The sequence below is a fragment of the Hypanus sabinus genome, chromosome 2 (assembly GCF_030144855.1).
Source record: "Hypanus sabinus isolate sHypSab1 chromosome 2, sHypSab1.hap1, whole genome shotgun sequence".
Taxonomy (NCBI): domain Eukaryota; kingdom Metazoa; phylum Chordata; class Chondrichthyes; order Myliobatiformes; family Dasyatidae; genus Hypanus; species Hypanus sabinus.
In genome coordinates, this window is record NC_082707.1 from 156,477,587 (window position 1) to 156,549,675 (window position 72,089).

Here is a 72,089-nt window from a genome sequence, read left to right on the forward strand (position 1 = left end):
CCGGATCCTGCCTCTTGCTACCACAGCTTCCTGATTAGTATTAACTTGCTTTTAATAATACTCAGATTACAACAGAAGTGGTCAGCAGCAGTAGGAGAAATCAATGTTCATACCCCAGATTGAGACTATGAAGGCAGAATATGAAGTGCTGTTCCTCTAATCAGTGTGCTGGCCTCAATTTGATCTCCTTTGCTCCCTTGTGAGCAGGAGGCCGGTGCTCCTTCTTCCCCACCCTGTCTCTGGGCACTGGTACTCAGGGCGCTCCAAATCCCAAGCAAAGCTACGCAGAACACTCTGTGTTATTCATGGGCTGGGAGCTGCAAGTGTCAGCTGGAGGGTTGGTGGGCCTTTATCTCCACTCGTTTGTTCTTTATCCAGCTCCTGGACCAGTTAAAGTTGGCTCTCTAAAAGGCTAACAGGACAGAATTTTAGAATTGTAGGGAAGAGAGGTGGAGCAAGTAACTGGCGCACGATGCTGTAATTGGCAGTTTACAAAACAGATGAAATCCTGTGGTGCAATGAAATTGTGCTGCGCGAAGAAGGAAGAATGGTCAAGTTTCAGCAAACCATCACTTCAATGGTATCACTCCTGAATGTGGTCACAGGCTCTGTCGTGCAGCCTTCCACCTGTCTGTTCTGCCAGCATCATTGCCCATCGTATTGGTGAAGGGAATGATTGCAGTCTGTTTTGATGAAGTGCCTTTAGTGGCTGAGTAACTGGCTCTGCTTGTGAGCTGCAAGGTGTGGAAGTGAGGCTTGGGGAACTGGACAGTGGAGAATATAAATGTTAGTTGTAATTTACAGAGATTGTTGTCAGTGATGGGGAAGTGTTGTATTGAACAGTGGCTGAGGCTGGTCATGTTGCTTGTGAGGAATAACACTAAGGATGTAATCATTCATTTTGACCACTTTTACAGAGCTTGTTGGGACAATCCAATTAGGCCTTTGGACCTATCGTATTCAAAGCAACAGCTGTCAACCGGTGTAGATGGGGTAGAAGACATCCCTTTTTCTCTTCAGTTCTTAACTAACGGCAAATGCTGCATTGTAAAATAATGGATTCTCTTCTGTCTCATAAGAAACCCCACATTGCGTGGGTTATTATGTCGTGATAGATCATGTTATTGGATCATGATGCTGGCATCTGTTTTCATAAAACTGAGTTTTTCACACACATTGTAAATAACAAAAAATCTAACAAATATCAAGTCCTGAAGAAGGGTCTAGGCCCAAAACATCAACTGTTTAACCCTTTCCAGAGATGCTGCCTGACCGGCTGATTTCCTCCAGCATTTTGTGGGTGTTGCTTTGGCTTTCTGGAATCTGCAGACTTTCTTGTGTTAGCAATTATCTCATTATTCCATGAATAATGTTATTGAAATGATGTTGATAGTGTAAAACCTATGCACTGAAAATAAATATGTATGTAAAAGTTATATGATATGGTTCTCTTTCAGTAGATAGGTCCCTATGCACAACAGTAAGTTTATTTGATTTCAATATTGAAGTCTGTCAGAATTCACTGTATTTTTCTTTTGAATTCAGCATGAAAATGTATAGATATTATTTCTTTCCAACACTGGAGCAATCAATGTATAATGGACCATGGGTCAAGCCTTAAGTCCAACAACATTTAATGATTGCCCTGCACCTTGTTAATGTTCATAGCAAAAATGAGCAGGGAAATAGAATTGTTTGAAATGAAAAAGTAGATCAGATAATTTAGTATCCAGGGGATGAAAACAGTTTCCCAATAGCATTACCAGTTGTAACTGTAGGCTATGTGCATCTATACTCACATCGTTCTACAAGATGGACAGTAGAGAGCATCCTAACATGCTGCATCACTGCATAGTATGGAAACCGCACCACCGCGGACAAAACTGTCCAATGCATCACTGCAAAGAGGCCAGTAACATCATAAAGGATCCAACACACCCTGCTCACAAACTGTTTGTCCCACTCCCATCAGGGAGGAGGCTACATAGCATCCATTCCGGGATCAAAAACAGTTACTTTCCCCAAGCAGTAAGGCTGACCCACCCCTCCACACCCCCAGCACCACTACTTTATCATTTCCTGTCTGTCACCTTATGTATGGACACTCCCGTGTCTAGTGTCACTTCATAGACGTACAATCAATCAATCTATGTAAGTAAGCTAACTTAAGTAGTTATATTTATTGTGTTTTTTTATTATTGTATTCTTTATCTTATTTTGTGGCTGCATCGAATCTGGAGTGGGAATTATTTCATTCTCCTTTACACTTTTGTACTTGAAATGACGTTAAACAATATTGAATCTTGATTTGATGGATGGTAGTATTGAACAGATAACATTGTGCCATTGCTTAGTATTAGCGGATCCCAATTCCTGAGTAGCATGATTGGAGTTTCTTATAGTTCAGGATTATGTGAAGACACACCAGATGGTGAAAGAGCATTTTAAAAATTCAACGGGAAAATGTAGTCACATCAATGTTTGTCACACTGTCAGATGGAACAGGTTTTTAAGAGAAGGTGTTTATTCATGGCCTGAACTGCATCATTTTTGATGCTAAAATTGCTCTATCATGCAGCCATTGGTAATTCAAATAGTGTTGAGTGACATTTGGGAAAACAGCTTGCATCAGACCATGAAGTGATGTAACAATTCAGACCACATTTTTCATTAAAATCGTTCCTGCTGAGTCTTTGTGTTTAACTTCCCCATTTCCTAATTTGAGTAAATTTGAAACAAACTTGCCAAGTGTATCTTATATTAGTTTTCAAGTGGAGTCATTTAACCTTTTCCCAGATATACGATGCTTTAATTTAGTTGTTCAATTCATTTGCTTTCATACCTCATGGAATTACCTCATCAATTTTGATGAAAATTGCGCGCTAGCACTAAAGTAACTCCTCCCATTAATTTACTATTGTGTCTAAATTCTTGCAATGTTTGATGCACTGCTTTATCAGCCTCTGTACATTCATCCCAGACAAAAAGACTGCAATGCTTTAAAGCTTCCTACCTTGCACTTTCCTGGCCAATGCTATACAATGGCGCCTTTACGTTTGTCAAGCTTCAAGAGAGCTTAGAAGTCAAATGTAGAGTATCCCCCTAGTTAAAAGTGATAAGGCAACGTTTGCTGATGGCATGGTCAGGACACTTGTGTTACGTCTTTGAACTTTAGCAAAAAGTAGGTTACAAAGATTATTCTCCTATTCCTAGCATCAAAACAAAATTCCTTGGTTGTTGTAACTAGCCTCTGCAATTGTACATATGTCATTTCTTTGCTACCTCACTAAGCTTAGTTGGATACATATGGAACCATGGTAGTGTAGTGGTTAGTGCAAAGCTATTACAGCTCAGGATGTCGTAGTTCAGTGATCAATCCTGGCATCCTCTGTAAAGAGTCTCCATAGGTCCTCCCTGTGGAATTATAGGTTTTCCTCAGGTGCTCTGGTTTCCTCCCACAGTCCATAGATTGGATCATTGACTTAGACAAAGGGTAGGTTAATTGGTCATTGTAAATTGTCCTGTGATTAAGCTAGGGTTAAATCAGGGTTGTTGGGGGTTGCTGGAGCAGCGCCGCTCAAAGAGCAAGAAGGGCCTATTCCACACCGTATCTCTAAATCATTAAAAATAAAATAAATAAATATTCATCTGTCTGATTCAGATAATAGCTTGTCTTTCACAGAACCTCAGTGCACAAATTTCCAGTTTCTCTTTATGATTCAGGTAGAGCAAAAGTGCATAGTTCAGGTCTCCTTAAATATTTAGTTCCTCAAAAATAGATCTGAAAACAACATTTCATCAATTTTCGGTGGGGAAAATTAAAATTAGCCCGTCATTGGGCTAAGGAGGGCAATGTATGCGGGTTTCAGGAAAAGAACTATAGAGTATATCCCTATGCTGAACCTAAATTACCTGCAAAATTTAATGTTTATTGGCTGTTTTGTTACTAAGCTGTGTGCAGGATACAAAGAGCATTCTATTCTATTAGATATCTTCAGATTATCCTCTAGGATTTGAGAAAGGTATGAAAATACAATGAAGTAATTTAAGTACTAATAGTTTAAATCTCCCTGAAATAGTGGTTATTTCTCTGCTTACTTATCCATACATGCTAGTCTTTACAGTAACTGGCCCAATTCCTGAGACCTGGTTATAAATACTAAAGCTGACATTCAAGAGTAGACCAAGAGAGGGCAGTGTTGTTGGAGTACTATTTTTCACTTGAAATGCTATTCAAAGGCTTATTTATTCACTCTGATAAAAATGTCAGATGCCATAGCATCAGTCTGCAAACATACAAGTTGCCTTGCCCAATATACCTCATTCAACATTGTCAAAAGAGTTTGAATAAGACATCTATCTTTAATTGCCAGCACTAAATCTGAGGGATACGTTTTTTACACAAAGAATAGTTGACGTCTGGAAGGTGCTGCCAGAGGAGGTGATGGATGAGATACAATTACTAAGTTTAAGTGGGACTTAGACAGACACTTAAATAGACAAGGCATTGAAGGATACCGTCTCACTCTAAGCAAATGGGAATAGTGTAGATGCGTAAAATGTCGACATGGGTATGTCATGTTTCTGTTCTGACCAATTCTATGACTATATCATTGTATTTGCCTCTGCACATTTGGTTGCATTGGCATCAACTGGGCAATCAAATAGTCCTGCATGTGATTAGATCTGATGACTTGGGGCATTTGTCCTTTGTTATCTGATCATTTTTGTTTTTTCATTGTGAGATCCTGCTGTGCAGAAGTTAACTGCCCACAATGTCTAGATTTCAAAACTTTTTAATTGGCTGCAAATCACTCTGAGATCTTGATTTTTTTTTTTGCAAAGTACATGTGTCTTCTAATTTTCTGTGGAAATGTCAGCATGTTGGTTCACTTAGTGATACCAAGAATTCAGGGTGAGCATAAATGTCGGAAGGCTTCAGTTATACCCATGTTACTTGAAGGTGCAGGTCAGAACACCAGTTAGTCTTCAAAAGGTTTAAGAGATTTCCTGCTAAGCCCTTCCCCTCCAGATAACAGATTTGTATAACACAAGTCCTTATTTCCCTGTCCACTCCAGTAGAGATCATCCAGCATCTTTGCCGAAGGGCAAATCTCCATCACTGCTCTTCTGGTTCAGAGAAATAGCTTGAGGCTGCATCAGAATAAAGATCTCTTGCATTACAACTTCTTCAAAGAACATTAGAGATTTCTGACTATATAAACCTTTACCTTTTACCTCTAGTAATCATAAAAAAATTAAAGGATAGACATTTTGATCAAGTCAGCTTACAGTTCAGATTTTTTAATTAATTCATACATTGCAGAGTTTTAATTTCAGTAAAAAGCTTTTGGTATAAAATACCTCATAAGGAACTTTTATTAATCTGTAAAACTTTTCACCTGCTCACTAGATTTTGATGAGAAAAGAATGATAAACCAAGGCTTTCTAATGCAAGTAGATTCCTCAAGGTGAGATGCATTGATGCCAAAGCTGTCAAACGATTAAAGTTAACTCTGCTTTGCTTAAAATACCAATAACAGATATCCATCAATCGGTGCACAAATTTTAATGTTCACTTTGTTCTTTGTGATATTTTGCTTTTTTCAATGGGGATTTGAAGTCTGAAATCCTCAGGATATCAAGGAGAATAAAACAAGATATCTCACCTTCAGTTAGTCCTTTCTCCTCTTATCTAAATCTAAAATATCACACTGACAATCTTCCTTTGATCATGCATAAGACACAACAAAACCTGAGGCAGATATTAACACCAGGGAACATTAAATATCATTACAGGAATTTGACAGGCTAAAGCTTGTCAGAATCAACATTGTCTGTGTAATTTGTCATATGTAACCTACATTCTTGCGTTTGATAGCTACTTTCAAATATTAGTTCATTGTAATTAATATTTTATGACCTTTGGTGAAAGATTTTCATTTTGCTATTTGCAACAAGAAATAAAATTTATTATCTTAATGCACATTGTTATCTGATGGTTACACCCAGGTATTGAGAAGGATGTAATAAATCAATTTTTGCAATCTGCTTCTTAGACTCTGCTTGACAATGCAAGGGAATCCTTCCCAAAACTCCACACGTGAACTTTGTGGTTTTAATGATTAATTTCAACTAAGTACTGAGGAGAAGTTCCACTAATGTTTTGTAGAATATAGTTTCTGCTTCTTAAACGTTCCCTCAGGATGAAGGATAGCTTATTTCTGCTCTGGTTTGGAGAGTTCTGAGGTGATTAAAGGGGGTAATGTGGGAAAGGAAGTGACTGACAGAACAGGCAAGTGAGCAGTCCATGACGTGGTGATCCTCTCCCACCACAGGTACAGATGCCACCAATGCATCACCTCAGCACATTCTCAATACCTTCACAAGAGCTCCTACTCCACTTTGGGCAGGGTGTTAGTGAAGAGGTCATATATATTCAAGGAAGCTTTGAGCAGTTCAAATTTTTTCCTTGTACGCCTGGTAAATTGCTTTCTTGACAGCTTGGAATAATGTCTGTTTCAGAAATGGGACATATGAATGACGTGGCCTGCCTAATGTGGCAGACTGAGTCTAACAATGGCATTGGTGCAAATGATTTTGGTCTGTAAGGGGATGCTGACATTGTTTCTCTTATCCTTCTAGTGAGTTTAATATAAATATTATCTGATTACCACAACATGACTGCTGAGACTCACATGACTATGGTTCTGAAGTAGAATTACCACAAGATTTTATCATATGTTTGCGGTGTTTTCCCAGTGTTTTGAGATACCTGCTGCAGGTAGTCCAGGACTCTGAAGCATATAGGAGGAGCCTTGGAGTGGGCCTAATCTTGAGAATGGATGGGAGAGTGCTCCATTCTAATGTACCTGTTAGAATCAAGGCTATATGTAACTCAGAAGACGAGCTTTGGAACAGGGTTGTTACATACCTTACATACAAGGGGGCTTATCATAGCGGGCCTTACACATGCCTTGCAGCTGACAGAATAAACATTCACCTCTGCTTATTCAACGAGAGGAGCATGTTAGTTTGATCCCATTGTTCTGCTAATCTCAGGGCAGCACTGTTGGTCTAGGGTTCTGGGAACCGAATGTCATCCTGATCATTCCTGACTTTTACTGGATGTCTGTGCTTGGTGAGTATTGGGAGGGCAGATGAGCATTTAGCAACAAAGTGCTCTGTCGACATTTATTCTGAAGGCTAAATACATGAACACTTGGAGTGGTCTGTGCTCTCTCTACCAGGAAACATCATTCAGAAGGAAGAAAGGAAGTAGATTTTCAGAGAAAATAGAGAAGTACTTTTAAACAATCAAACATATATTGGTGCAGTAAAGCAACGGGTATCCTATAGAACACAGAAGGAAAAGCCCTTCGGCCCACTCTGTACCAAGCATGATGCCAACTCAAACCTGCACATGGTCCACTTGTCTAATCATGTGCCTATTTAAAAGCCTCTTGAACACCATTTTCATATCTGCCTCCGTTACTGTCCTTGGCAGCACATTCTAGGCATCTAATACTCTCTGTATTAAAAAAAACTAGCCCCATACATCCCCTTTAAACTTCCTCCTTGTATCTGACTCTGATTAGGTAAGGTGTCACCAAAACATTCCAGTCATTTTGAAGTTAATTTTTGTTTATGGTTTTAGGTTGTCGGTCTCCAAGACAGCATAGAAATTTCAGGAATTGTGGAAATGTCTGCCCACTGTCTCAGAGAGGGGAATTGACCATACTTTGGCAGTCTCTTGTTCTAAGGTACAAGGCTAAGGAAGTCAATTGGGTGCAAATGTCTGAATGACCATTCTGCTGCAGCTGGTCAGAGCAGCACTCTTCATGGTATTACAAGCAGATGGGTACATGGTATTACAAGCAGATGGGTACATGGTATTACAAGCAAATGGGTACATGGTATTACAAGCAGGTGGGTACATAATATTACAAGCAGGTGGGTACATGGTATTACAAGAAAGTGGGTACATGGTATCACAAGAAGGTGGGCCCATGGTATCATAAGCAGGTGGGTACATGATATTACATGCAGGTGGGTACATGATATTACAAGAAGGTGGGTATATGGTATTACAAGAAGGTGGGAGTGATCAGCAATAAACACTGCTTGATATGTAATACTTGCCAAGATTGCAAGAATTATTTTCTGGGCATTGACAAACACTATTGGAACATCATCGGGATCTCCCTGCTCAGGGTATGGCTTAGCAGTGAAGTTACAGCCCAGTTGTGGCTTGTGCGGTGGAGAAGTCTGTGCTGATCTCTCAGTGGAGAACTGACAAAAGCACACTCATTTCGGCTGTGAACTCTGCCTGCTGCTTTGCTGATTTCATGCTGGTAAGATTGTGACCTGAAACAGACTGGTGCTTACAACTCAGGCTCACCTTCCTGTCACCTGCACTTACAATGTTCAGACTACTTTCAGTCCCTTCATGAATTGCTCCAAAGACTACCTGGCTGAAAAACATTTGGAACTCTCCTATTCTTCCCGTGACCCATCTGGATTTGGAGTTGCAAGTAATGATTCAGATTAGCATGGCCCAGAGTGCTTAATACAGTTGACATTTAATCCCTGGAGGCACATTTCTAAACTGTTTAAAACCATAAACAAAAATTAACTTCAAAATGACTGGAATGTTTTGGTGACACCTTACCTAATCAGAGTCAGATACAAGGAGGAAGTTTAAAGGGGATGTATGGGGCTAGTTTTTTTTAATACAGAGAGTATTAGATGCCTAGAATGTGCTGCCAAGGACAGTAACGGAGGCAGATATGAAAATGGTGTTCAAGAGGCTTTTAAATAGGCACATGATTAGACAAGTGGACCGTGTGCAGGTTTGAGTTGGCATCATGCTTGGTACAGAGTGGGCCGAAGGGCTTTTCCTTCTGTGTTCTATAGGATACCCGTTGCTTTACTGCACCAATATATGTTTGATTGTTTAAAAGTACTTCTCTATTTTCTATGAAAATCTACTTCCTTTCTTCCTTCTGAATGATGTTTCCTGGTAGAGAGAGCACAGACCACTCCAAGTGTTCATGTATTTAGCCTTCAGAATAAATGTCGACAGAGCACTTTGTTGCTAAATGCTCATCTGCCCTCCCAATACTCACCAAGCACAGACATCCAGTAAAAGTCAGGAATGATCAGGATGACATTCGGTTCCCAGAACCCTAGACCAACAGTGCTGCCCTGAGATTAGCAGAACAATGGGATCAAACTAACATGCTCCTCTCGTTGAATAAGCAGAGGTGAATGTTTATTCTGTCAGCTGCAAGGCATGTGTAAGGCCCGCTATGATAAGCCCCCTTGTGACTGTACAATATCATCAGTGGCTTTGCTTCAATTAATTTTGAGCTCTTCATTTTCGTGGTGCTTACTCCCATTCACTGTATAATGCCACAGTGGGTTTGGAGACAACTGATGATACTGAAGAGAATGTGCTGTGTAAAGAGTTAGGAGAATTGACTGAGAAGCATGGTCAAAGAATCTAGATTAGAAACGACATTATGAGGAGTTTTAGGAAAGGTAAGAATGAAAGAACTTCCTTTATCCAGCAAGCAAATCACTTCCAAAGCATAGCTATTGTTTTATATCTAAATGAATGTGGTAACTCATGTAGTAATCTTCCAGAAACAGAAATAAAGACACCAGTTAAATTACTTTGCATGTGAGGGTGGGGCATTAGTTGAGGTAGGTGCATTAGCTAAGAGCATCTAGCAGACATTTCAAACTGTGCATTAGGCATAGCAACATGGAAAGAATGTGTAAATTTGTGGGAGAATCCATGGAATCTGAAACACGCTGCATGCAGTTGAGACAAATAATTGAAATGTTTTGAAAAACAGTCAGGTGGAGAAACTCCATGCTGAATGGCTGAGATAAAGGGAACGTACAGGGTGGAAATCAGTGTGGAACATAAGCAGCAACTCAGATAAATTGGACCAGTCAGTCTGTTATCTATCCTATGTGAAGTCCAGAGTGTGGCATGAACTTACCCAATCATGGATTGGCATGGTAATATAGCGGTTAACATAAATTATCGATTATCACATGGGTGCCCTCTAAGTGCCCCGGTTTGCTCCCAAATTCCAAAGACGTACAGGTTAGGGTTAATAAGTTGTGGGCATCCTATGTTAGCACCAAAAGTGTAGCAACAGGTGCGGGCTATCCTCAGCACAGATGGAGACTGTTAGTCATTGATGCAAACAGCATATGTTTTGATGTACATGTGACAAATATAGAAAATCTTTATATTTAATGGAAGATTTATGGACGTAATCCACTGCAACTTATTTCTCAATTCTAAAGGGAAAGACAGTTTTGCAATATGGACAATTTCTTTTTAAACAGTTGATTCTGTCCATTAACATTTAAGAATGGGATGGATGAGTGCAACTTACCTGAAATGTGTCAATATTTGATCACAGAGATGAAAAATGGCATTAATTATCTTCATAGTATCACAGGATGGAAACCGGCCCTTTTTCCCATGCTAACACCCTCATCCTTCCTGCTCGACCCAGTTGCTGGCATTCGGTCCTTAATACTCCAAGCCAACCCCCACCAGGTACCTATCCAAATGCCTCTTAAATGTTGCAATTGTCCCAGCCTTCACTACTTCCTCTGGCAGCTCATTCCAAATGCTCACTATCCTCTGTGTGAAAAGATGTTACCTCTTCGGTCCCTTTTAAATCTCTCCTCTCTTATCTTGTATCTGTGCTCTTTAGTTTTGTACTCCCCAACCCTGAGGAAAAGACAATAACCTTCCATCTTATCCATATCCCTCGTGATTTTATAAACCTCTACGAGATCACCACTCATTCTCCTATGAATAAAGATCAGGCATGGCCAACCCCTCCTTATAACTCAGGTCCTCTGGTTCAGTCTGCTTCCTTGTAAATCTTCTGAATACCCTCTCCAGCTTGGCAATTTCTTTTCTATAACAGGGTGATGACAACTGTCCAAAAGGCAAATGCTGTCTCATGAATAACTTAGGTAACTGCAAACTAACGCCCCCACTCCTAAAGTCAGCACCCGACTGATGGAGGACAGCAAGCTAAATGCTTTCTTCACCACGCATTCTGCTTGCACAGCCAACCACTGCACACTTGCACTCCTAAGGTCCCTCTGATCCATGACACTGGTCAGTATGCTACCATTCTCTCTATATTCTGGTTTGAGTGCACAAAGTGCATCGGCTCACACTGATCTAAGTTGAAAACTATTTGCCATTCCTCAGCCCATCTCCCTAATTGATCGAGATCTCTTTGTAATTCACTGTAACCTGCTTCGCTATCAATGAGACCCCCCCCCCCCGATTTAGTATAATCAGCAAACTTGCTAATCATGCCACGTACATTCATTTACATAAATAATGAAAAACAGAGACCCCAACCTGACTCCTGACTCCTCGGACGTCTCATGGGCCTCCAGTAAGAGAACCACCTTCAGCCATCCTTCCTATCATCAAGCTCATTCTGAATTGGCCTCACTAGTTCCACCTGAATCCCATCCAACCTAATCTTCCAGATAAGCCTGCCATGTGAGACGTTGTCAAAGGTTTTACTAAAGCCATATAGGCGCATCCACTGCCCTATCTTCATCTTTCCCCTTAGCTACCTCTTTGAAAAAAAAATCCAAAAGATTGATCAGATATGACTTCCCATGCACAAAACCATGCTGACAATTTCTGTTCAGGCCTTGACGATACAAGTGCTGACAGACCTTGTCTCTCAGAATTCCCTCCAGTGGCTTCCCTATAACTGAAGTTAGGCTCACCGGCTTGTAGTTCCCTTGTCTTGTGAATGCCTAATGCCTGAAACCATTGAATTCTAAAAGTGAATGATTTAAGGTGCTATGTCAAGATCCCTGGCTCAATCGATAAGAAGAATAGGCAATGCATAGAGCACAATGAGTACACACTTAAGAACTTGCATGATTAATTTGCAGGGGTTTGCGTCACTGTCAAGCCTCACTTGCTGCTTCAAATTACAGGAGTCTGAATACAGTAACTTGCATAACTTTGCTCCCTAATTTAACAAAGACCATATCTCTTTGAACTCCTTTTTCTATATTGATTAGCAGTTTAAAGGCTTTGGTCACCATCTCTGACACTACTTTTTAATTCAAAATGAACTTGCCCACCAAATGCTATAAAATACTGCAGTATTTCAACTTGGAGGGATTGAAGTATGGATGAAACGTTCCTGTTATTCAGCCACAGAACTGAAATCTCCACTGCCATTTCAACACGCTGTGTGAAATGGGGTTAAATTTTCAATGCTGCATGAAATGAGGTTTTATTTTCAATAGAATTGTGTTAAAAATGTTTTATCAAGAGAAAGAAGGCCTTCAAACATTAATAAACAGGTCTTTAAACAATAACAAACAGGAGTTCCCAAATTCTGCGATCAGTAATTTTATTTACATATGTATTATTAAAGCTTGTTTAGAGTTTTCTTTTCGGTGTTACATGTGAAGCAAACCTTTCTTCAATGCCTAATACTGATTGCTGTTCATCCGTCTGCTGTATGTGTTTGTTGGACTGCACAGATCCTGTCGAGTTTGTTTCAGAAGTTATGTTTGGTGGGTGGTAGGTAAGTCTTGCTAATCCGATCTACATCAGTCAACTCAAAACAAGGATTAGTATAAGGTTCCAGAATATGTTAGTTCCTTTTCACAAAAGTAAAGTCTATTCCAGCCTCCTTTACGGTGTTATTTCTACAGGCCATGTTTAAAGTTGATAGATGTAGAACATCTTAGAATTAAACTACTTTTGTAGAGTATGTACTTGTTTTATGATTTTATTCTTCTATAATTGAAGTATTTATAATTATATTATATAACAAAGTAATCTTAATTGCCATAAGTTTATTGTACACAGTTCTGATCTCTTTATAAATATAAGCTAATAACACACATGCAACAGTGGAGAAAATAGATATTCAAACTACAGTCTCACTAGATACACATTTGCCTCAGATAAGCAGAATCTGCCCACACTTAGATTCTAACGTCTGAAACCAGGTTCAGGTCATCCTCATCCCATATTATTAGATACAAGAATAACAATTAGAACAAAAATATAACTTTAATCCGAGAGTGTTTTTTTCAGGATGATGCTATGTCCAATATTACAATTATTGAATGTGAAAATCTGAAGTTTTTTTTTACCCAGAACTAGTGGTGCTATGGAAAAAAAATTGAAAGCATCAATATATGGAGCATATATTCACGCAACACTTTACAGTACCAATGACCTGGGTTCATTTCCTGCTGCTGCCTATAAGGAGTTTGTACATTCTCCCTGTGACTGTGTGGGTTTTCTTCAGGTGCTCCGGTTTCCTCCCACAGTCCAAAGACGCTCTGGTTGCTTGGTTAATTGGTCATTGTAAATTGTCCCATGATTAGGCTGGGATCAAATCAGGGGACTGCTGGGTGCTGCAGCTCTGAAGGCCAGAAGGCCTATTCCATGCTGTAGTTCAATAAATAAATAAAATAAAGGTTTTTACTTTCCATGGTTTTGCGAGATACTACTAATGCATACCAGCAGTCATTTGGCTATGGTTAACAGAAGCATGCACTATGCTGAACATAGCCAGGCTGGGTGAAATGGCTTCCTGTGCTGCAGATCCAAATAAGGTTCAATTGTGGACTTGCCATTAAATGGGAAGCAATCAATGGTTTTCTAATTATCTTTGCAACTAGTCGACACGAGGCTGGTGAACAAATGGCAAAAACCTCCACCTGCTCCTATTTCTTAGTTTGATATGGTGGTCATAATCTCAGGACGTTTGGATAAATATATGACTGGAAAGGCTTGGATGGGTATGGGCCAAGCACAGGGAATTAGGTCCAGCTTAGGTAGGCACTTCAGCCAGCATGAAGGGCTTGCTTCCTTGTTGTGTTACTCCATGATGCTACAGTTTATGGAATTCTTCATATGAATGCTAAATATCTTGGAAAATCACTTGCATATTTCTCATGATTCAATTGGATCTTCTTCTCTCAATCCTTTCTCACTCTGTCAGGAAGTGAAAAGCTTCCCAGCTGTCATTCCTTCAAACACTGTGATTTCAAGGGAGTGGTAGAGACTCCATTGCTCTTCCCACCTCTGTAAATCTGATGTGGTAACTGTCACCGAGGTTACATAAATTCAATAAAATCTATAAATACCAATGTCAATTTTTAGTAAATCCAGCTAAAAAAATCTTTAAATTATAGTTAAAATATGAAGTATAGTCAGCCTTGAAATATTTAAGTTTATTTCCTATTTCAATGATCCACCATTGTGATGTTTTGGCCTTTTTTTTCCAATTTATGAAATGTGAGCATAATTTTTCCCCTCCTGACCTCATTCTCATGCCTTCTCCTGGTAAGGACATCAAAGCTTATGGAAAAAAGTGAGAAGAATGAGGTTGAAGGGGAAAATAAATCAGCCATCATCAAACGGCAGAGCATAGCCAATGGGCCGAGTGGCATAATTCTGTTGCTTTGCCTTACGGTCTTAAGGACAAGGTCAGCATTTATTGCCCATCCCTAACTAACACTTCAAACTGCTGCAGTCCTTCTGAGCAAGATACTCCCACAATCCTATTGCATAGGTAGTTGAAAGATGAAAATTTGTATTTGGCAGTGTTGTCATGTGGCTGGTTAGCATGACTTTCTTGCTGACTGTATGTTTGGGAGCTGCTGTTGGAAATTGAAGCAGATTGGATTTGTTCTAAGCATTGCCTGACAGGATGTATTATTAAGTTTTAATGTGCTTATATGTATGTCTGATTAATTGCTGCACAAATCAATGGTTGAAATGAATTAAACAATAGCAAAATCACGGCTGCTAAATTGAAATACTTGCAATCCTGACTTCTTGAGAATCACTTTGTTAAAACTGTCACATTGGCTGACATCAATGGCCTTGTTCCACAGCTAAAATTAAAATCAACAGTGTTGGAAAATACTTTACCCACAAGTAAATAATTTGGTATGAGGCGATACATGATGCAGTTGGACTGAGGAAACATCACAATCATCAAAGACATATCATAGGTTCTGATTTCCTTCTGTCTCATCAGTTACGTGAGATGTCTGCAGAAATGTAGGCCAAGCACAAAACTATGGAAAGGATATAAGGAATTAGAAAGTTTAACGCTTCAGTCACCAACATGAAAGCTTAAGAAACTGTATTCAAAGTTGTGGCTCCGTCTATTAAACCAGTTCAGCGTTGATTTAGCTAAAGTATCTAGTCAAGTTAACAGATGTGTGATCAAAAAAGAAAATGACAGATGACTCTGTCAGTAGGCTTGCTGGGATGTGGGGAAACTGGTATCACTGGAATTTAACTCCACCATTAATTGAAAGTACACAGCAGTAACTCATGGGGAAAACAGACAGCACAAAATAAACACTCATAAATTTTTAAAAACTGATTTAATTTGTGATCAATAATCAAATATTGTTATTTGATTTCATTCAAAGTAAAATAAACTTCTAAATTTATAATCAAGGACCAGCACATTATTTATGTTTGGTTAAAATGCACGCACGAAGTAAATTATAAGCCTGAAAGTTAACCTGGTATTCTGTATCGCTAGGAATCTCCTTAGAACATGCAAACAGGCAGAGTTCCCCACTTTTAAAATAGGCACAAATTTTAAATGCATCTTAAGCATTGTCTCTTTCCCCTGGTTATCAGTCATGGTAGGTAACCTGAAAAAAATTAATTGCAGAACAGGCTGCAGAAATAAATGCAAAACAGTACCCTGTCTCTGTGAAAGCCATGCAGTCACCCATTCACACAACGCACTATCCAAACTAATTCTACAGAGTGTCACATAAACCCATTAGAGAGCAGCTCACCAGCAGCTAACATCGCGATATCCTTACTAAATGACGTAGAATAGCCTCCATTCCTGGAGGTCCTTGCACAATAATTGTAGGCCTTCCTGTACAAGGTAGAAAAAAATATCATCTGTAAAGGTGAATGTGTCAGTGCGTTTGAGAGCAAAGGAAACATATTGCCAGGACTGTGAGACTTGAAATACTGGGAGTGAAAGGTTGAAATGGAAAATAGATATTAAAAAAAGAAGTATAAGGAATTTGAAAGACTAACAAGGGAAAGCCTCTTTCCTCCGATACAGGGTGAAAGAAGTCACAAGTGTAAAATTGATGCATTTTCTTTGGCGTATTTAAAGTTTGGAATATTTACCATGGAGAGTGATTGAAACAACATATTCTTGTAACAAGCCATGCAACAGTAAGGGAAGTCCATTAGCTCCATCAGATCTGTGCTATCTAATTGGTCCCAATCCTTTTGCTCTTTCTGAATAGCTCCACAATTATTTTTCTTTGTAATTATGTATCTGATCCCCTTTCGAATGTTACCATTAAATCTACTTTTGTTTACTATGCAAATAGACAAAATCTCTCCCATTCCTTTCTATTTTTTTGCCAACTGCTTAAAATGATGACTTCTGAAAGCAATTTATCATCATCTCCGCTATTAGAATGGTTCGTAATTGTTGGTACCACTCTTGAATATCTCCTTAATCTGCTATGTGGACACTGAGCAAAATTCCTGTATATTTAATCTCCCCACATCCACAGAAGCATTTCAGTAAATCTCCTCTGCAACGTTGTCTGAAGGCCTAACATTCTTGCCAAAGTTGGGCATAATTTTCCAATTGTGGCCCGAGTAGCAATTAGGAAAGATTTAGCATAAATTCTTTGCTATACAATGACAGCTAAATGTACAATTATTCAGGAAAGGCATCCAGGAATAAGTTACTGAAGTAGCACGTTAGAGTTCTACTAAACCCGTAAATGTCCCAGATCCGAATTAACTAGAAATGGTTAAAAAAATTACATGAAATCAATCAGCTTTGTTAACAGTGTTAGCTTAATGTTTCAAAAGATGCCTTCGTCAGAGTTAGTTGTGCCTTGCAGACTGAATGCCATTAAGAATGATCTGGAGAAGACAGCAGACAAAACTATTATTTTAAGCCCATTACCTCATACCAAGATAAAAAAAATGAAGTAATATCACTCAGGCCGTGGTTGTCTTCACTGAAACTTCTGACTTAGTTTGTTTTGTGATGTTAGCGGTACTTCAAGAGTCGAGGCTGAATGTCAGCCGCTTGGAAAACACAGCTTTTTTGACTTTGCTGCAGGAAGGATCCTAAACTCCCATTGTGATTATTTACATGCTCTGTAAAAAATATTTTTCCATAAAAAGCTCCAGGAAAGAATAAGCAACATCAACTTTCAGGTATCTGTGTGTTTCTAGGATCTGCAGGTTGTGTGATCTTGGTATTATAAAAATAAAATCAGCAAAGGGGAAGTGATTATGTTTCTGCTCAGCTGACTGATGTTCTGTTCAACCCTCAGTCACTGCACTGTGATCTTCAAACTACTGCAATCAAAATGACAAGCATTACATGGAAGCCTCTTGGTGGCGCCCTCTGTCTACATGGCCCTTAGCATATAAGCATGCGTTAGTTCAAGATGCTATAACTGCTCTTACATTTAACACAAATGTTTTGTTTGGTTCTAAAGGACAAATGTTTGACCTCCCAAAAACTGCATTTCAAACTGCAGTCAGTCAATGGAATCCATTTCCTGTTTGCAGAGGCCACCAGAAATGTCCCTCCTTTTGCAAATCCCCGTTGGCTTCTCATCAACCCTGTCCTGTCAAAGCATCATAACTGCTACATTGCTTTTATTCCTTGCATTTGATTTTTTTTTGCTGGAGTTACACAACGTGTAGATATCAGCTAACCCAGAAATCTCCAGCACTCAGACTGTGGCAGTGCAGTGGATGAATGCTCCATTCAGGAATCCTCCCCACACAAGCAAACGAATCTTGTAAAACCAGGTAAACCAGCTTGAGAGCACTCACTTATTATAATAGCTTAATTAGCTTCTTTTTGATTTTTGCCAACAGGGCAATTTATGTAATTTCTTCTACATTGTAATGCCTAACACCTGCCTTTAGATTTGGCAAGAGATACAACACGACAGAAACCAAGTGCAGTATCCACTGCTACATTCCGTATGCTCGTATTTAAGATAAAAATTGCAGTAGGAATAGATTTTAGTAGTGTGTTGAGTGATGGGATCAAAGAATAAGGAACCTATGGTTAGGCAAAAGCACATCACGCATCCCACTACATGCATTGCTGCACAATAAACAGCTTTAAGGTAAAAATGTGTATCAGCTGATTTATGTGCCTGGACTTGGCTAGTTCCTAAATTCTACAGAGATCAAAGAATTTTGTGGATGCCCTTTCGATCACGAACAGCAGCCTCTGAAGGTTCCTTCATGTGCAGGGAGTGTAATAGATTCCTTTTCACCAGCTCTTTTTGACTTTTACAGTGAAGTAATGACATTTCATTACAGCAACATAATCAATATTAGGTTCATTTTCAAAAAAAACATAAACCTTACTGCTCTTTAACACAAGGCTTAAAGAGATCTTGCGACATCCTTTAAGCATTTGATAAGTTTGATGGAAAGGCAACGTGACTACCATATGCCAAACTGCTGGCTTTCACAGTGTTTTAAAGTACAAGTAAAAAATTATTTCTGTCATTCTCATTATCACCTTCCTCCTCGACTTCAGTATCATATGTAACCATGTGTAGAATCATAAAATAATTATGCAGTGTACAAGCTTTCTGGGAGCATGTAGTACTGTTTTCCTAAATCTTTATCGCTCACATTGATCGTGGCATGTGTGCATTGATCCAAGCCTGCCATCTGGTTGCGTGAGATAAGCATGGTAGTGTCTTTGCATTTCACTGTCAGTCAAGGAGGGGGACAGTTTGGCTGTAGGGAATTATGGGGCAGGATTAGCCCTCTTCCTGCAAGTAAGCTGAATTTTAAATGGCACTGCTGCAGCTGCTGAGGCTACATTACAAACTCGCACATTTCCTTGTGGCCTGCTGCAGGCTTTAAATGGCTCTGTCAGACAGAGAGAAGCAACATTTTTGAAAGCCTTTTTAAAAAAAAATACTAGTGTTGGTCATTGTGGCTCACTTGTACCTTCGGCATAACCCTGTGCATGCAACTATATTAATTTGTAAATATGCATATATGACTTGTAAACTTTGGCAATATGATTTTGAAACCATTCAATGTTTACAATAATTAAGAATTGATCTTGCTTTTTTGAGGCGGGGGTAATTGTAAGACTGACAAGTGTTTTCATGCAGAAGGTCTCCATTGTTGATGCATGTGCTTGGAGTGCATTGAGTCTTTAGCAAGCCATTCCCTGAAAACGAATAAATCTGTCACAAAAGATTAGTTCCGTTTTGTCTATTGATGCTGACTATTCATAGATCTTCAGTGTGAGGGCCAGTGTGTCACACTAAGTTGCTAAGGTGGTTGGGTTTCTGTTTTTGACTTCAAGGCGCTGTATTCTGTCACTTGCCTACAAAAGAGCAGCCAGAAGGAGTGGGGAAAACTGCCCTGCCATGTGTTGGAGCTGCACTTTCTTAGCTGCCCATTTATTTTCTTTGTAGCCTCAACTTTTATTGTTGTACAGTGAAAAAAAAACAATATTAAACGCAGGCTGCAGGCAGCAGCAAGCAGAAAAGGGGATTAGCATATCGCTAGGATCATCTTACACTGAAGCAAATTCCTTTCACAATGTATAATTAGTGAATTTGGCCATTTTGGAACACACAGACAAAAAAAAATGTGCTCAATCGTTGTGTCAGAGTGTTGAAGGAGAAAGATGGCTTGCCAGATGAAGGACGCAAGAATATTTTTTAAATTTTGAAATTTTATTTCTGCACGCTTCAGCAGGGAAAGTACAGGTGGAAAATAAATTCAACTACGTAGAAATAAGACTAGGAAACGAGGTTAATCTACAGAGAGAAAGCCAGAAAATTCTGAGAGTAGTAGATTGGTATCCACATATCTCCCAGATACCTGTTACATTAAGCAAAGTTATCTATTTTATAGATAAGGTACACACTCTTGTCCTAAGATATATTAGACAGTTAATTAGAACATTTTAGGGCAATTAAAAAAACTAAATTAATTTTAATTGCAGTGCAATCCAAATATGATAAATAGTGCTGAAAATAATATTTTGTATATTTTTCAATCTATTAATCTTTGGTATATTGTAAGTAAAACATGCAAAAAAGATCCAAAAATCTCGTGAAGTATTTTGTTCCACTTCCTTGTCCTCTCCCTTCATTAATATTTTAAATAAATATTTGTAGAGCAGGCCCTTTCAGATCTTGTTGCAGATGTATTAATTGTTCAGTGAAGAATATTATGGAGGTAACATATAATTTCCATAGTGACGGACTATTCCCTTGATACCAAATCTTACTAAAAAGCCTGCTACTGTATTCGTGCATTTCTATTAACCAGCATTAGTTTGAGCTACAAAACTCAACAACTCATATTAAAAGCAAGTATTTACAATGTTTAAATCCAATTTTCCTGCAATAGAAAATATTTTTTCATTCTTTCAATCAATTTGCAAGCAATAAGCAACAAGTTTGTGAAAGGGACTTAATTACTAAAATACAAGGAACTTTATGCAAACCATACAATACTGAATTACAGTCCAAGACTTAAAGAGCAACACCGTCATGGAGATCAAATGTCAATTAACCGCTGTTTTTTCTATTTTGTGAAATAGTTTGTTACTAGCTAGGCCGCAGCACATTTTCAATGATGAGTAGTTCATTCTGATTGTCTGGCAGAAATCTAAATACCCTTCTGGCAGAAGTAGTATGAAAAATCCCGTGAATTCAGGAATTACTGATGGTTCTTCCAGTACCCCTATGAGAAAGCAAAAGAAAAATCATGGGGGTAATTTGAAGAAAAACGTTCTTTTACTCATAATCTTTAAAGAATTTCATAGATGGAGGGATGATGGTTTTCTGGATAGATGGCTAGAGACAAGAAATCATGCAGCATTGCCATGAAAACACAGAATCAAAGCCAAAAAAAACTGCAGCCACTGGAAACAGTAAATAGAAACAGAAAATGCTGGAAACACTCAGAGCTCAGGAATCATCTGTGGAGAGTGAAATAGAACTTGCATTTCTGATCAGTGATATTTTATCAGAATGGGAAAAATTAAATAAGCAGAAATTAGATGCAAAGAAAACATGAAGAATGGAGGGAATGTGAAAAGTGTGTGAAGACCTGGCGTGTAAAAGTTCCTGACTATTCCTTGTTCTAGTGAACGATCACTGACATTAAAAAGGGGGGAGAGCAGAGAAATTCTGTGACCATTGGGGAAAGTATATTCAGGGGAATAGATGCAATTCGTTGTCACAGGATGCAGAGACCTGAAGGCTGTGTTCCCAGCTTGGTGCCATCTCATCCAACCTGCACAGGAATTTGAAATGGGATGGAAAGGATCTAGTTGCCATGGCCCATGGGCGTTAATGAGATCAGAGAGTTAAATGTGTGGATCAAAGATTACTGGGGGAGAAGTAGTTTTGAATTTGTGGGATATTGGCACCAGTACTGGAAGAAGAGGGAGCTGTTGCAGTAGGACAAGCTCCACCTGAACAATGCTGGTGCCAGGGTCGTGGTGAATCACATAACTAGTGCTGTTGACAGGGCTTGAAACTAAATAGTAGGGTGGTGAGTTCAACAGCTTTGAAAACGATGCATAAAGTAAGAAGGAAGGATGGTGCAGGAGAGGTCACTGAAGTCTCCAAAATAAAGAGCGTATCAGAAAATTTAGAAAGGGTGAACATTGGTGAAAACAGACTGAAGGGATTATATCTGAATGTGCACAGTATATGAAGGTCAAAGTAAATTTATTATCAAAATACAACAGTATATGTCACTATATACTACCTTAAGACTTGATTTTGCATGCATTCATAGAACAAAGAAACAGAATATAATCAATGGAAAAACAATTCACAAATTGTGGAGGATACTTGCTTTCTGGGCCAGGGGTATCTCATGTTTTGCCATGCTCACTTTCTAAACACAGCAGCTGCCACTTGTAAAATAGTTGTACGTAAACGTCCAACTTTATGCTTTGTTTAGCTTCTGGTCATAAACGGGAGCCAGCCTTCAGTTCTTAAAATGTAAATGACAAGCAGTAATCAGTTTAAAGTTAAGACAATATACTGCCTACAGAGCAACTTGGCAAACAAGCTTTGTTTATTGCACAGACTTGCTGGCTCATAATTCCTATTTTGCTGCTGAAGAAGTACAGAATAAGGGAACGGGTTATTTAATTCAGTTTGTTAAAGCAAACAATGCTGGCTAAGTTGTTTAGTTCAAGGAAGCTTGTGGACCAGATCATTTAGTATGTCAATAACTGATATATTAATAAGATTTGTAGTTTTATGTACTCAGAGATTGAGATGTGTCTGTCACAAAATAATTGGTCTAATAACATAATCCCATGCAAAGATGAGTCGACAAACATTATTATTCACTCGCCTATTTGGATATTAGATATTTACATTAAAACTTGGTTAACTTTTATACAATATACATTGTTCTTAAAGCTTTATATAATATACTTTATAAGTATGTTGTTCACTGCTAATAATGGCATTATACTATCAAGGTTTACATCCTTGACTTTTAAAATATATCTTACTATAACTTGTGTATTATGTTATACAATGGTGAAAAACTTACTAGGAAGAGAAGGAAAGCTGCCCCGATAAACGCTAAACTTCTGATAACCTTTTTACTTATACCATTGCAATTTCTTTGGAAATGGTAATATCATCCTAGGGGCTCTGAGGTCTAGAAAGAAATATATTGTTACAAAATAGAGCTATTTGAACATATTTTACGTACTATTTGGGTATAAATATATATTGTGTTAGTGGTACTCCTACAACGCAACACACAGGACCACTAGGTCTGTCAATACTGTTATTTGTGTTATGTTTAAAGCATTACAATTATTTGGTTCAGGACAGACTAGGTAACCCTTGCTCAGTTAAAGTTTTCTGGGAAAGCATAAGAGTAAGGAAGATCAAAGTTAAAAGTTCAATGTAAATTTATTAGCAAAGTCACCATATATAACCCCGAGAATCATTTTCTTGTAGACATACTCAACAAATCCATAATAGAATAATAATCATAATAGAATGAATTACAGACCACACCAACTTGGGCATTCTATCAGTGTGCAAAAGACAACAAACTATGCAAATGCAAAAAGAAAGAAATAATAATAAATAAGTAAGGAATAAATATGGAGAACATGAGGTGAAGAGTCCTTGAAAGTGAATCCATTGGTTGTGGGAACATTTCAGTGAAGAGAAAGTGAAGTTGAGTGAAGTTAACCCCTTTGGTTTAAGAGCCTGATGTTTGAGGGGTAATAACTGTTCCTAAACCTGGTGGTGTGGGCACTGAGGCTCTTGTACCTTTTTCCTGATAGCAGCAATAAGAGGAGAGCATGATTTGGGTGGTGGGGCCCCTGATAATGGGTGATGCTTTCCTGTGACAACACCCCATGCAGATATGCTCAATGGTGGGTAAGGATTTACCTGTGATGGACTGGACCCTACTTATTGTATTTTGAAGGATTTTCAGTTCAAGGACATTGGTGTTTTCATACCAGGCTGTGATAAAGAAAGTCAATATTCCCTCCACCACAATCTATAGAAGTTTTCCAAAGTTTTAGAAGAGGTAGCTACAGAAGATGCAACAATTCTTCTCAGTTAGGTCCAATCCTTAAAGTAAAGGGGGAAGACCTGAACAATTATGCACAGAGTCCAGAATCACCAGAAGAGACTTACGCAAATGATATGGTTGCTATCAGAATGTTAAATTACAACACACTAATGTGTCTTCACTCCCAAGGGAGGGATATAATCAATCCCTATGTTCTGACATATTTTTCTGGGAGCCTAGCATTAAAGGCATAGACAGGATCTTCAAAGGAACAACTGTACTCTTCCTTACTTCTGTAAATGTTTCAACTATTATGTATATTATTGTATTGTGAAATCATATAAACGACAGATATAATTTTCTATAACTAAAATGTTAGATTGTAAAAGAAGACAGCAATGAACAGTCAGTACCGTTTTCACAAGACTCATTTTCAGAAAACCTGAGAAAAGTTTACATCACATCGAAAGCAATGTGAACACCCTGGGAAAGAAATGAACTTCAGCTTATTGAGAGACATTGCCTGCTGATCTGATGAACTAATGGCAACAGAGACAGTGATTCAAACACATCAAGGAAATGGCAAGAACTGTTAGTAGGGAAGAAGATCTTAATGACAGACATAACATGAATATTTTTGCATTGTTGTTGCCTGTTTATGGAAAACTATAATGTTGACATTCCTTTGTAGTGTTCAGCTGTGATTAAGGGAGTGAATATTCTAATGAGAAACTCACACTGAAACTCCTACATTGGGAAGTACTCAATCAGTTCTTTCAGCATTGATCGAAGAGAGCCTTTCTAGTACTAGTAACCTACTGGAACATTTGGAGAAGTGATAGTCTATTCCCAAGAGGAGTCCTGGCAGGAGTTGTGATCTTAAAGCTGATAGGAAGAAGCTAGGTTAGAAATATTCACTTAGCAAGAGAGCCTTGTAATGGATATTTGATTCCTGGGCCAGGGGTTCAGGGGCTCAAGGGTTCAAGCTCATTTTCTAAACACAGCAGTTGCCACTTTTAAGGTAAAACATCTGTAAGTAAATCTCCACCTATATGCTTTGTTGAGCTTCTGGTTGTAAATGGGAGCTAGTCTTACAGTTCTGAAATGTAAATTTCAAGCAGTAATCAGCTTGAAGTTGGAGCACTGTCTATAGAGCAGTTTGTAAACAAGCTCTGTTTATAGCAAAGACTTGCTGGTTCATAGCTCCTGAATACAGCCGAAGAGGTGCATTATAAAAAAAATAAGTTATTTAATTTGGCTTGTTTCAAAACAGCCAATATTAACAATGTTTTCTAATTCACAGAAGTTTGCAGACCAGATGGATAAAATTATTTAGCTTGTCGATAACTGATATATTAATATTGGAAAGTTTATGTACTCGAAGAAGTTAACTTCACAACATTAATTATAGGTAGTTGGGAACTACATCCCCAAAAAGCTTTTAGACCTTTTGTGTAAAAAGGGTACCTGAGGAACTATCACATAGCTGTGAAGTCACCCAAGTGACAAAGAAACTGTATAAATGTAGACAGTAGTTCAAGCTTATTAGGAAGTGGGTAAGGAATATCAAGAAGCATAAAAGAAACACAGGGTGAACGAGAATCAATTCCTCTGGCTTTGATTTTTGCATTGGATTATTCATTTGTCTGCATTGTTGGTATGTCATTTTGGTTGATAAGAATTGTACCTGTGTTTTGGAAATCCTTTATGTTTTGAAATTCCTTTCTGTTTGAGAAATGGTTTGTAATTTCGAAATATTTTGGAAGATAGAAATACTCTGTGAGTTTTAAATGTGCTTTAAGAATGTTGTTTGGATTTATACATGTAGTACTGAAAATAAATGAACTGTGCTTTAAACTATTTTGTTACCTGGAAGTATCTTCTCCTTGATGGGGAGAGGGGACCCACTATTCAAATAGTGAGTTTTGGCAGCTAAGCTAACCATGGAGAATAAACAGAGAAGTGAACTAGGCTTTGAAGATGGGTAGTTACAATATATTCTCTCTTTTGCGAGAATACTTGTGGATATTTGTATCTGATAGGGCTTAAGCTCTTCACTTGAGTTTAGAACTTTGTGGTCAGTAAACCCACTACCAGCACAAAAGAGAGACTTATAAACAACCAATAACCAATAGAAGACAAAATGTGCAAATACAAAATAATAAATAAATAATAAAGCAAGCAAGTAAATGCATAAATAAATAGATAGGTAGATAATTAATACTGAGAACAGGTGTCGTAATGTCATTGACAGTGAGTCCATAGGTTTGGAATCAATTTAGAGTTGATGTCATTCTTGCCAGTTCAGGAGCCTGATGTTTGAAGAGTAATAACTGTCCCTGAAACTGGTGGTGTGGGATGTAAGGCTTCTGTACCTCTTCGCTGATGGTAGCCGTAGGAAGAGAGTGTGGCCTGAACAGTGGAGGTCCTTGATGGTGGTAGGCGAGCTTGTAGTACAGTTAGAAATTGGCAGGTATGAAGTTATGGACATTGCTGAGTCATATTTGAAAGAAGATCAAAACTGGAAGCTAAACATCCAAGAATATGCATCGTATATGCAGTTTCAAGTTCCTGCGTGTCAAGATCTCTGAGGATCTAACCTGGTCCCAACCATCTGATGCAGTTATAAAGAAGGGAAGACAGCAGCTATACTTTATTAGGAGTTTGAAGAGATTTGGTATGTCAACAAATACACTCAAAAACTTCTATAGATGTATCATGGAGAGCATTCTGACAGGCTGCATCACTATCTGGTATGGCGGGTGGGCTACTGCACAGGACCGAAAGAAGCTGCAGAGGGTTGTAAATCTAGTCAGCTCCATCTTGGGCACTAGCCTACAAAGTATTCAGGACATCTTCAAGGAGCAGTGTCTCAGAAAAGCAGCATCCATTATTAAGGACCTCCAGCACCCAGGGCATGCCCTTTTCTTACTATTACCATCAGGTAGGAGGTACAGAAGCCTGAAGGCACACACTCAGCAATTCAGGAACAGCTTCTTCCCCTCTGCCGTCCAATTCCTAAATGGACATTGAACCCTTGGACTCTACCTCACTTTTTAAAATATATAGTATTTCTACTTTTTGCACGATTATTAATCTATTTAATATACGTATACTATATAAAGTATACTGAATATGATTTACTTACTTTTTTTCTTCTATATTATGTATTGCATTGAACTGCTGCTGCTAAGTTAACAAATTTCATGTCACATGCTGGTGATAATAAACCTGATTCTGATTCTGATCAAAAAGACAGGCAGGTCGGCAGTGGGGATGGAGTGACGCTGTTGGTAAAATATGAAAACAAATCCTTCGAAAGGTCGGCAGTGGGGATGAGAAGATGTAGAATCCTTGTGGTTAGAGTTATGAAACTGCAAGGGTAGCCAGGATGTGGGTCACAATTTACAATAGGAGATAGAAAAGGTATGTAAAGAGGGAAATGTTATGATGGTCATGGGGGATCTCAATATGATATAGACTGGGAAAATCAGGTTGGTACTGAGTCCCAAGAGAAGGAACTTGTGGAATGCCTGTGAAATAGCTCTTTAGAACATCCTGTGGCTGAGCGCACTAGGGAAAAGGCAGTTCTGGATTTGGTGTTGTGTAATGAACCATATTTTATCAGGGAGCTTAAAATAAAGGAACCCTTAAGATACAGTGATGACAATATGATAGAATTTGCCCTGCATTTTGAGAGGGAGAAGCTAAAATATATCTTACCACAGCTGAGTAAAGGTAACTAAATGTAAAGAGGCATGAGAGGGCAGCTAGCCAACATGATTGGAAGGGAACACTAGCAGGGTGATGGTAGAGCAACAATGGTTTGAGTTTCTGGGAATAATTTGGAAGATATAAGGTCAGTTCAGTCCAAAGAAGAAGGGGCAAGCTAAAGAGAGGGGTGAGGCAACTGTGGTTGATAAGAAAATTCAGAGACAGCATAAAAGCAAAAGAGAGGGTATACAATATTGCAAAAAATAGTCAGAAGCTGGAGAATTGGGAAGCCTTTAAAACCAACAGAAAGCAACTTAAAAGCAATAGGGAGTCAAAAGATTAAATATGTAGGTAAGCTCCCCATTAATATAAAGAGGAAATCAGATAATTTACAAAGAAGTGACAGGTGGAATATAGTATAGGAAAGTATATGATCATGCAGTTTGGTAGATAGGATAAAGGAGTAGACTATTTTCTAAAATAGGAGAGAATTCAGAAATTAGAGATATAAAGGGACTTGTAAGTCCTAGTTGAAGGTTCTCCGAAGATTAACTTGCAGGTTGAGTTGGTAGTAAAGAAGGCAAATACATTGTTAGCATTCATTCTGAAGGGGCTAGAATATAAAACCAAGGATTTAATGCTGAGGCTTTATAAGATGTTGGTCAGACTACATTTGTGAGCAGTTTGGGCTCCATTTTCTTAGGAAAGATGTGCTGGCATTGGAGATTGGCTCGAGGAGGTTTACTGAAATGATTCTGGTAATGAAAGGCTAACGTATAAGGAGCATTTTAATTGCTCTGGGCCTGTACTTGCTGGAGTTCTGAAGAACGAGGGGGATCTCGTTGAAGCCTACTGAATATTTAAAGGACTGGATAGAGTGGACATGGAGAGGATATTTGCAATAATATGAGAGTCTAGGGTCAGAGAGCACAGCCTCAGAATAGAAGATCATCCCTTTAGAGAGATGAAGGGGAATTTCTTTAGACTGTAGGTCGTGAATCAGTGGAATTCATTGCCACAAATGGTTGTGGAAACCAAGTCATTAGGCATCTTTAAACCTGAGCTTGATAGGTTCTTGATTAGTAAAGGAGTCAGAGGTTAGGGGAAGAAGACAGGAGAATGGTATTGAGAGGGAAAATAAATCAGCCATAATCGAATGGCAGAACAGATTTGATGAGTGGAACAGTCTGATTCTCCTGCAACTCTTATGGCCTCAGGGTCTTATTCTACAACAGTATCCAAGGCCATCTATATCAGAGTGATAATGTTAAGCAAAGGGCTACTGGGAGGCGAGACTATCTGCAGTTGATGTGACAGATGACTCCATTAGGCTATCTGCTAAAATGGGAAGGATGAGTACAACGAAAACCCTGATTTATTTTTGTTCGTTTTTCTAGGATGTAGACATTACTGTTATTTATTTTCCTTCCCCCCCCCCCAATATTGCCCATGAAAAGCTAGTAATGAGCCATATTTTGAGCCTACCCTGCCATTGGGGAGGGAGTTCAAAGATTTTGAGGTGTAAACATTGAAGGATTGGCAATGTACTTCCCAATCAGAATAGTGAATGGCCTTCTGATGCCATGTCCCTCTCTTCCCGTTAATAAATGCCGTGGGCTTGGGGGTTGTTAATACAGTAATCAGGCAATCAGTAATACAGTAATACGGTAACCAGGCAAGTGATGCCACAGGGAACCTGACAGGTCAGAGCATGAGCTGTACAAGCAATGATTCCACTGTCTGATCCATGCAATACACCCACCAAATTAAATTTGAAAGGACAATATTCCACGTCCCAAGGAAATGTAAAATAATCCCCTGTGTATTCGTTTCCCCTCCAGCTGCCTTTGATTCTCCTTGTGCTTTGTCATCACTGCTGGTTGAAGGCCTCCAAATTTCAATATGCTAGCCCTGGAGGATAACACTAGGCATCTCAGGGCTTTGATGGATCCACTTTGGACTATGGAAATCTTAATGTATGTGTTATCAACGTGGACTGGGTGAGTAGCAAGCAAGTGCAAGGGGGTCCATGGCTGAGGAGGCCTGACAGTAGTTGTTCTTCCATTGTTGCTTGTGGCCGGGCTGCTGTTCAGGGGCACAAGGGTGGTTGCTTCACAGAGCCACTGCTGGTTGCCTCAGCAGTCCCAATGATCTGTCCAACTGCCAACACAAGAGATTCTGAAGATGCTGGCAATCTGGAGCAACCACACACAAAATGCTGAAGAAGTTTAGAATGTCAGGCAGCATCTATGGAGGGGAAAAGTTTTGGGTCAAGACATTTCATTAGGACTGGAAAGGAAGTTGGGGAGAGGGTAAGGAGGGACAGGAGAAATTACCTGTCAAACTGTTTTTAAGCTATGCAAACAATCATAATAAGACAATCACATGGAGGCAAGCTGGCCTTATGTGAGAGCAGCCTGTGTTTCATTAAAGTAGCCAACGTGTTTCTGTTTATGCTGTGGAGGAAGCTGAGTCAGCAGCCACTACTCATTTCCTTGTGGGTGAGATATCACCTGTGCTAAATGACAGGCGTCCATATCTACAGAAATCCCTGCTCCTTGGCATTGATCTCAGATCTAGCAATGTGCCAAGCAATTCACCAGAAAACCCAGTAGACTCCTGTGGACAACTCCGTCAAGATGCTTATCAGATTATTCTGCTGCAAAACCCACGTGCAACTTCATCCTCCAAGCTGTTTGACCCCTGACCCTGACTTAGCTACAAGACACCCCAACCTAGTGTGTCACCATATAGAAGACCCAGCTCTGAATTGTCCATTAAATCACCTACTGTGTCCCTATCTGAACTGTTGGTCTTGAGAATGAAATGGGTGATGGTGTTTCTTCATCCCCACTGTCTTCTTGCTTTACAGTAGATCAAAAGGCCAAGCAGCAATTCATGGACATCTGAATAAGGACTCAAGGGTACTGTATTGGTAAGGGGTGGGGAGAAAAGAGGTGAATGCTTGCACTATCTGTGGCTTATAAATCAGAAGAGACATTGTGTGTGGAAAGAAATGAAACTTGATATGGTTCAACAATGACTACTATTATGCAGCCTCCCATTCCCCAATATGGTTCATTCAGTTTATATGGAATACTTGGCAAGCTTTGAAATGTGGGCATGTAGCAATTCCAGGGCCCTAAGGGAGGGGTAAACCCACAAATGTTTTTTATATGATGCCTGCTTGGGGGTGAGAAAATGAATTGAGCCGAATTAAGTTAGTGGGGCATACCTCTTTCAAAATATTCTCTTACTTTAAAAACAGAGTTCAAAGTTCAAACTTCATTTATGGTCAAGGTATGTATACATTAAACAACCATGCAATTTGTCTCCTTACAGGCAGCCTCAAGTGAACCCATTAAAAAAAGGACTGTCAAACACCCAACGCACAGAAAGTGGGGGAAAGAACAAATTGTGCACACAATAAAATGGATTCAGAACTGAAGTTTTACAAAACACACAAAGTTGGGCGTCACTACAGCTGGAGCCGGCCACACCTTCAGTTCATCGCAAAACCGAGTAAACATTGCCAGACCGCAGACGTGAAGCCAGATATCACTGCAGCTGGAGCAGGCCACAGCTCAGTTCAACATGGAGCTGAATAAATGTCACAGAGCAATAATGTTTCTTATGTGTAGTCATTGAGCTTTTAAGCTTGTTCAAATCTGTTGGTGATAAGATCACTTTTTGTTGTATATAAGTGTTACTTAGTTTGTAAACATTGCTGGTTCAACAAGTTTGCTCAATTATTTATGTCAACCATGCGCTGCCATCGATAAGTTCTTTTGTATTCTTCATTGGAGCAGGTGGTTCTCAGACTAGATAGTGATATCAGGGTGAGAGATTAATTAAGTCATGAGGCTTTCGGTTAATGGTCTGTTATTTGGACTCTTGACCTTACAACCTACCTCATTATGACCTTGCACCTTATTGTCTACCTGCACTGCACTTTTTCTGTGGCTGTCACACTTTATTCTGCCTCAGTGCACTGTGTGTTGAATTGATCTGTATGAACAGTGTGCTAGATGAACTTTTCACAGTATCTCAATACATGAGGCAATAATGAACCAGTTCCAGTTCCAAATCCACGAGCCTTCGTGATTGCCCAGTCTTAAGATGGTTCTGCACAGGAACATTAATAAGGAGAAAATCAGGTAGATTTTTTAAATCCTTGTGCTTTTTACTCACCATCAACTGGAGGACTAGCCTGGTAGAATTGAGCTGCATAACAATGGCTTTGAAGTATCGTGCACAGAAAGTCTTGCCTTTGTCTTTACCTTTCTCCGAGAAGAATTCAACATGGAAATATACTGAATCATCAGCAGAGAGATGATGGTAAGGGACGTTTATCAGGAGGGCTCCTTGCACATGCCTGACCTCGTTCAAGGAGAATTCAGGGCAATCAGCATGAATCACTGGGATACTGCTTCCTGAGTGTGGACAACCGTGCATTCAACTCAGACAGATTGTCCAGATATTAGAACAGGTTCCTCAGTGAGCTTCATGAAAGGTACTGGGAATTGGATGCAAACCATGGTTCTCTGAAGACTATATTTGACTAGCCAATGAAATAATGTAGGTAGTTCTGCGTTTGCTAGCGAAGAAGGCTTTGCAGGCTTGGTCTGGCGCAGGAATCAATGCCGGTAGTCTGATTTTTTAATCTCTCACATCACTTCTGTAAAAAAAATAATATGTTAGAAAGCAATTAAGGTTTTTCATGTTGCTGGGGTCTGGGGATACTTGCAAATTTCCTCTATGAACAACTCCATACTTAATTTAACTATCACTGTTAGGACTAGGCTTATAATTCCAGATTAATATAAGATTGTGATCAAGATCAACATTGTTTAATGTCATTTTCAGTACACAAGTGTAAAGGAGAACAAAATGATTGTCTCCAGATCCAATGCAGCACAAAAAGAAGTACAATAGATAAAGCACACAATAATTAAAAAACACAATAAATATAAATACATAAGATAGCTTATATATATACAAAATGGTTTGTAGATTGTATGTCCGTAATGTGATGCTATGCACAGGAGTATCTATACATAAGGTAACGCTGACAGTAAATGATAAAGTGGTGTTGGTTGGGGGAATGGTGGGGTGGGTTAGTGGGTGGACGTGTTGATCAGCCTTACTGCTTGGGGAAAGAAACTGGTTTTGAGTCCGGTGGTCCTGGCGTGGATGCCACATAGCCTCCTCCCCGATGGGAGTGGAGAAAACTGTCCATGAGCTGGGTGGGTGGGATCCTTCATGACGTTACTGGCCTTTTCTGGCACCTTTCTGTATATATATCCTTGATGATGGGTATGCTGGTGCCAGTGAGGCATCAGGCAGTGTTAACTACCCACCATAGAGCTTCCCTGCATGCCACAGTGCAGCTTGCAAACCATGCGGTGATGCAATATGTTAGGATGCCCTTTACTGGTCATGTGTTGAAGGACTTGAGTATAAATGTACATAGTCTGCTCTCTTCAGCCTGCTCAGAATGCATTTGGGGCCCATGAGAGACGATGCAAGATGTGCACTCACTCCCAGGACACTGCTCGCAGTCTCCTCTGCTGTACTGTTGATGTAGAGAGGGGTGTGAATGGTGGGTGGGATTTGACTATGGTACGATTTGAAATGTGGTAAGTGTTAGCCTAGGGTCATATTGAAATACTGTAATTTATTTCAACAGAAACTGTGAACTTCCATTCTTTCACATTTTTCAATTATGTTGAAGAATCACACATGAAGGATTAATCTGATTGATTTACTGTCCATTTCTGTTTCCAATGTTTAATTTGGATTTCCAGCAGTTACATTTTTTTCTTTATTTATCTGGGTTTTTTTCATTTTGTCGTCATCTTGCTTGCCCTGTAATTTCACTTAATTATTGTGATCTTAAAGGTTTGGCAGTATTTGTGCTCTAATTGGGTTGGTCACACTAAAACAGATTTAATGTTGGGGGTAAACACAATAACTAATGATTACAGTCTTGGATTTTTAACTTGACAGGTTTGCTACTTTAACCACATTTTGGATTAAGGCCCAACTCCAATAAATTTATCACTTAGTATGGTTCAGCTTGATTTTTTAAAAACATGATGATATTTGGAGTATAGCATATAGTCTGGATGCCATCTTGCATGCTAATGGCAGTGTAGCATAAACTAGCAATCCGATTTGAAAACTGGACTTCAATCCATTGCTAACTCCACTGCGTAGAGTTAGAAGAGAAAAGCTATATTCAGAACCATGCAAAAGTTCAGAAACACTGACTTTTTTAATTGAAGACAATCAAGTCATTGTTGCATGAATTCTAAGTTTAGAAAATAGCTAATTCCGGCACATTTTATTGAATTAATTAAAACTTGCCATCTTTACCAATGTACAGCTGGTTCTCTTTTAACTAATATGTACAGCAGACCACAAAATATTCTGAAAATCAACTACTGTATAACATTGATGGAGTTCAGCCTTCCAAACTGATAAATGCAGGTTTCTAATTTTTCATTATCAGCTGGTTTATTTGATCTTTTTCAAGATCATTTTTTTTGTATTTTTGTTAGGACTTTTTATTGTTACAACAAAGAATCACACCTCTGTCAAAAAAAGTTCACGATTGATTCTGATTCTTCTAATGCTCCCTGAAATCATTTCACCAAAAGAGTTTGTCAAATGTATTCAGGAAAGATTCTTTAATCCCAAATAGAGAGAGAGAGCGATATTACATCTCTATCAGGGAAAGAGACAGGGCGGGTGACAAGAGTTTGGGTAGGGGAATACATTTCATCTAGTGATCATAATGCCATTAGTTTCAAAGTGATTATGGAAAAAAATAGTTCTGGTTCTCGCATTGAGATTCTAAATTGGAGAAAGGCCAATTTTGATGGTATCAGAAAGGATTTGGCAAGTGAGGACTGGGACAGGCTGTTTTCTGGAAAAGGTGTACTTGGTAAGGTTGAGGCCTTTGAAAGTGTACTTTTGAGGGTATAGTGTTTGTGCGTTCCTGTCAGAATAAAAGGAAAGGATAACAGTATTAAGAAACCTTGGTTAAGAAAAAGACAGAGGTGCATGGCAGGTATAGGCAGGTAGGATCAAATGAGGTATTTGAGGAGTGAATAAATGCAGGAGAACACTAAAGAAGGGAATCAGGAGGGCTGAAAGAAGGCATGTGGTTGCTTTAGCAGACAAGGTGATAGAAAATCCTAAGGGTTTCTACACATATACTAAGAACAAAAGAATAGCAAGAGAAAATTAGTCCTCAGGAAGATCAAAGTGGTAATCTAAGTGTGGAGTTGAAAGAGATGAGGGAGATCTTAAATAGATTCTGTATTTACTCTGGAGATGGACATGGAGTCTACAGATATGCAGCAATGAGGTCTTGGACAATATACAAATTACAGAGGAGGAGGTGTTTGCTGTCTTGAGGCAAATTAGGACTGGTAAATTCCCAGGGCCTGACAAGGTGCTGAAATTGCAGGGTCCTAGCAAAGAGGAGGCATTGTGGATAGTCTAGGGGGTTGTCAGAGGTTACAATGCGACTGATAGGATGCAGAACTGGGCTAAGAAGTGGCAGATGGAGTTCAACCCAGGCAGGTGTGAATTGGTTCATTTTGGTAGGTCAAATTTAAAGACAGAATATAATATGAATGGTAAGGTTCTTGGCAGTGTGGAGGATCAGCAAGATCTTGGGGCCCATGTCCACAGGACATGTAAAGCTACTGCAAGGTTGACAGTGTTGTTAAGAAGGCGTATGGGGTGTGTTGACTTTCATCATCTATGGGAGTTCAAGAGCCATGAGGTAATGTTACAGCTATATGAGGTAACACGAGGGGGAACTTTTTTACTCAGAGAGTGGTAGCTGTGTGGAATGAGGAAGTGGTAGAGGCAGGTTTGGTATTGTCATTTAAAGCAAAATTGGATAGGTATATGGACAGGAAAGGATTGGAGGGTTATGGGCTGAGTGCGGGTCAGTGGGATTAGGTGAGAGTAAGTGTTCAGCATGGACCAGAAGGGCCAAGATGGCCTGTTTCTGTGCTGTAATTGTTATATAGTTATATGGTCATATAAGACCTCAGTCAAACCCCACTTGGAGTACTGTGTTTATTTCTGGTCACCTCACTACAGGAAGGATGTGGATACTATAGAGAGAGTGCAGAGCAGAATTACAAGGATGTTGCCTGGATTGGAGAGCATGCCTTATGAGAATAGGTTGAGCAAACTTGACCTTTTCTCCATGAAGTGACAGAGGATGAGAGGTGATCAGATAGAGAAGATGATGTATAAGATGACGAGAGACATTAATCGTGTGGATAGCCAGAGGCTTTTTCCCATGGTTAACACGAAAGGGCATAGTTTTAAGGTGCATGGAAGAAGGTGCAGAGGAGATGTCAGGGTTAAGTTTTTCACACAGAGAGTGGGGAGTGCGTGGAATGCACTGCCAGTGACAGTAGTGTAGATGGATACAGTAGGGTCTCTTAAGAGACTCTCAGATAGGCGCATGGAGCTTAGAAAAATAGAGGGCTATGTGGTAGGGAAATTCTAGGCAGTTTCTAGAGTAGTCTACATGGTCAGCACAACATTGTGGGCCGAAAGGCCTGTAATGTGTTCAGAACAGATCAGATTCGGATTCAGTTTATTGAAATTTAAAAATCACAAATGCAATGCAGTTAAAAAATGAGACAACGTTCCTCCAAAATGATATCAACAAAGCAGGTGACAAAATAGACTACTACAGGAAAATCCAGAGTCCGGAGAGGCGGCTGCGTATTAATATCGCACTACCATCTTAGTGCGTTCCCCAGAAAGGAGCTCCAAAACCACCAGACAAAACAAAACCAAAAACTAAAGCCACAAGACTTACACAAAACCACATAATTACAACATATAGTTACAACAGTGCAAACAATACCATAATTTGATAAAAAAAAAACAGACCATGGGCACGGTAAAAATAGTCCAAGGATGTTAAAAGACTATAAGTTCGAAAGAAACCACCACACAGTTTCCACAAGTCCTCAGGGCCCCTGATAGACTCACCATCCCACGTCGGCGGCAGAAGGGAATACCCTCGTTATGGACTTCCAAGGCACCTCCGGACTCAGCCTCACAGATGCAGCACACACTGAAAGCTCTGTCGAACCCAGCCTCACAGACGCAGCACACACTGAAAACAACCTGACCACAGCGGACTCCAAGTCCGTCAAACCTCTGAGCCGATAACCATCTCCTCCGGCACAGCTTCTCTGAGCACCATCCTCTGCCGAGTGTATTAAGACACCCCCAGCAACGGCCATCGGCAACGCGACCCCGAGGACTGGGGGCCTGTTCTTCTCAGCAGAGACCCGGACCTCACGGCAGCAGCAGTAACGAAGAGGGCCTTGCTGGAGATTTCCATATGTTCCTCCGTGCTCCGTGCTCCCTCGTTCGTTTTTCATTATATTAAGATTGCGCACAGCAACCCTGCTTAACAAATAACATATCAGCTCCAGAGTGCTGCAGGTTGCTATGTCTCTATGTTTCAGTTTCAACAGTTAAGAGAAATTTGGATAGATATGTGGATGGGATGGGTATGGAGGACGAAGGTCTGGGTTCAGGTCAATGGCACCAGGCAGATTAATGGTTCGACATGGATTAGATGGGCCAAAAGCCCTGTTTCTGTGGCGCAGTATTCAACTCTATGACACCAAAAACATAGAACTTGGAAGAGTATAGCCCAGGATCAGACTCTCCCGCCCAAGGTGTATGTGCCAACAATAATGTTAATTCATACTAATCCCATCTGTCTTCACATTCCCTTCCAGTTCATATGCCTACATCCCTCAAAAATCTTTCTATTGTACCCTGCACCTGCCACTTCCCCTCACAGCATGTTCCAGCATTGCTCTCTGTGTAAAGAAACTTAACTTTTAAATGTCTATTAAACTCTTCCCCTCTCACCTTAAATCTATTCCCTTTAGTATTTGACATTTCCACTCTGGGTGAGGATTCTGACTATCCACCCTATCCATTCCTCTAAGAATTTTAATATACATCTATCAGGTTGCTCCTCAACCCCTTTCAGGGGGAATATGGAGTTATACCCCCAGATCCCTATGTAGATCAATACTCTTGAGGATCCTACCAATTACTGAATATGTTCCTTTAAAATTTGACCTCCCAAAGTGTAACATCTTACACTTGTCTGGATTGAACTGTGTCTGCCATTTCTCTGCTCACATTTCCAATTAGCCTATATCCTGTTGAATCCATTGACAACCTTCCTCACTATCTATTACTCCAGCTGTTCTTGTGTTTTCTGCATTTACAATTATATTTTTATCTAAATCATTTGTACATGTCAGAAAGAAACTGGGGTGTCTGCACTGATCATCTCTGGCTACCACTGGTCTTAAACCTCCAGTTAACCTCCACTGCTCTCTGTCTTCTATAACCAAGCTATTTTTGGATCCAGTCTACCAAGTCTCTACAGATCTACTGTGCCTTAATCTTTGCATCAGCCTACCATGAAGGACCATGTCAAAAGCTTTACAAAAGTCCGTGTATATAGTATAACATCTACATCCTTACCCTTGTAAATTATCTTCAGCACCCCCACAAACAACTCAAACAAGTTTGAAAGACATGACCTATCCTCCTCAAAGCTGAATATCTCCTTTGCTGCTCTTCTTGGGCAGGTATGATTGTTGCCCTTTTGAAGCAGGTAGGAACTTCTGACTGTAGCAATGAGAGATTGAAGATGTCTCTGAACACACCCGCCAGTTGGTTGGCACAGGTTTTCAAAGCCCAACCCAGCAGATCTGTCACTTTGCAAGGGTTCACCCTCTTGCAAGATGTTCACAGGGTCACTGGATGCTGCAGGGATTCACATAAATGTAGATTATTTTCCCTTTCAAAGTGTGCATAAAAGATGTTGAGCTCATTTGCGAGTGAAGCATCATCGCCATTCATATCGTTGGGTTTTGCTTTGTAGGAAGTAATGGCCTGCAAACCTTCTTAAGGTTGACATGCATCCAATTCAGACCCTAACCTCAATTGGAATTGTCCTTCTGCTCTTGTGGTCGCCCTCTTTAAGTCATACCTGGCCTTCTTGTATGGTTCTGGATCACCAGACTTGAAAGCCACAGATCCAGCTCTCAGCAGACTTTGAACCTTCTGGTTCATCAATGGCTTTTGATTCAGGTATGTATGGTATGTTCTTATAGGCACACTCACATCTACAAAGGTTTTAATGATGTTAGTGACAACTGTGGCATATTAATGCAGACTCAAAAATGAATCCATGAATACTGTCCATTCGACTGACTCAAACTGTCCTGTAAGCACTCCAATGCCGCCCTTGTCCATGCCTTTTTTGGTCCTCACCACTGGTGCTGCAGTCTTCAGTCTCTGCCTATACTCAGCAAGTAGAAGTACAGCTGGTGATCAGACTTTCCAAAGTGTGGGCATGGGATGGTACAGCAAGCACTCATGATGGTGGTATAACAGTGGTTCATTGTGTTGGCCCCTCTGGTTCCACTAGTGATATATTGGTGATAATTATTTCAAGACCTTTCAGGCTGGCCTGATTAAAATTCTCCAAAATGACATTGTGCACTGTTTCATACCTGTTGATTATGTTGCTCGGTTCATCTAGAGCCTGTTTGATACGGGCCTGAGGTGGAATATACACCACTACCAAGATGATGGCTGGAAATTCCTGCGGCAGATAAAATGGACTTGATCACTAGATGTTCTATGTCCAGTGAGCAGGACTGGGACAGAACCACCATGTTTGTACACCACAAGGAGTTGATCATAAAGCACACTCCACCTCCACTGCCTTTAAAAGTCTCAGCAGTCCTATCTTGGGCGGTGAATCCTGAAGCTAGCGTATCATATCTCTGCATCTTGAATGGTGGGGGCTAGCCAAGTCTCCATGAAACAAAAATACAATGTTTCCTGATGTCCCTCTGGTATAGCAATTTTGCTCTTTAATTTTATTTCCCAGAGATTGTATATTTGACAGCAGAATAGACAGTAGTGAAAGTCGGAACCCTCTTCTTAAATAAATTTTAATCCAGCATGGCATCCTCTCTTATGTTGTCTTAAAGGCAATTCGCTCTTGTGTCCGAAGACTGCCAATTTCAGTTCCTCTATCTCTCACTGTCTAGCATAGGCCTGGGGTATTACATAGGCCGCTTGGTGATTGCACCTTTCTCATTCCTCAGCTCTACTCACATTATCTCACTGGATGAGCTCTCCAGGATATTTCTCTAAGTGTTTTTGTGACATTCTCCCTGAACAGCAGTGTAAATCCCTTACTTTTGTTACATCCCTCTCCATTGCATCTGAGAAATCTGAATTCTGAACTGTTGAGCTGCCATTTCTGCCCTTCGTTCAACCAAGACAATAAAATGGCTACAAAACCATGATTTTATGTACCATTAAAGTGGAACCACCCTCTTCGTTGTCTCCACAGATACTATCAGACCTCTGTTTCCTCCAATTTTTTCCATGAACTGCAATGTATTTTGTAGTGGTCTGGTGGAATCCACTGTTAAGTGTCAATTGGAACTAACGTGGTCTGGATCAATAAGAATAGCAGATTTCTTCATTTTACTTTATAGACATTTTTACCAAGGCCAATGTTTTTTTTCAATTTTTCCACCTGCCATGATGGGATTTGAAAGTGTTCATTCTGTATTTTTAACTGAGAATGTAGATCTGAACATATTAAAGGCGATTTTGACAGATAGCAATAACCTACCAACCAGCAGATTTTTGGAAGATGAGAGGAAATCAGAGCACTGGGAAGAAACCCATGAAGTCGCATTCAGTTTATAGAAATTCCACACAAACAGTGCTGTATTGAACTTGGATGACCGGAGCAATGAGGCCACAGCTCTACCAGCTGCACCTTCGTGCTGCCTAAGGTTAGGTACTGGTAGAATGAGCTACTTTGAGACAGATCTGACTATTACTGAACTGCAGGGCTTGTATTGACTTTGAGATGTGGGAATCACCAAAAAAGATTGTGATTAACAAATCATTGCCTTTTACAAGACTGGAAGCTATAATCATTAATCTGGTTAGGAATTTAGCTCAGAGCCGATGTTATAATATGTTTCTCTTTGTTGTCATTGATATTGTCATTGATCAAATGGCGCAGTAATGCAGTGGTTAGCAAAGTGCTTTACAGTACCAGTGACCCGAGTTCAATTCCCACTGCTGACTGTAAGGGGTTTGTACATTCTCCCCATGGGTTTCCTCCCACAGTCCAAAGACATGCCGGTCGGTAGGTTAACTGGTCATTGTAAATTGCCCTATGATTAGGCTAGGATTAAATCGGGGGATTGCTCTGCCACATGGCTCGAAGGGCCAGAAGAGCCTATTCTGTACTGTATCTCAATAAATTGATGAGTAAATAAATTACATAACAATCTAGAGAGTGGACAGTAGATTGGAAAGCTATAAACCTAACTCTTGTTAACAATGCATAGGTAGGCCAAGGTCTAAACAGCCCAGGTGGAACTTTGTTTAGCTGTAGAGAGACTAAAGAATGATACTGTACAGAGGGTTCCAGATACTCATGTCCATGAAGCACAGGAAGTTAACACAGAATGTGGTTGTCTCACGAGCAATGATTGGAAAGCTGTGCAAATAGTCATAGGAGAGTATAAAGATGAGAGGTAATCTTGTAGAAAAAGAGGGTTTAATAGGGTTGATTCTGAGATGTTTCCTCTTACAGTGGGTTTGGAATTCCAGGAAATGGAAGCTGTTTCAGAATAATTGGTCAACCTCTTCAGATGAAGCTGAAGAATTTCTCCTCTTAGGGGAATGGAAATTGTTGGATCTATGTGCCTGGCTCCCCACTGCTTCTAGAAAGCTGCAAAGACTGAATGAGTGAGTATATTCAAGACAGGGGAGCTAAAGATTGTAAGATGCAGTCAGGAAAATGGAGCATAAGGCAAGACTGTTTCTAATCTTATTAAATGGCTGACTGGGCACATGTGGCCACGTGTGGAGTACCATGTGCATCCCTGGTGGCCTCACCATAGAAAGCATATAACTGACCAGAATATTCCCTGGGGATGGCAAGACTAGGTAGGTTGGGTTCATTGTCTTTGGAGTAAAAGGGTAAGGGAGCTCCTGACTGAGCTAACAGATTATGAAGGGTTAGATTGAGTGGAGAAGCAGAGACATCAATTAAGAAAACCCCATGGTAGGAGAGCATAGGTTAAAGTAGGGAGCAGAGGATTTGGAGATTTGAGGAAAAGCATTTTCTCACAGAGGGTGATTGAAATCTGGGACACACCACCTGAAGAGTTGTGGAGGAAGGTCCTCTTACAACATTTAAGAACCATTTGCAGTATATGAGCACTTGAAATATCATAGTGCCTAGTGCTAGTAAATGGGAATGCAATTGATGGCCAGCAGAGATACAATAGGTCAAAGGGCCTGCTTCGTGGCTCTATGACCTACTGCTGTTTACCTGTTCCTGTTTCATTGATTCTGCTTCTTAAGGAATCCTGTTACCTGACCAGCCAACATCTCCAAGAACTCAATTCAATAACCTCAGAATTGCTCCTGGAGATTTGATGTGCGGTTACCCTGCAGCCGATGTTCCCCCTAATTTGCAATGACCAGTATGTGCAAAAATCTTTTGCTGTGCAATTTTTTGCCCAAAGACAAAAACATGAGCAGATTAATTTTATATGTAGAGACATTCATTTTAACAGCTTGTAAAACACTGCCTGTATGAATGTTGATCTCCTCTGGGTTTGATCATTTTCCCTCTCGTTCGTCCACACTCTCACAAAACGAACATAGCAGGCCTGTTGTGGGTAATGAAAGATTCTCTCGCTGGAGCTTTTGCACATCATCCATATGTGATTTGCTTGTTAAATAACTGAGAACCAGAATCAGAATCAGGTTTATTATCACTGGCATGTGACGTAAAATTTGTTAACTTAGCAGCAGTAGTTCAATATAATACATAATCTAGCAGAGCGAAATAAATAAATAAATAATAACAATAATAATGATAAATAAACAAGTAAATCAATTATGTATATTAAATAGGTTTTTTTTAAGTGCAAAAACAGAAATACTGTACATTAAAAAAAGTGAGGTATCGTGCAAAGCTTCAATGTCCATTTAGGAATCAGATGGCAGAGGGGAAGAAGCTGTTCCTGAATCGCTGATTGTGTGCCTTCAGGCTTCTGTATCTCCTGCCTGATGGTAACAGTGAGAAAAGGGCATGACCTGGGTGCTAGAGGTCCATAATAATAGACGCTGCCTTTCTGAGATACCGCTCCCTGAAGATGTCCTGGATACTTTGTAGGCTAGCACCCAAGATGGGGCTGACTAGATTTACAACCTTCTGCAGCTTCTTTCGTGCAGTAGCCCCTACATACCAGATAGTAATGTAGCCTGTCAGAATGCTCTCCACAGTACAACTATAGAAGTTTTTAAGTGTATTTGTTGACATGCCAAATCTCTTCAAACTAATAATAAAATATAGCCACTGTCTTGCCTTCTTTGTAACTACATTGATATGTTGGGACCTTGTTAGATCCTCAGGGATGTTGGCACTCAGGAACTTGAAGCTGCTCACTCTCTCCACTTCTGATCCCTCTATGAGGTTTGTAATGTGTTCCTTTGTCTTATCCTTCCTGAAGTCCACAATCAGCTCTTTCGTCTTACTGTCGTTGAGTGCCAGGTTGTTGCTGTGGTACCACTCCACTAGTTGGCATATCTCACTCCTGTACACCCTCTTGTCACCACCTGAGATTCTACCAACAATGGCTGTATCATCAGCATATTTATAGATGGTATTTGAGCTATGCCTAGCCACACAGTCATGTGTATACTGAGAGTAGAGCAATCGGTTAAGCACACACCCCTGAGGTGCACCAGTGTCGATCGTCAGTGAGGTGGATATGTTATCACCAATCCGTACAGATTGTGGATCTGTAATAACTCTTTAAAAATTCAAGTTTCCAAATATCACTCCATTTCTTCACACTTGTAAATTCTCCAGCAACTTTTGCATCGCGACAATACGCACAGGTAACACCAGTTTCTGTATTGTACATAAATCTTTCTTGTAGCTGCACATTCCTGACCTCGCGAGCTTTCAGTGTAGCAGTTTCTACTGTTTCATTAAACCATTCCACTTTAACTGAACTAGCAGTTCTTTTGTGCTTCACCCCCTTTGCTTCTTTGGAAGTTGACATAGTGAATCAATAATATCTTCTATAAAAACAATATACTGTAAATAAGCCAGTTCTAAAATCTGCAGGCAAATCATCGCAAACTGCAACACTGCCACATCAGAAGTCAGAAAAGGAAATGTGATTGTGTACAATTGTGAAATATACTGAACATGCCGACGAGGTAGAGGGTGCGCTGTTTAGATTCCTTTGTGCACTAGTACCAAAAATGTCTGCATGCACACATGCACACACCTTAGAGCCTGTAACCATTGAATGTAATCCCCAACAATATGCCAATTCCATGTCCGGTCAACCTAACCTGCAAAGTTCATCAGGCTGGATGCACCAGGAGTAGGCCAACATTGAATGCAGCTTCTCCAGTGAGCCTGACGAATGATAGAATGGTTAAGTACCTGGAGTGTTTGATTAGATTGACTTCATATCTGAATCTATATGTGCCACAACAGGGGCAACAAAAATGGGTGCCCATTTTGGATACATTAGAGGTAGAGAAAAAAAAGTTCTGTGTCTTAAAGGGGCCAGGAGAACTGTCACAAAACATGGTCAGAAGCAATGGAAGTTGTGGATTGGGGACCCAGTGCCAGGAGTCAATCTTCAGGTCATGGACGTTAGTGCACAAGAAGGTTAGTAAGTTCACATGATAGGTCCAGGTCAGCAAATGTGTTTTCAAATGCCAGATCCTTGTAGTTGGTTCATTGCCCTTAAGCACTGCATCAAGCACCACGCCCCAATCTGTCAACTAGCACAAATCCATATGAGTGAGGTCTTGAACCTAACCTTTACAATTCACCATGTCCTCTCACACTTAACTGTAATTTGCATACCCTGCCATCATGTCAGACAATTACTGACAGATCACACCTCTTCCTCTTGCAGGACAAAGAGACAAAGACCAGATTACAGCAGCACCTACTGGAGCACCTACTGCATGCCCTGATGCCCATAGAACTGATAGTAGCAGCCATTCCTGGCCAGGCTGAGCCATTGGCCTATGACAGTGCTGAAATGAGCAGTTAGTGGCACACTTAATCCTTTTTCAAATCTTGGCTCTCAAAAGATAAAAGTTATTGTTGGCATTGTGTGGTGAACTACATATACCTGTCTGGACACGCCACCCCGCTGACTGCTCCTGTGGCTCCTCCCACTGACCATGGCTCCTCCCACAGACCCCGGTATAAAGGCGATCAAGGCCTGAGCCCTGCCCTCAGTCTCCAGGATGTAGCATGGTGGTCAATTGCTGCTTGTTCTTTCTTCCAGTCAATAAAAGCCGATATCTCGCCTCACGTCTCAGAGAGTTATTGATGGTGCATCACATTGATAGTGAGTTAATAGTTAACACATTTAAACAGAATTCCTAGTAATCTCTTACTATAATAGTGGCATTAGCATAACTACAATTAAGAGATTTATACTTCTTTTAAATTGGAGAACACCAGAAATTCCCATTAGCAGACTTAGACCTAAATCCAGGTTGTCTGTGGAACTTATTAGAATGGAAGAAATGAATGCAGTCCTTCCTTTAAAAAATCAATAAATAAGTGTATAATTCGATATATTTGTAGTTTTGTCATTAAATAAGCTGAAAACCTAAGTATTATTTCATAATGCTTTCAATTCTTTTATAATCGACACCAATGCCTATTAAACAGACAGGATACTATAATTTTGTTTAATATTGTTTTAATTTATTGACATTTGTACTATTGATTTTCATTTTATATAATTCAGTTCCAGAGATTAACTGGGTAAATGTATTGTACTGGCAAAGAATGAAGTCTTTTTTTTTGCAATATTTAACTTTAATTTGAATGAGACATTTATTTGATTCAATTTATAGTGAACATCTGAACTATCAAAATCCCAAGCAAAATGCTATTTCATTGATCTTATCTATAGTGAATTAGTGCAGAAAAGTTGTAAATCCAAGACTGTAATGTTCTGTTTCAGATAAGCTTCTAACAGTTGAGAAAAGATTATTTGGCTTTTCAAATGATAAAGTATGTTATTGTTAAACTGAGCCTCCGATTTTGTTATCTACCTGATTTTTCTAACCCATCAGTTTACCCTCTGCTCGAGCTGCAAAATTTTGCAACTTAAATTAATTCAGTCCTCTTTTTGGATGATCCATGAGCTCTAATTGCGTTAATGGTGCACCTCTTGAACTGGTCAGGGGCTCTTTGTGGAAAAAGACCTTTTGTGGCTATTGCTTAGCTGGTGGTTTTCTCAGTCTGAAAAGACATCTTTGTGACTTTAATCAAAGAGTGTATGTGCTTCCCTGTTTTCCAAAAAGTTTACTCAGCTCTTGGTTGTTAACCACGAGCCTGCCACTCTCTTTTAAGGGTAAGGGAATTAGCTTCAGTTACATTTATATATTTGAGCTGGACTTTGGGTTGTTTGTATCTTGTAATGTGAATGTACCACACTAAGTAATGGGAAGATATAAAGTCAGAAGTCTTCTTTACAACTATTTACTCCTCAGTTTAATAGTCTTATGAAAATTATAAATATTTAATAGCCTGTGATTTTGCTACCATCCTTCCCTGTTGTATGAAGTTGTCAAGATATAGTTCTCTTGGGCATTGGTTGCCCCTCGTTCTGCACCTTTACGCATCTCTTATGTGAGAGCCAGGATGCTAATTCCAGACCAGTTACCTATAGAGTTTGACATGAACAATGCATTCTTTCTCAGCTTTCCAACTTTACTCAAGCACAATTGTACATAGTTAGTGATGCATCTGTGAGGTGAGGCTTTATGTTTTGGTGATACCGCTTGCTTGCTGTTTGCTTTATAAAATTACAGCTATTTTGTGCATTATATTTCCAACAACTTATCAGTTACAACTTGCAATTTTTCAACTTTTTTCAAAGTCTTTTGAATTGTTCAATTGGATTTACCACCTTTGGTGACATTGGCCTCCAATACACCCTCTACTCATTGGCCCATCATTGAACTTTGCACTAGTTCTGATCTCTCAGTTTTCTAATTACTTCTTTCTCTTTAAAAATTTTTAACAATAGTTACTGGCTTTACTGCTTACAACATAGGATGCCATCGGATTTAATGCCCTTTGTGACTATTTTCCAGAACGCGCCTAACCATTCATTATAATTCTTTAAAAAAAGTTTCTTTCAAAGGTTTATTCTTTGAATAATTGTAACTTATCTATAAATCTCCAAGAACTTTTTTCTTTTTGTAGAAAAATAGTCTTTAATACAACTATTTAAACAGCATCGTCAATACGGTAAAGTTCACTACTCGGAGCTACAGAAGACTAATTTCTTTCTTTACTGTTGAAAATCTGACAGCAAAAATAAGACAAACATTAGCAGGGGAGCAAAACGCCAATTTGCTCAGCTTTACCACTGGATGTCAAATCTAAGAGCACAAGATGGGTTGTTAAACAAATGTGATTGGCAATTAAAATCAGATTAGACATTTTATCTCAGTTGGGCATTCACAAAGTGCTTGATCAATATCTGATATAAAGAAACTTGACACAATGTCTCTGTAATATTGCTTGTACCAGCTTGAGACAAGACTTCAGTTTATAGGAATGTGAGGTAACCATACAGTACCAGATACTGCAATCAGTGTAACGTTTAATTAGTTGAGTTAATTCCTCCATCTCAATTTGAAGGCTTCTATCTGTATTCACAATTACTCAATACACAGTATAGTTGCTCTGTGAGGTTACCAAATTGTCCAGAATAATACTCAGTACTGGAAATTTACTGAAGGTATTTTCATAGCTTGAAAGCTGCAGTGAACACATAACTGATTCATTTTATGTGTTTCAAAACAAAACAAGATAGATTATTAGACTCAGACAAATGATGCATGCAAGACTAGTGATCTATAGTGTAATGTAGAAATAATTATTGCATGGAGATTAAGAAGATATTGATTTTTCAATTAATTAAAAACTATGAAAACAAAATTTTACTTGCTATGAATAATATTTATGGAGGGAAAATAGGGTTGTAATCTGCATTGCAAAGCAATATGTCTTGTAAAAAATTTTAAATTTAAACAAGCAACTTATTTTTTTCAATTGTAAATGAAGTTCTGGTGAAGATGACTATTGGCAGAAAACATCCTTTTCTGGCTTGCTTTGTGGAAAGTTTACAAATGTAATTTTATTGCCACATACTTTTTTAAACTAATTGCTGCAGCTCATTTCACTCTCATGAGTTCACACCTGCATTGCTATTAGCACTGGTCGGAGAGGTGGGAAAACAAATAACTTGACTCATATTGTTACACTGGGGGGTTGTTATCTTAAACAGAATTAAACTGGTAGTGGGAGGAAAATCATCAGCACATAAACTCTTAGCATCTGATGACAAAATTGTTTTAGCAGCTTAGCTATTGTTTCCCTCCTCTCCCCTGAATTCTTTGTTTACTCTCAGCAGAATGAGTTGTGGACTCTTAGACTTTAGCTGCTAATGGAACTAAACATTTACGCTAACAGATTAAGCTTTGGAAAGTCATTAAGAAAATTGGCCCAAACAAAGATAGGGGAATCTTGTTTAGATGTCAACTCTTTTGCATAAAACCAATTGTCTGATAGATAATGACATGCTGACTCTGTCAAAAAGGAATTAATTGTGAAAAACTGTGCTGGAGTTTTCCATTTTTTTCTTATTTTGTAATGATTGGGGCTTGGGAGGGCTTGTGGCGATGGGGTGAGGGGTGGAAATGAGCAATAACCAAAAGAGAGAATTTCTGGGAAGTGAGTTAAGTCAAAATCCACATAGAAGGTTGTCAAAAAGGCAGTCGGTTTTCTGTTGTATTTAATCCAACTCTGTTGCATAAAAAGGAAAGGGCAAGTGAAGAGTACTGTAACATAAAGGACTGTGGAGATGCTCACTGAAGCAACTGGTAATTGGTGCACGGAGAAATCTTTTTTCCCTGAATCCTTCAGTATATTTAATAGGATAAAATTAGCCTGAGTGGCTTGGTGTTTTGAGAGGTTATGATATAATTGGCAGTGCCTCCTGGGTTCGCTTCTGGACAAGGCAATCAGGTAGAGGCATGCAAGGGCATGGGAACCTCTGAAGTACAAGGCTCAGCTCCCACCATACTAATTAGCCTGAATTAGCCATGCCAGTTTTCTGCTTCTTTTGAGCTTTGCTAATAATGCCGCTATCAGTACTTAAAGCAAAGGAATACCAGAAATCACCACAGTTGCTAGTACAGTGTAAAAAATGGGGATATATATATATATAACCGTGATGGAAATAGATAAAACGGATTGTAGATTTAGCACAAGAAGCATGGTATTGAGAACAAGAATTAAACTTGAAAGGAATAATAAATTCATGGATCTAATTAACCAATCTATAGCAGTGCAAATTTTTTGTCCAAAACAAATGTATGGCAATTGGAAAACAATTTCAATTACTAAATTCTTGCAGATAAAGCATGCCCCTGTAAGAGTACTTTCCTAGCTTTCTGAATATTTAATTTTATGTACCGGAGGGCATTTTATCTAGTGACCTTTTATAGCGGTTGCTTTTTATTTGTAAACCATTTAAAATACTAGGCTTAGGGATTCGCAAAAACACCTCAAAGTAAAAGCTCTGAAAATATACTTAGGATTTGTATTTATTTCATGATACTTTTCTGGAAGTCTAAGGGTTCTCCAGTTTCATGGTATTTATCTATGGAAAAAAAACCTCAATTTTTTCCAATTTCATAGAAAATGGACAGAAAATCGAAATGTAATCTACAAAAACACAGATAAAATCCAGGAACTCACACTCCGATATATATATTTTAAAAACTGAATTGTCAATAACATAAAACAATAAACCTCATTTTGATTGAATGGAATTCCAGAGCCAATCCTGAGAGCAAATCTCAGAGCTCTATCTGAAATGAAACAGAAAAGAAGTAGTCAACACATCTAATTATCTCGGTGAATTTACTTAGCAAATCATTGATCCACTTCATTCAGAGTTGTTCATGTCAGCCCAGAAAGTGAAGAGAAGTTATTATAACAGACCATATAGCCTCCTGTCACAGATAGGAATTTAATCAGGGTTTCCATTTAGTTATCTTGTATGTCTGCGTGAAGTATAGATATATGAAAAGATGGTAAAGATAGAATTGCTAGTTGCTTTTGTGCCTTTCAACCATTGCTAATCAAGTTCATAAGTAATTACCATGTGAACATGGATTTGGATGGATCTATTCACATAAGATCATGTAGGTCTCAACCAATGTGTAGCTTTAATTAACACAATTAAAATTAACTTTTCTAATAAATTAAGCAAAACTTTTAGACACTCCTGCTCTATTTTTCCCCATATTATAATTTTCTATTAACATTGCTAGTCTGCAAATTGCTTTGATCACATGGTTGCCCATAACTTCTTCCAGCATGTGGTTTGTTCTGCTTCTTTTCCATGAGATATTCCTCTTGTGGAGGAAATTTGACTCTCTCTTACTCAGCTGGGCTGTGAAACCAGCAAAGGAGATGAGATTAGCTGTTTTACAGGCATGAACAGAGGTATTTCCACAACAATGTTTTTACAGGTTTTCATAAATTATGCTACAAACAAGTGCAACGTGAAAGTAAATTAACTTTTGGTAAGTTGTTCTCCACCTTCTGTTCCCTATCAGAAGATGATTACAGCAAAATTTGGAATAGAGGGTCGATGCCACCAATGTCTAAAAGTCAGTGGTGGAATAGCAAGTGATGAGTAGTGTTTGATGACCAGCACAAGCCTGAATGGTCGTGCACCATAGCACAAGAAATGGCTGAGGAGAGGGGGACTGTGGAGCAGCACGTGAATAGAAACTCACAAAAAATAGGAGCCAAGTCTAAGATGAGATCAAAGTTATGGGAAGGAAACCTCAATGTTCAGGCAAGATGGCAGCACATTATAACAAAGGTTTCTATCCATAGAAAGATGGATGGGTGAGTTTAACAGTAAGCTTAGGTGGGTTCCTCTTTAAAAGATTTTCAAGCATTTAATCTGATAAATCTCATTTGGAATGCTGTATAATTTTGGGAGGTGGATGGTTGTAGAACCAGTGTAATCACTGAAATTAAACTGCTTGAGATGTGTTATTTGTGATTGTGGTTTACATCCTATCACCTCCACGTACATTTTCCCTCATCATATATGGTAAATAATGTAAGTGAAATTCTTATATGAACTTATTTTAATACCCGTTCATTCTGCAAACTTCTCCAGAAACATCCCTTACTATGACAATCATAGATATTTGCTGTTCAATCATTAAGTTGAGTCCAACTCTTCATGATCTCGTGTATCATAGGGGTCCATAGGGTTTTCATGGAAGCAGATGGCCAGGCCTTCCTTCCACACAGATACTGCTGCTGCCCAGGCTGGGTTTGAACTCAGAACCATTACCTTTAACATTAACTGTTCCACTTTCAACTGCTTGATCTGTTGAGTTTTTCCAATATTTTCTGTTTTTATTGACTGTTTGTAGCCCTTGCCCTAATTGTACCAGTTGATCCTGATCTCTACCCAGTTTTGACCCCATCCCCACCATAAGACTCCTCTTGGCTGACACCTCTCTGCCCTGATACCTACACAAGTTTAACTGGCTTCCTTTTTATGTCTTCCACGTGAAGGCAGTATCTATAATTGTGTATCGTCTGACTAATTGTAATTGTACAATATTATTGTTATGCATAATTCCTTGGAACTTGTACACGTCTGAATTTTCTTGAGAATTATGCTCAAATACAACTAAAGCAAATTCTAGGAGCACTTCATGGAACGAGAAAGCAGTTGATCTGGTTTACCTTTCCACAGATACTGCTTAACTGGCTGAATTTTTCCAGTGCTTTTGCTTTTGTTTTTTTTTGTTTTCTTTTCAGTATCTGTAATTTTCCTCACTGAAAACACTGATTGACTGCCCTGACAAAGGGTCTCGGCCCGAAACGTCGACTGTATTTCTCCCTATAGATGTTGCCTGGCCTGCTGCGTTCCACCATCATTTTGTGTGTGTTGCTTGACTGTCCACATGTTTTGAACTCCTTCTGAAGGGATTATAATCCACATGGATAAAATTAGTTTGTTTAATGGCCAGGGAGTTTGCTAAACAGTAATTATGACAAGAAGACATTAAGATTACACCTCATGCAACAATTTGAAACATTTTCAGAGTATTGACGGCAGTTTATCGATGTTTGAACTACTCATTAATTCATTGGTTTCTGTTCATTATGCTGCAGAAGACTGCAAAGCACCACATCCCATACTGAACCTGTGACAACAAAATTAGGGTTTCCATAGTAAACTGCGCATGTCTAGAAATACTAAAGCTCTTGTTATTTTCATGGTGTAATGATGCCAAACACCATCAGCTTTGCCTTTATTACAACTGCAAAATTTGGACCAAGTATTGCAAAGGGAATTCTATGCAAAGATCATTTAATTTGCATGGCTAGTAAAATGAATCATCCCTTTTGAGGCAAAGTATTATACTTTTTGGTTCCATTGAGAGGATTTTCACTCACTTGATGGATAGCCTGGTTGGCTTTTGCCCAAAATTCTATTTTACATGCAGAATTTTCTCAACTCTTTTGTTCTATAAATATTAAAGTTGCCTCATCTCAAAAGCATAGCTATTTTTAGCCAGATATGTGCAAAATAATATTTTATTTGAGTCGCATTTTGAATTGATTGGTAATTTCCCTTAAGTGCTTAAAAAGTAGTTGGATAAAGGAAACCAAGCTTAGATTGTTTAAAAAGTTCTTATATTTTCATTCTAATGAAAAAGTACCTAAACAGTTGAGAATGTCATTGACTTCAACTGGCAAATTATCTCTGAAATTAATTGCATTACAATTGCACTATGATTTATAGATGAGAGATTTCAAAGAAATCACCAAGCTACAGTATTATGTTCTTCAGATAATTTTTAGTAGGCTTTGGAAAGTACTTACCAATGAAATCCAATTTGGCTGATGCAATTTATTGACCTACAGTGACTAAGACTTAATCCTCATTTCTTAACACATTTTCTTCTCTTAATGTTATTGTTCAAAGACACGTAAAGAAAGGAGACCAATCGATCTGCTTACTTGTTTTAATAGTAATATTATACACTGTTTGGGGAACTACATTTCAACACCAATCAAAGATGGTCTTCAATTTTTTTTCTCCAGTTTTTAAACAATTGTTTTCAAGAGGTTGTAAGAGAAAGAGGAGCCAGTCAGTTTTTTCTTTCCACATGAAATGCCAAAATGCACCTTGTTGAATTATTTGGCTGTATCTGTTTGAGAAGCATTTGGGACAATGAAAGGCAACTATATTTCACATTAGATGCTGTGGATGTCATTTTACAATGCTACTCCATCTAAAGATACCAAACAGTGCAAATACTAATGATACCATGCATGAGGAGCTTCAGTTATGTGGAACATTGAAAAGCTGTCAGTTTTCTCATGGAGTACAGGAACTGGAGGGTTGACTCCATGTTCAGAATTGATAGGGGTATTGATAGACTAATTGAGGAAAGACCGTGCTCTGTGCCTGATGGCTTCTAATCAATAGAAATTGGGATGGGGCTCTTGGAGTGAGCACTGGAGGGAGAGTTGGAGCATATTTTGCATATAAATGAATTTAATGCATCTATTCCTCTCTAACAGTAAGTGCAATAAGTTTAAATATTTCTTAGAGTGAGACTAAATATTTCAAGTTTGTGCCCAGTCAGTAAACTGATTTTTTTTTAATGTGCGTCGCTAGGGAAGAGCCTGAAAACACACACATAACATTTTAGGAACAGCTTCTTCCCCTCTGCCATCAGGTTTCTGAATGGACATTGACCTATGAACGCTACCTGACTACTTTACTTGTTTTTCAAAGTTCAAAGCAAATTTATTATCTAAGTACATATATTTCATAAGACATAGGAACAGAATTAGGCCATTTGGCCATTTAACTCTGCTCCACCATTCAATCAAGGCTGATCCTTTTTGTTTCCCCTCCTCAGCCCCACTCCCCAGTCTTCTCCAGAACATCATCCTTAACAACTGACTCCAACATCTTGCCAACCACTGAGGTCAGGCTAACCTGTCAATAATTAGCTTTCTACTCCCTTCTTTCTTTCTTAAAGAGTGGAATGACACTCTGGCACCATGCCAGAGTCCAATGATTTTTGAAAGATCATTACTACTGCTTACACAATCCCTCCCGCTACCTCTTTCAGAACTCTAGGGTGCAGTTCATCTGTCCTGGGCCACACCACCCCCGCTGCCTACCTTCCTATGCCTCCGATTTAACACGTAACCTTGGACAGTCTGCTCCCAAGTACAAACATCCTTCAGCCATGATTCAGTGATGGCCACAACATCATACCTGACAATATGTAATAGTGCAACAAGATCACTCACCTTATTTCTTATACTTCGTGCACTGGACCGAGCACTTTGAGAATATTGCCCATGAGAACATTGGTCCCACTCGGGTTCAGGTGCAACCCATCACTTTTGAATATGTCATACTTCCCTTGGACAACATTGGTGGCATGGAGAGGGGAGACGCAGCTCGGGCAACAGCCGGTCTTCCATATATAAAAAAAAACCTTGCCCAGGCTTGTGCCCTGGAAACTTTCTAAGGTGCAAATCCATGGTCTATCAAGACTAACAGAGGCGTACTACCTCCCTCAGAAGAGATACCAATGATCCAAGAACCTGACACTATATACAACCCTAAGATTCATTTTCTTGCAGGCATACCAAATAAATTCATAAAAGAATAATAACTATAATAGAATCAGTAAAACATCACACGAACTTGGATCTTCGACCAGTGTGTAAAAGACAACAAACTGTACAAAAACAAAAAGAAAGCAATAATAATGATAAATAAAGAAATGAGCAATAAATATTGAGAATGTGAGATGAAGAGTCCTTGAAAGTGAGTTCATGTTTGTGGGAACATTTCAATGGTAGGGTGAGTGAAGTTGAGTGAAATGATCCTCCCAGGTTCAAGAGCCTAATGGTTGAGGGGTATTAACTGTTCTTGAACCTGGTGGCGTGAGTCATGAGGCTCCTGTACCTTCTTCCTGATGGTCGTAGAGAGAAGAGAATGTGGCCTTGTGGTGGGGGTTCCTGATGATGGATGCAGTTTTCCTGCTTTTCTTTTTGCAGTACTTATTTTTTAAATGTTTCTTATTATAACCTATAGTATTGCACTGTACTGCTGCCATAAACAACCAATTTCACAACATAGTCAGTGATAATAAATCTGATTCTGATTCTGATTTAGTGTCTTGGCTGGGCAGGATATTGGAATCCATCATTTTGACCCAGAAAAGACCTGAAGACTTTGCTGCCTTGAGGAGATAACAAGAATTTCTCAGATGTTTTTATGAATTAGGTCAAAAACTGTGTTATTTCTTGAAAGTAGTATTAGAAATCTGAAAATAAAAACAATATCAAAAGCATATCGCTGGAACAGGCATGCAGCACTTGTGGAGTGAGAAAAAGAGTCAATATTTCAGATTAGTGACCTTTCATCCAAACCAGAAAAGTAAGATACTAAATGCATTTTAAGTTGCCAGAAAATAGAGGGTTGGAGGGGACAAAGGAATTGTCTATGGAGACAAGAGAATCCAAATGATACTGATGGTGTTAGTGCCATCTGAGAGAGGGTGGTGATGCTTGTTAAGTATACTTGATCTATTGGACTGAAATTTAAGGAAATAGGGAACTTAAGAAAATAAGAGGCTCTTAGACACATGGATGTAAAACAATTGAAGGGTTATGGGCTGTGTAGGACAGAAGGGCAAAATGGTCATGGAGTAGGCTTCTATAGGTCAGCACAAAGTTGTGGGCTGAAGGGCCCATACTGTACTATACTGTCCCATGTTTCATAGAGAAAAATGAATAAGAGCCGAGAAGATGAACTAAAGACTCATAGTCCTGGAAATAGGAGATGCAAAACACAGCAGCAGTTCAGCAGGGATTAATGGAGAGACAATGCTGAGTTAACATTACTGATTGATGATCTTATTTCAGGACTAGTCAACTCTGATACCAACTAGAGAGGCTGGATCTTTGAAATTGTAAAATTAAGCCAAGACAGGAACCACAGACGAGAGGCCAAATGTAGAAAGCTCATCTTAAGGGATCATTAGATAATTAAAGTGACAGACAAATGCTCCACAAGTTCCACAGGAGAAGGATGTTGTTTAGATCTATGCAAGTTCCCAATGCTGCACCTTTGATTGGTGAAGTCAAGTTTATTGTGGTTTAACTATATACACTGTTAAACAAGACAACATTTCTCCAAACCAGAGTGTAAAGTACTGTAGTATACATAACACATAGTAACTTATAAGACCATAAGTATTAGGCCATTTGACCCATTGAGTCTACTCCACCATTCAATCATGGCTGATCCTTTTCTCCCCTCTTCAGCCGCACTCCCTGTCCTGTTCCTCGTAATCATTGATGCCATGGCCAATCAAAAAGTTAATCAATTTCTAGCTTTAAATCACCCAACAACCTGGCCTCCACAGTTGCCTGTGGTAACAAATTCCACAAATTCACCACTCTCTGGCTAAGGAAATTTCTCCACATCTCTGTTTTAGAAACATAGAAACATAGAAAACCTACAGCACAATACAGGACCTTCGGCCCACAAAATTGTGCGTAACATGTCCCTACCTTAGAAATTATTTGGCTTACCACAGCCCTCTATTTTTCTAAGCTCCATGTACCTATACAAAAGTCCCTTAAAAGACCCTATCGTATCCACCTCCACCACCGCTGCTGGCAGCCCATTCCACACATTCACCACTCTCTGCGTAAAAAACTTACCCCTGACATCTCCTCTGCACCTACTCCCCAGCACCTTAAACCTTTGTCCTCTTGTGGCAACCATTTCAGCCTTGGGGAAAAGCCTCTGACTATCCACTCGATCAATGCCTTCTTATACACCTCTATTAGGTCACCTCTCATCCTCCTTCACTCCAAGGAGAAAAGGTCGAGTTCACTCAACCTGTTTTCATAAGGCATGCTCCCCAATCCAGGCAACATCCTCGTAAATCTCCTCTGAAGCCTTTCTATGGTTTCCACATCCTTCATGTAGTGAGGTGACCAGAACTGAGCACAGTACTCCAAATGGACATCCCTCTATTCTGAGGCTGTGCTCTGTTGTCCAAGACTCCACCACTATTGGAAACATCTTTCCAATGTCTGCTCTCTAGGCCTTTCAAAATTCAAAAGGTTTCAGTGAGATGCCCACTCAGCCTTCTAAATTCCAGTGAGTACAAGCCCAGAGCCACCAAAAGTTCCTCATATGATAACCCTTTCATTCCTGGAATCATCCTTGTGAATCTCCTCTGAACCGTCTCCAATGCCAGCACATCTGGTCTTAGAAAAGAAGCCCAAAACTGTTCACAATACTCAAGGTGCAGCTTCAACACGGCCTATAAAGCCTCAACATCACATTTTTGCTCTTATATTCTAGACTCCTTGAACTGAATGTTAACATTGCATTTACTTTCCTCACCACTGACTCAATAGACAATAGACAATAGGTGCAGAAGTAGACCATTCGGCCCCTCGAGTCTGCACCACCATTCTGAGATCATGGCTGATCATTCACTATCAATACCCAGTCCCTGCCTTGTCCCCATATCCCTTGATTCCCCTATCCATCAGATATCTATCTAGCTCCTTCTTGAAAGCATCCAGAGAATTGGCCTCCACCGTCTTCCGAGGCAGTGCATTCCAGACCCCCACAACTCTCTGGGAGAAGAAGCTCTTCCTCAACTCTGTTTTAAATAACTGACCACTTATTCTCAATCCATGCCCTCTGGTACTGGACTCTTCCAACATCTGGAACATATTTCCTGCCTCAATCCTATCAAATCCTTTAATTATCTTAAACTTTTCAATCAGATCCCCTCTCAATCTCCTCAGTTCCAGTGTGTACAAGCCCAATCTCTCCAATCTCTCTGCGTAAGACAGCCCTGCCATCCCAGGAATCAACCTAGTGAGTCTACGCTGCACTTCCTCAATTGCCAGAACCTGGAGACCAAAACTGTACACAATATTCCAGGTGTGGTCTCACCAGGGCCCTGTACAAATGCAAAAGGACATTCTTGCTCTTGTACTCAATTCCCCTTGTAATAAAGGCCAACATTCCATTTGCCCTCTTCACTGCCTGTTGCACTTGCTCATTCACCTTCATTGACTGGTGAACTAGGACTCCTATGTCTCTTTGCATTTCTCCCTTACCTAACTCTACACCGTTCAGACAATACTCTGCCCTCTTGTTCCTGCTTCCAAAGTGGATAACTTCACATTTATTCACATTGAATGACATCTGCCAAGTATCTGCACACTCACCCAGCCTATCCAAGTCTCCCTGTATTCTCCTAACGTCCTCTTCGCATGTCACACTGCCACCCAGTTTAGTATCATCAGCAAACTTGCTGATATAGTTTTCAATGCCCTCATCTAAATCGTTGACATAAATCGTAAAGAGCTGTGGTCCCAATACAGAGCCCTGTGGTACCTCACTAGTCACCTCCAGCCACTCCGAGAAACACCCATTCACTGCTACCCTTTGCTTTCTATCTGCCAACCAGTTTCTATCCATGTTGAAACCCTGCCCCCAATGCCATGAGCTCTGATTTTACTCACCAATCTCCTATGTGGCAGCTTATCGAATGCCTTCTGAAAATCTAGGTACACTACATCCACTGGCTTACCCTCGTCTAACATCCTTGTTATACCCTCAAAAAACTCCAACAGATTAGTCAAGCATGATTTGCCCTTGGTAAATCCATGCTGGCTCTGCCTAATCCTATTACTGCCATCAAGATGTGCCACTATTTCGTCCTTAATAATGGACTCAAGCATCTTCCCCACGACTGACGTTAGGCTAACAGGGTGATAGTTCTCCGTTTTCTCCTTCCCTCCCTTCTTGAAAAGTGGGATAACATTAGCCACTCTCCAATCTTCAGGAACTGATCCTGAATCTAAGGAACATTGGAAAATGATTACCAATGCATCCGCAATTTCCTGAGCCACCACTTTTAGAACCCTCGGATGCAGACCATCTGGACCCGGGGATTTATTAGCCTTCAGTCCTATCAGTCTACTCATCACAGTTTCTTTCCTAATGTCAATCTGTTTCAATTCCTCTGATATCTTATGACCCTGGCCCATCCATACATCTGGGAGATTGCTTGTGTCTTCCCTGGTGAAGACAGATCTAAAGTACGCATTAAATTCTGTTGCCATTTCCCTGTTTCCCATAACAATTTCTCCCAATTCATTCTTCAAGGGGCCAACATTGTTCTTAACTATCTTCTTTCTCTTCACATAGCTAAAAAAGCTTTTGCTATCCCCTTTTATATTCCTGGCTAGACTGAGCTCATACCTGATTTTCTCTCTCCGTATTGCTTTTTTAGTTAAGATCTGCTGTTCCTTAAAACTTTCCCAATCATCTGTATTCCCACTCATCTTAGCCCTGTCATACTTCTTGTTCTTTAATGCTATACAATCTCTGACTTCCTTTGTCAACCACTGTGGCCCCTTCCCCCTCTTTGAATCCTTCCTTCTCATTGGAATGAACTGCTTTTGCATCTTTTGTATTATCCCCAAGAATATCTGCCACTGCTGATCCACTGTCTTTTCTGCCAGGGCATCTGCCCATTTAACTTTGGCCAGCTCTTCCCTCATGGCTCCGTAGTCACCTTTATTTAATTGCAACACTGACACCTCTGATCTGCCCTTATCCCTCTCAAATTGTAGATAAAAACTTATCATGTTATGATCACTATTTCCTAATGGCTCCTTTACTTCAAGATCACTTATCAATTCCTGTTCATTACACATCACCAAGTCCAAAATAGCCTCGTTCCTGGTTGGCTCAAGCACAAGCTGTTCCAAAAATACATCCCTTAGACACTCCACAAACTCCCTATCCTGGGGTCCAGCACCTACCTGATTCTCCCAGTTCACCTGCATGTTGAAATCTCCCATAACGACTGCATTACCTTTAGCACATGCCAATGTTAACTCCCTAATCAACTTGTACCCAATATCCACGCTACTGTTTGGGGGCCTGTACACAACACCCATTAGGGTCTTTTTACCCTTACTGTTCCTCAGCTCAATCCACACAGACTCTACTTCCCCTGTTCCTAAGTCACCCCTTGCTAAGGACTGAATCTCATTTCTCACCAACAGGGCCACCCCACCCCCTCTTCCCATATTTCTGTCTCTACGATAGCACGTATACCCTGGTACACACAATTCCCAGGCCTGATCCCCTTGCAGCCATGTCTCCATTATCCCAACAATATCGTAGTTCCCCATTTTCATCTGAGCTTCAAGCTCATCTGTCTTATTTCTGACACTACGCGCATTCAAGTATAGAATTCCTAGCCCATTCCTCCTCTCTTTGCTTAAAACACCTTCTATTGTACCTAACCCAGCTCCTTGAACTTCCATCGGGTTAATTGCACCTTGAATTTTGATGACCTGCTCAAGATCACCCAAACCTTCTACACATTTGACCCCATGCTCCTTCTGACCAACCCTCTGTACATGTAACTTTTCCAACACATGTTCTGTCTCACCTTTCTCCTTTACACAATTAATATTTGGGAAATGTGTATTCTCCACCTGTCCCTTATCCTTCATCATATCATCTTCTCTCGTATTCTGGATCCCTGCCCCCTGCACATCTTGTTTAAATCCCCCCCGAGCAGCACTGGCAAACATTCCTGCAAGAATGTTAGTACCTCTCCAGTTCAGATGTAGACCGTCCCTTCGAAACAGATCCCAACGTCCCTGGAACAAAGACCAATTATCCAAAAACCTGAACCCTTCCTTCCTGCACCATGCTCTCAGCCTCGTATTAATGTGCATAATCATTCTATTCTTCGCCTCACTCGCACGTGGCACAGGTAGCAATCCCGAGATTGTCACCCTGGAGGTCCTGCCTTTCAGCTTCACTCCTAACTCCCTGAACTCTCTAAGCAGGACCCCCTCACTCACCTTACCTACATCGTTGGTCCCTACATGGACCACTACATCTGGGTTCATGCCCTCGTTCTCACGAATAGACTGCACCCGATCTGAGAGGTCCCGGACCCTGGCACCAGGGAGGCAACATACCATCCAAGACTCCCGATCTGCCCCACAAAATCTCCTATCTGCCCCCTTACTATAGAATCCCCTAAAACTATCGCTCTCTTCTCTTCCCTCCTCCCCTTCCTAGTTGAGGGTTCAACCTCTGTGCCAGAGGCAGGACCACTACAACTCATTCCTGGTAGGTCATCCCCATCAACAGTATCCAGTACGGTATACTTATTGTTAATGGGAATGGCCGCAGGGGTGCTCTGCTCTCTCTGCCTGCTCCCCCTGCCTCTCTGGACCGTCACCCATCTGCCTACTTCTTGGTTTTTTGGTGTGACTACCTCCTGATAACTCCTATCTATCTCTGCCTCTGCCTCACGAATGATCCGCAGTTCATCCAGCTCCCGCTCCAACTCCCTAACTCGGGCTGATAGGAGCTGCAGCTGGACGCACCTTTTGCAGGTGTGGTCATGAGGGACAACTGTGTTGACCCTGACTTCCCACATACTGCATACGGAGCACACCACTGCTCTGACTGTCTCCCCCATACCTGAACTGGATTGATAGAATAAGTCTAAAAAGCACCTAGCGACCTTACCTTCTTCCCCTCAGCGAGCAATCACACAGGCTTACCGAAGTCCCCTTATGCCGAAACCCACTTAGCCAAAGCCCAGGACTCCACTTCCATGGACTCTGGGGCCCACTCAACCTGCAAGTTACTCCCAAGTCCCTTTGCATCTCAGATTTTCAAATTTTCTCCCCGTTTAGAAAATAGTCTGCACATTTATTTCTTCTACCAAAGTGCATGACCATGTATTTTCCAATATTTTATTTCATTTGCCACTTTCTTGCCCATTCTCCTAATCTGTCTTATTCCTTCTGCAGCTTTCCTATTTCTTCAACAATACCTACCCCTCCATTAACCTTTGTATAACCTGCAAACTTGGCGACAAAGCTATCTATTCCAACATCTAAATCATTGATATACAACATAAAAAGAAACGGTTCCAACACTGACCCCTGTCGAACACCACTGGTGACTAGCAGCCAACCAGAAAAGGATCCTTTTATTCCTATTTGCTGACTCCTACCAAAGAATAATGCTCTAACCATAATAGTAACATTCCAGTAATACTATGGACCCTTAACATGGTAAGCAGCCTCATGTTTGGCACCTTGTCAGAGGCCTTTTGAAGTCCAAATTTACTGCATACACTGCATTCTCTTTATCTATCCTACCTGTAATCTTCTCAAAGATTTTCAACAGGTTCAACAGGCAAGATGTTCCCTAAAGGAAACCAAGCTGACTTTGTCCTATCTTGCCATGCGTCACCAAGTACTCCAAAACGTCATCCTTAAAAATTGACTCCAAAGTCTTCCCAACCACTGAGTTCAGGCTAACTGGTCTATAATTTCCTTTCTGTTGCCTTCCTCCTTTCTTAAAGGGTGGAGTGACTTTGCAATTGTCTAGTCCTCCTGAGCCATGAACCATCCTGCTCAATCTTTGAATGTCCAATGATTCTTGAAAGATTGTTACTAATGCCTCCACAATCTCCACTGCTACCGCTTTCAGAACCCTTGGGTGCAGTTCATCTGCTCTGGGTGACATATGTACCTTTAGGTCTTTCAGCTTTTTGAACACCTTCTCCTTTATAATAGTGATTCCTCTTCCCTTACACATTTCAGCACCTGGCACATTGCTAGTGTCTTCCACAGTGAAGATTAATGCAAAATACTTATTTGGATATCTACCATCTCCTTGTTCCCCTGTTATTAATTCTCCAGCTTTATTTTCTAGCAGCCCTATATCCACTTTCAACTCACTTTTATTTTCTGTATACTTGAAAAAGCTTTTTCTATTCAACTTGATATTGTTTGCTAGCTTTCATATTTCCAACTTTTTCCTCCTAATAATTCTTTTAGTTGTTTTCTGTAAGCTTTTAGAAACTTCCCAATCCTCTACCATCCTGCTATTTTTTGCATTGATGCATTGATGTATCTTTTGCTTTGACATTAGTTTTGACTTTCCCTGTCAGTCATGGTTGTACTATTTTGCCATCTAACTATTTCTTTGTTTTTGGAATACACCTATTCTGCACCTTCCTCATTTTTTCAGGAACTCAGGCCATTGTTGCTCTATTGTCATCCCTGCCAGCGTTTCCTTCCAATCCACTTTGGCCAACTCCTACCTCAACTCATCTCCATACTGCTATGTCAAACTTCGTTTTCTCCCTATCAAATTTCAAGTTGAACTCAATCATATTGTGATCACAGCCTCCGAACAGTTCCTTTACCTTAAGCTCCCTAATTGACTCCTGTTAATTACATAACACTCAATCCAGTATAGCTAATCCCCTAGTAGGCTCAATAATAAACTGCTCTAAAAAGCCATCCTATAGGCGTTCATCAAATTCACTCTCCTGAGATCCAATACCAACATAATTTTCACTGCTACCTGCATGTCAAAATCTCCCATGACTATCATAACGTTGCCTTTTTGACATACTTTTTCTATTTTCCATTGTAATCTGTAGTCCACACCCCAGCTACTGTTGAGAGGCCTGTATATAACTGCCGTCGTGGTCATTTTACCCTTACAGATTCTTAACTCAACCCACAAGTATTCAACATCTTTCAATCCTATGTCACATCCTTCGAATTATTTGATGTCATTTTTTACCAGCGGAGCCATGCCACCCCCTCTGCTGAACTTCCTATGCCTCTGATACAATGTTTAACCTTGAAAATTCAGCTCCCAACCAAAACCATCCTTCAGCCATGATTCGGTGATGAGCATAACATCATACCTGACAATCTGTGAAAATGTAACAAAATTATCCATCTTATTTCTTATACTCCATGCACTGAGGTATAACACTTTGTATTTGCTGACCTTTTTGGTTTTGTATCACTAATGCACTGATATTTACCCTGTTGTTCTGTCATCTCCCTGCCCTTCCTGACAGTCTGACTGCACACTATCTTTGCTTTTATATCATCCGTCCTATCCTGAATCCCTCTTCTCCGGTTCCTACCCCCCTGCCAAATCAGTTTAAACCCTCCCCAACAGCTCTAACAAACCTGTCCTTGAAAATATTGGTCCCCGTCAGGTTCAGGTGCAACCCATCCCTTTTGTACAGGTCATACCTCCCCCAGAAGATATCCCAGTCATCCGAGAACCTAAAGCCTTGCCCCCTGCACCAGCTTCTCAGCCACACATTTATCTGCCAAATCATCCTGTTTTTACCCTCACTGATGCATGGCACAGGTAAAAATCCAGAAATTGCTATCTTGGAGATCTTGCTTCTCAGCTTTCTACCTAGCTCTCTAAATTCTCTCTTCAGGACGTCTTTCCTTTTCCTTCCTGTGCCATTGGTACCAATATGTACCACGACATCTGGTTGGTCTCTCTCCCGCTTCAGAGGATGCTGTCCAAGTTGCATGCCATCTTGGACAATGTCTTCCATCCACTCCATAATGTACTGGTTAGGCACAGGAGTACATTCAGCCAGAGACTCATTCCACCGAGATGCAACACTGAGCGTCATAGGAAGTCATTCCTGCCTGTGGCCATCAAACTTTACAACTCTTCCCTCGGAGTGTCAGATACCCTGAGCCAATAGGCTGGTCCTGGACTTATTTCCACTTGGAATAATTTACCTATTATTATTTTTTAATTATTTATGGTTTTATATTGCTATATTTCTACACTATTCTTGGTTGGTGCGACTGTAATGAAACCCAATTTCCCTCGGGATCAATAAAGTATGTTTGTCTGTCTGTCTGTCAAAGTGCTGTGGACACGATCTGAGACATCCTCAAACTTGGCACCTGGGAGGCAACATACCATCCGGGTGTCCTGTTCACATCCACAGAATCTCCTGTCAGTTCCTCTGACAATTGAGTCCCTATTACTACCCCTTCCCTCTTCTCCCCCTTTCACTTCTGCACTACAGATCTATGCTCGGTGCCAGTAGCCTGGTTTCTGTGGCATTCCCCATTCATCCTCCATGACAATATCCAGAAAGGTATACTTATTAGTGAGGGGAATGGCCACAGGAGTGTTCTGCATGAACTGCCTATTTGCTTCCCATTTCTTCACCCAGCTACTCGCCTCCTGTAACTTAGGGCTGACCACATCCCTGTAACTCCGGTCGATGATCTTGTCACCTACCTGTAGAAACTAAAGGTCATCCGGCTGCTATTCCAGATCCCTAACACGGTCTTCAGGGAACTGCAGCTGGTTACACTTCACCCAGATGTAGTTCCCTGGGAGACTCTGGGTCTTCCAGGACTCCAACATCTGACATGCAGAACACACAACGGCCATTTAAACCACACTAAGTACCTCTGACACAGTACCCAATGACAACACCTCTTCCAAGGTGAAACCTCCTTTTGAATGCAAGGATGAAATCTGCTGATGGATTACACATAAACAAAGAAAGTATAGTGCATAAATCAAATAGTGTAAAGTACAGAACAGATTAATCAATGACACTTTGAATGTGATGTGGTAGGGAGTTCAGAAGCCTAATGGCCTGAGGGAAGAAACTGTTTCTCATTCTGACTGGTCTTGTTTTCATGCATTGGAGTCTCCTGCCTGATGATAGAAAGTCAAAGAGGATGTTGGATGGGTGGGTGGGGTCCTTAATAACACTAAGCGTCCTGCATACACAATATCCCTGATGGATGGTAAGTCCTATGATCCTCTCAACCAGTCTTCACGGTCCTTTGTAGGGACTTCCGGTCCAGTGCTCAGCTGCTCCCATTCCAGATGGAGATGCAACTTGTCAGGATGCTCGCAATGGTGCTCCTGTAAACCGCAGTTAAGGGTGGGGCAGTGGGTGGTGGGAAGCCTCGCTTTCCTCAAACTCCTTAGGAAGTGGAGACATTGCTCTGCCTTCTTGTTCAGGGAGGCGTTATGGAGGGACCAGGTGAGGTCTTCCATGATGTGAACTCCCAGGAACTTGGTGCACTTAACCCTGTCTACAGAGAAGCCATGTATTCACAGAGAAGGTGAATGGAAATAAAGCAGTTGTTCAATAGAAGAATGAGTTCAACTAGATAAACAAAAATTGTGACGACCCTATCTGGGCCTCTGTTCAAGGAAGAAGCAGAAGTTCCAAAGGCCATCCTGGTGTAAAGAACTGCGTGTGAAAGTGAGCTGGTTGGGTACTATGAACTTTAACTCCTGAAGCCACTACTACTGAGATCTCTGTCTTTGTTCTTTCACCTTGTTCTAGCGAAGCCCAGTTTAGGAACCCTTGCCTCTAACTTCCACCCTGCCCTTAAATTTATGTGGTCCAACTCTGACATCTCTCTCCACTTTCTTGATCTCTCTCCTCCATCTCTGGAGTCAAACTGTCAACCAGTATCTTTTATGAGTCTACTGAATCCCATAGTTATCTTGGCTATACCTCTTCCAACCCCGTCTCCAGTAAAAATATTAATCCCTTTTCTCAGTTTCTATGCCTCTGCAGATCTGTTTCCAAGATGTAGCTTTCCATTCCAGGACAACAGAGACGTCCTCCTTCTTCCACGATCTCCAAAGGGACCCTACCACTAAGCATATCCTTACCTTCCCTCCTCTACTTTCCGCAGGGATCGATCCTTCCCTGATTCACAGGTCCATTTGTCCCTCCCCACTAATCTTCGTCCTGGCACTTATCCCTGCAAGCGGCCTAAGTGTAACACCTGCCCATTCACTTCCTTCCTTACCTCCAATCAGGGCCCCAACCAGGTCCTTCCAGGTGAGGCAACACTTCACCTGTGAATCTGCTGGGAACGCCCACTGTGTCTGGTCCTCCCGATGTAGAGGTGTAATCTCTACATTGTCAAGACTCATTGTAGATTGGATAACCACTTTGTCAACACCTCCACGCCATCTGCCACAAGTGGGACTTCCCGGTGGCCAAACATTTTATTTCCGATTCCCATTCTTATTCGGACGTGTCGACCAATGACCTCCTCTTGTGCCAAGATGAAGCCACCCTCAGAGTGGAGGAGCAACACCTTCTATTCTGTCTGGATAACCCTCCAACCTGATGCTATGTATATCAATTTCTCCTTCCGGTGAATAAATTTCCTGCCTTCTTCTGTTCCCCACTCTGACATTTCTCTTCTTCTCACCTGCCTATTACTTCCTGCTGGGTCCCCTCCTCCTTCCATTTCTCCTATTGTCCAATTTTCTCTCCTATCAGATTCTTTCTTCTCCAGACATTAACTTTTTCCACCCATCTGGCCTCACCCGTCACCTTCCAGCTAGTCTCTTTTCCCTCCCTCCACCTTTTTATTCTGGCATCTTCCCTTTTCCTTCTCAGTCCCGAAGAAGGGTCTCGGCCTGAAATGACTGTTTATTGTTTTCCACAGATGCTGCCTGACCTGCCGAGTTCCTTCAGCATTTTCTGTGTGTTCTCTAGGAATCCAGTCTTACTTTGCATCCAGACTCCTGCAGCCCTTGGGATTCAATATTCATTTCAACTATGTAAAAGCCGTTCTAATTTGTGTTGTAATTAGCCAATTCCGATGTAAATTCATCAAACTGTAATAGTAATTTTCAATTTCACTGATACTGCCAGAACTGCTGAGTAGTTGCAACATTTTATTCCTGATTTGCATCACTCCGTTGTTTGATTATCCATCTCCTCTGCTCTTATCATCCTCTGTCTGTACCTTCTCCAGATAAATTAAATACCATTACCAGACACTCACCGCTCTCTGTCCGATGGCATTAATATCATCATTGTCATTTGGATCATCTTGGACTCCATCCTATAATAAACATTCCCTTTATCCTCCATACCCCTCCCTCTTTTCAGCTTAAACTAGGTTTGTCTCTCACTATTTCAAGTTCCGTTAGAAGATCATTGATATGACTTGTTAGCTGTTCCTCTCTGTCTTTATGCTGCCTGACCTGCTGTGCAATCTCTGTTTTTATTTGAGTTTGATTCTGCCCTTCCCAAGAGATTTCCTGCTCCAAAGATGGGTCTGTGCACCAGGTGAACGTATGGGTACACTAAATCAGGGTGTTTCTTCCTGCCTTTCAACTTAAGTGTTAGCAGTAAAACAGCATAAAAAACGATAAGTCAGTAGATTACTAAGAATTGCAAACACTTACCTGATCACTTTGTACCCTCTCCTGTCTGAGCTACTTCTTTTGCAACCCTGGGTAATCATTTCAAAAAGGTATCCTTCAGATGTGATGACATGCAACCCCTGCTGTTGCTAAATGACATGCAACATGTCTCATAGATGTGACCTGGACACTTTGAATATCACAGGCCGTCATAACTCAATCCATTTTCCAAATACTATGCTATCAGCTAACGCTGTTAATCACTTTAATACTGGAGACACTAGGACTGAGGAATTTGTCACATTTTATACTCCTCTTTTTGTTTCAGTACACATTTTCAAATGTCATGCCAATAATTACTTGAATAATAGTATATGCTTGAACTTGTGATAACATTATTGCTAGGTGCTTAATGTCTTTTACATTTTAAACCTCACTTTCTTCAGCAAATTCATTGGCACTTGGGCATGTGCTTGCTTCATTGGTAATTGAATCATAGGTCAGAATTTGAATTCCTGTGGCAACACTTTACTTGATAAAATTTATTATTGTGTCGATGTAATTTTTACACAGTACCTCACAATTATTAAGTACTGTGTTAAAATGAAAATGCATTTGAATCTAAATTATAATGATTTGCATTAAATAAATAGTTGGCATCAGGTCACACAAGTTGTAATGACTCTTGGGCCTCAGCAGAACATGACAGTTTAAGCCAATGAATAAATAGCATACTCTAAAAGATGATACAGTAATGTGAAAGTTTTGTTCTGTTGTATGAACATTAATGTGCTGTAGAAGAACATTTCAACCTCTGATCATTTTAAAGTCTGCACAGAATTATTAATCAGACAAAATCTGCTGAAGGGTCGTGGCCCAAAACGTCGATTGTTTACAATTTTCCATAGACTTCTTGAGTTCCTCCAGCATTTTGTGTGTGTGTGGCTCTGGACTTGCAGCATCTGCAGATTTTCTATAAAATGGAACTGAAGATTAGTTTTAGTTTTCCCATGTACATCGAAAGATCAAAACATGCAGTGAAATGCATCATTTGTGTCAATGAACAACACAGTCCAAGGATGTGCCGGGGGCAGCCCGCAAGTGTTGCCTTGCTTCTGGAGCCAACGTAGACTGTCCACAACTCGCTAACACTAACCCGTACACCTTTGGAATGTAAGAGGAAACCGGAGCATCCAGAGACTGTACAATCACCATAGAGACAGTGGCCAGAATCACACCTTCATTGTCAGTGATGTAAAATGTTACGCTAGGTACTACACCATCATACCACCCATGAACTAATAAAATTTTACATACAATTTAGATGTGGTAAAAATATTATAATTAAAATAGATATCTTCTATTGTCTGCTACTCCATTTGTCTGCCCAATGGCACTGACCTGCACTGGTTCTCTGAGCAAATAGCCATCCTTCATATGGGGCCTAAATAAGAAGGGTCAGTGAACTATTTTATCATGGCCACATGGTTAACTTTTACAATGCTATTATTTGGCTGTTACTCTATACATGGTCAGGGTTGGATTAGTATTATATTATCAGGAGTGAGAGCCTTGATTTTAGCCCCAGCTTATCACAGGGATATGGATACATGGGAAGCTCCATAACTGGGCTGAACAAAATTTGGTACAGAGCTGGAATTAAAAATGGAGCAGCTTCTCCAGAGAGTGGTGGGTGCACTGCCAGCAAAGGTGGTAGAGGTGGATACAACAGGGTCTTTTAAGAGACTCTTAGATAGCGATATAGAACTTAGAAGATTAGAGGATTAAACAGAAGGGAAATTCTAGGCAGTTTCTACAGTAGTTTATATGGCTGGCACAAGATTGTGGGCTGAAGGGCCTGTAATGTGCTGTAGATTTCTATGTTCTATGTTTCTCCCTCACTATAAGTGCCATACCTGCCCCCACACCTCCTCCCTCGCTTCCATTCAGTGCCCCAAACAGTCCTTCCAGGTGAAGTGACACTTCACTCGCGAGTCTGTGGGGTCATCTACTGTATCCAGTGTTCCTGGTCTGACCTCCTGTATATTGGTAAGACCCAACGTAGATTGGGAGACTGCTTTGCCAGGCACCTGCACTCAATCCACCTGAAAAATGGGCTCTCCCCATAGCCACCCATTTCAATACCACTTCCCATTCCCATTCTGGCATGTCAGTCCATGGCCTTCTCCACCGCCACAATGAGACCACACTCAATTCAGAGGAGCCACACCGAATGTTCCGTCTGGGTAGCCTCCAATCTGATAGCATGAACATTGATTTCTCGAACATCTGGTAATTGCCCCCCTCACTAATTCCCATTCCTGTTTCCCTCTCTCACCTTATCTCCTTACCTGTCCAAGACCTTCCCCTTCCCTTTCTCCATGGTCTTCTACCCCCTCCTATCAGATACCAGTTACTCCAGCACTGTATCTCTTTCACTAACAAACTTCCCGGCATTTTACTTCACCCCCTGCCTCTTTCCCAGTTTCACTGTTCACTTGCCACCATGTATTTCTCCCCCCACCTCCTTACTCTGATTTCTCCCCTTCCTTTCCAGTCCTGAAGTGTCTCAGCCCAAAATGTCAACTGTACTCTTTTCCATGGACGATGCCTGGCCTGTTGAGTTCCTTCAGCACTTTGTGTGTGTTGCTTAAGAATGGAGCATTTCAATCAGTCCCATACAGTATCTTGTAGGAAAGATTGTCCCATGATTTTTATAAAGGATATTAAAAGAGATCATTTTGGAACAGTTTTAAGTTGATCAGCCTGTGGGGACCTAATACAATTTTTAACTGGTATCAGTTCCATCTTCTGCTCATACTTTAGATTTAATTACTTTACAAAGTCAAATTTTTAGAAGTTATTAATGGTGGAATGTTTAAAATTATGTTGAAACAGATATTTATTTTACCAGCATCAAATTAAATGAGTGTTATAAAGCTGAAATCTCATTAAAGTTCCATTGTGTTCAGTGATTTTGTAATCTTTCAATGATAAATGCAAAGCCTTTTGTGTGAAATGCTAAATATGTGTTGTAACATAAACACCAACAATTGAAACACTCTTGATGCATTTCCAGTATACGAATAAATCTGTAATAAATGCAGACATGAGTAATAACAATGTTAGGATTAGAACATTACCGCAAATGACAGACCATTGCAATTATTTTATTTTTTTCAATTGACTTTTCCTTGAGTTCACATGTATGTGCTGTGAATTATTAAATGAAAATTTGGATGAGAATATTTCTGTATATTAGATAATAGCTTTAAATTAAATTGTACTTACAAAATACACATTCTTACATTGACTTCTATCCACAAAATGTCTTATGTTTGAGATGTTATTTATTACTCCACTTAATCAGACTGCTTGCTAGTCACTTTCTCCCTCTCCCTCTCGCTCTCCCTCACCTTGTCCTTTTCTTTCTCTCCCTCTCCAACCTCAGTGCCTCAACCCTCTTGGAAGCTAACAGCTTTTCAGCACAGAAACAACTTGTCCTTTTTGGCTCATCTGGTCCATTCCAACCAAGGTACCTATGTACTTAATCCCAATTTCCCACATTTTTCCCCAACCTCCCCTTCTGGCCCAATGGTCAAAGTCACTTAGATCACATTGTTTTCCCATTCTGAAGTTTGATCTAAACAACAACTGATCTCTTGACCATGTCTGAATGCTTTAATGCACTGAGTTTCTACCACATGTTTGGATGTTTAGATATTGGCATTAACGAGCAATTGTACAGAAATACCTAACAAAATGGCCACTGAGTGCCCCCCCTCCCCCACCCCGCCACCTAGTTGGTTCATACTAGATTGCTACAGTGGCTAAACATCAAGATAAATTCGGAGATTTGCAGCTTGCATTATCAAACACGTATTGACACTGCCTAGTCAAAATGCTTTTATCTATGAATATCTCATAATCACTTCAATAAGTATCTAGATTTGGCAATGAATATCGCAGTTATATAATACTTGATGTAAGTAGGAAATGCATAGATATATTAAATGTGCCAAAGAATATAAAGCATATTTTGAATATGCTAGCACACAAATGAAAGATAAAGACTTTATTAAATATTTAGTTTATAATCAATTTGATGGCATATTTCAATTAATCCTTTTAATTTTAAACAATATACATACAATTAGTTGACAAATGCTTATGAATATATTTTATTGTAATCATGTTAATATCCTCTGTACGTCTATTCAACCATAACATTCCAAAATTACACCTATTTTGTAACATAATGTTAACTTTTCAATAGCAATCTTTCACCATCAGGGAAAGCCCAATAACTTTTTTCCTTTCAGAAAATCGGATGT

General features: G+C 40.0%; 1 long non-coding RNA gene across 1 annotated transcript; it reads left to right on the plus strand.

Moving 5' to 3' along the window:
* The first annotated feature begins 17,778 nt into the window (after positions 1 to 17,778).
* LOC132405588 (uncharacterized) lies at positions 17,779 to 30,975 on the plus strand. Its single transcript, XR_009515921.1, has 3 exons — positions 17,779 to 17,890; positions 29,206 to 29,364; positions 30,707 to 30,975. It is a non-coding gene; the product is annotated as an uncharacterized LOC132405588 (long non-coding RNA).
* Positions 30,976 to 72,089: the final 41,114 nt, after the last annotated feature.